The 72,089-nt window shown below is 41.0% G+C and overlaps 2 protein-coding genes across 2 annotated transcripts in view; one reads left to right on the plus strand and one right to left on the minus strand.

Annotated features, from left to right (window-relative positions):
* Window positions 1-3,579, plus strand: part of LOC114027868 — a 7,068-nt gene extending 3,489 nt beyond the window's left edge. Inside the window, exon 2 of the mRNA XM_027842052.1 lies at window positions 1-3,579. This exon is cut by the window's left edge and continues 503 nt beyond it. Within this exon, the coding sequence (XP_027697853.1) occupies window positions 1-799 (799 nt within the window). The 3' untranslated portion in view covers window positions 800-3,579.
* Window positions 3,580-5,905: 2,326 nt separating this feature from the next.
* LOC114027901 (thymidine kinase 2, mitochondrial-like) lies at window positions 5,906-52,538 on the minus strand. The gene is made up of 10 exons (XM_027842078.1): window positions 52,285-52,538; window positions 48,742-48,779; window positions 46,122-46,196; window positions 36,553-36,606; window positions 29,153-29,242; window positions 25,980-26,053; window positions 17,552-17,640; window positions 15,685-15,764; window positions 11,796-11,876; window positions 5,906-8,648 (listed from the first exon to the last, which is right to left on the minus strand). The coding sequence occupies exons 1-10, from the start codon at window positions 52,487-52,489 to the stop codon at window positions 8,550-8,552; spliced, it is 885 nt and encodes a 294-aa protein (XP_027697879.1). The 5' UTR covers window positions 52,490-52,538; the 3' UTR covers window positions 5,906-8,549.
* Between the last annotated feature and the right edge of the window lie 19,551 nt (window positions 52,539-72,089).

Below are 72,089 nucleotides of genomic sequence, written 5' to 3' on the forward strand. Positions count from 1 at the left end.
CCAAGATGTTAGCAAGTGTTCAGACAGTGATGAGTTCCTGAATTGCTACAGGGACATCTTCATTGGCCAGATGCCCATTTTCCCCAAGGACCTCCCTCCAAGTAGCCAGAGGAAGCGCCAGTCCCAACATGGCTGGGCTGACCAAGGTATCTTGGTCTCCAACAAGGCTGCTATGTCCAGAGTTGCCTCCATTCTGCCCCCTCTGGCATGCAGTGGCCCCCAGGCCCTAACAGTTTTTGCAGATCCAACATCTGACAACAGTAAGGACCCTGGCCCACAGGTAAGGCCTAAGCCAGCAGAGGTGGCAGGCCTTGGCAGAACCACTAGGCCCACCCAACCAGGCACAGCTCCAGAGTCCCAACCAACCAACATGGCCCTAGCCCTCTGTGACAGCACTCCCTGGGAAGACAACTGGTCCAGTGAGGATGACCTTGACGACCTTTCCTCTTCCTTTAGCAGGCTCCGAATTAAAGCTCACAGTACTGAAAGCCTTGAATATCCTGTTGAAGAGACCTTGAAGAATCAGGCTACCGGAAGCCCCAACCATGCTGAAGGAGGGCCCAAGTGTCTTGACGTAACTGGTAAAATACATCCTACCACGCAGCCAGTATCAGAATTAGTGTGTGGACCCCAGAACAGTGGCTGTTCTGAGAGCAGGAGGAAGCAGCTTCAGGGAGCTAAACCATCCTTTCGACACGTCCAGGAGCCTCCAAACATTACATACATTCCTCCCAGAAGTCTAGAAGTGCTTCCTTCAGATACCACCATCAGCACACACCAACAGGATGACTGTCAATGACTGGCTAAAACCCACTAGGTAACAAGGCTTTGTGTCTATCAGGAGGGGGAAGCAACATTCCCAGGAACATGGGCTAGGCAAGGTATTTATACTCCTTACTTGACTTTCTGAATAGGGACAGGGCCAAGGGAACTTGGAAACAACATGTCTTCCCATTCCCCATTTAGGTTCTGTCACAAGGACATTCAATCTTATTCCTGCAAGGACATGGAGGACTCCGTCATTGGAAAAGAAGACAGGAAAGCAGAAATCTGGAAAAGTGCATAGAATGTGAGGCCTGGAGTCAAAAGACCTAGGTTTCGATCCCAGTCCTACCATCCACTATGACCAAGGGCAAATCACATTCCATCTCTGGACTTCAGTTTCCTCAGCTACATGCAAGACAAGTACATCAGACTAAGACGCATCCTAATGCAAACATTCTTATGTTTTAACCTTCTATGTTCTAAGATCTCTTCAAGCTGACATTCTATATTCTAAGATCTCTTCTAGCTCTGACCTTCTATGTTCTATCATTCTATGTCCTAAGGTCCCTTTAATTTGTGATATTCTGTATTCTAAAGTCCCTTCTAGTTTGGGTAGGAAGGAGAGTTACAGAATTTACATAGATTAGAGATTTCTCCAAGAGAATCCAGAGAAGTTTCACTCCCACAAGCACAAAGATGGTGGGTTACCACAGAAAGATCTAGGAATATATTACCATGGAAAACTTGACTGTCACGAACTGGCCACGTGACCATGGGAAGATCGTGATATTTTCCTGTGCCTTACTTTCCTCATCTGCAAAAAGTGGATGGTGATCCCTGCCCCTCCCCCCAGGATGCTGTGAGGTAATATGTAAATATCACTGGGGAGCTGACATTATCATGGACCCTTCCGTGGTAGCTGCTGCTTCCTGACTTGTCTACTTTCCATTCCTCCATTCTCCTACCTGTAGCAGGGGTGATTCCTCTGCCACCTGTAGGCATCAAGGAACCCTGACTTTGGAGTCAAACAACTAGGTCTAGAGCCTGGCTTCTTAACCAACTATTACTATGGATATCACTTTACCTTCTGTACCTCAATTTTCTCAGATTTAAAGTGAGGGAGTTGTAGTAGATGGTGATTATGGTCCCTTCCAGTTCCAATATTCTTTGATCTTATGCATTGTTGCATAGTCTGAGACTAGTCTTGGTTTTGGTTAGTACAGGAGCCCCAGGACTAGTGGGTATTTGGCTCAGCATCATCACTCTTAAGGTTGGTCCCCCCTTGATGCAGTTTCCCAGTGGCTGGAAATTTTGTCTTTAAGTCCTCATCTCCAGGTGTCTGAACCCTGAACCTTCGTGCTACAGGTCTAGACCTCCCGACATCTTCTGTGCAATTGTCACGATACCACCTGGCTATCCCAGTGCTATGTTCATTGCCTCAAACCTTCCTCACCTCCACCCCTGCCACTGCCCATACTGACATCCCATATCCCAGACTCTGCTCCAACTTCAGGATTCAGAGCTAGAGCTCCGTTCTGCCTGCAACTGATAAGCAGGTTGGATTGCAGTTTCCTAAGTTTCCTTCCAGTTCAAAACCCTATGATTTCTGCCTTCCTTTGTCTTGAATCTGCTTTCTAAACTCACTTTGCTGTGTGGTCATCCCGAGATTAACAGCTGCTGCTTCATAAAATCTGCAACCAACTTTCCAATCCCTGCCTGACCCCAAACATTTGCCCTGATGCCTCGTTCTGGCTTCCCCAGTCCAGCTCAGCCCATCCCTGAGGTCTACTTTGGGCAATTACTATCCTTTTCTAACAAATAAGAGGAAAACAGGGGCAATAGGGTATGATATAAAGAACACTGGAGAGGGAGTTCAGAGAATTCTTTTCTGGTTTTGGCACTAGCTGGTGTAGCAAAGGACCACAAAAGAGGTAAGGGGTGGCAAATGCCAGAAAAGCCAAACCACTATGACCACCATCATGTCCCTTCAGATCCCAGTGGAGTCAGCCCAAGATCTGAGCCCAAGAGCCCTGGTAGTAGCAATGTATTCCCTTCTTCCGCAAGATCACCAACCCTAATTCCAGCTCAATCCCCGAAGCCACCATGCAGGGAATTAACCCTAATGGAGATGTGACCTCGCTACCCCCTATCTTTCTCACCAGTCAAAGCTACTGATCTGGAAAGGAAAACTCACGCCACCAAAGTCCCTGGCACTGTCAAATGATTCAACACCAAAAGTGGAAAAGGTTTTGTCAGTGGAAATGACACTGTGGATGTATTTCTATCTTCTTTGCCACTGTGCCCATGGGGCCTTCCCATCTGACTCCCAGCTGAAATCTTCCACGTGTTGTCACCCCTTTAGAATGTGGGGGCTTGGGGGAAGGGACTGGCTTGCTCTTTTTCTATTTGCATCCCCGGGATTTATCCTGGCGCTTTGCACATAGTAAGCACAATAAATGCTTTCTCATCCATTCACTCACAAACTCATTCTGTAGCCTTAGACAAGTCACATCTCCCTTTCCTGGGCCTAAGCTTCCTCTTTTGTAAAATGAGGGGGTTAAATCAGAATCCAATTCTGTTACTATGATTCTAAGCAGCTCTTAGTTCAGAAAGAAATATCCTTAAACAAAAAAACCTGTTGATAAACAGACCAGCCCCATCAAGTTAAATCAACGAATTTATATTAGTGCTGGGTCTACAGATCTCTTACGGGCAGGAGAGAGGGGCTAAGATTTCACATAGCAAAGGGTTTCTCTCCCCCTTCCTCCTATAATAACAGCTAATATTTAAATAGTGCCTACAACGTGCCCAGTACTGTGCTAAGCACTTCACAATTATTATCCAATTGATCCTCACAACCACCCTGTGAGGGAAGTGCTACTATTCTCATTTTACAGATGGGGAAACTGAGGCAAAGAGGTCCAGTGACTTGCCCAGAGTCACACAGCTAGTATCTGAGGTCGGATTTTAACTCAGGTCTTTCTGACTCTTGGGCCAGCTATCAACCGTGACACCTAGTTCCTTGTCTTATTCCTTGTTGGGCCTGTCTGCAGAATGGGAAAGTGAGAATAATCACTATAATAGTAATAATAATAATAGTATTTATATAGCACTTTAAGGTTTGCAGAGCACTTTACAAATATGATCTCATTTGACGCTCACAACAATTTGGGGGGTGGGGTAAGTACTGTTATTATTCCCATTTTACAGAGGGGGAAACTGGGGCAGAGGTTAAGTGATTTGTCCAGAGTCACACAGCTAGTAAGAGTTTGAGACAGGATTTGAACTCAGGTCTTCCTGACTCCAGGTCCAGCACTTTAGCCAATGAGAGTTAGTTCAGGCTAGGAAAGTTTCCCAAAAATGACATTTTTGGTGGGGAGGGGTCCCACACCTGTGGTTTCATTAGTATAGGGAACTCTTGGTAAGGAACTTCTTCCTATCAATACAGATCAATATATCACCTCTGCAACATATCACCTTAGAGAGTTTAGGCCTGTGGCATCCAGGGTCACACAATCAGCATGCGCTAGAGGCCGGCCCTCCCTCCGTGCTGCCTCTCACAGTAACAGCTGACATTTTAATAGTGCTTTATCATCTCACTGAATCCTCATGAGGGCGTTGTGATCCAATTAACAGAATCATAAAATGCTACAGCTGATTTTGTCTACAAACCTCCACCTGCTCATCCTACCTTTCCTACTAACAAGAATTTTCTTTTTTCTCCCCAATTAAAGTTAAGCAAGCTAAAAAAAAGAGTCCCCAAAATATTACAACAGTTTGGCAAAGAAAAATGATCACATGAACTAACTGAGAGTGTTTTAGGTTCCATAGTGTAAGTTAAAATCACAGAATGTCATGAGAAGCAGCTCCGTGAGCTTGGAAAAGACCTGGAACCAGGGAAGATGTTAAAAGATCCCAGCTCTCTTAAATTGTGTTCTCCACCTTAGAACACTCACTAGCCAGGTGATCATGGGAAAGTCACAAATCTTCTTGGAGGCAACAGCTGTAATACCTTCTTTATAGGTTATTATATGTCAAATGAAAGTATATGTAAAAGGCTTCAAGAGCCTTACGCTGCTGTAAATAACGTCAGCTTCTAGGATCATAGGTTCATAGGTTTGAAGGTCATCAGGTCCAACTTCTTCATTCTCCTGACAAGAAAACCAAGGCCCACGGAACTTAAGGTCCCACAGGTAACCTTGACAGACCTAGAATTGGAACCCAGGCCCTGTGAATTTAGGGGACCTTAGGACAAAGGCTGTTACATGTTATGTTAAAAGAGAAAACGTGTTTTACCCTTCAACCAGATTTTAACATATGGGCTCATTACCCTTTCCAAAATAACTTCTCACGGGGCAGCTAGGTGGCGCAGTGGATAGAGCACTGGCCCTGGAGTCAGGAGGACCTGAGCTCAAATCCAGCCTCAGACACATAACACTTACCAGCTGTGTGACCCTGGGCAAGTCACTTAACCCCCACTGCCTAACCAAAAAAAAAAAAAATAGCTTCTTACTTCCCATTACATGAAAAAGAAAAAAATGGCCATCATAATAATAGCTTGCATTTGCATACCACTACATCCTTCATCTCCTCTGATCCTCACAACCTTGTCAGGTACATAGTAGGACAACTCTTATTCACCATTTATAGATAGATAAGGAGGGAGATAAGGCTCTGACATAAAAAGGGACTTCCCCAAGGTCCCACAACACAACCGAGATGTAGTGATGTGGCAGAATCAAATGACGTTGCCGGATCTCGCTAGGTGCCAAGTCCAAAGCTCCTTACACCGTGACCCGCCACTGCCTCTCATGTGGAGATGAAGTCTTAAGTGCTTTATTATGATTTGTTTCCTGTGGCCCCGTGACAGAAGATTAGTGCAGTACAAGACAGCCTGGAGCAGGAAAAACTCAAGGGGCATGAGAAATGCCTTCAAGTATTTGAGATCTTGTCATAGGAAAGATGGATTAAACTTATTCTGTTTGGCCCCAGAGACAGAAACAGGAGCAAGAGGTGGACGTTTCAGAGAAACAAATTTAAGCTTGAGGTCGGGAAAAGGTTCCTAATGAGAGAGTGGAGTGAGCTGCCTGGGAAGTAGTGGGTTCCCCCTCACTTGAGATTGACAAAGAGACTTGCTGAGTATGTTACAGAGGAAATTTATTTTTTCAGACATAGGCTAGACTACAGGGGCCCCCTGATCTCTTCCAACTCTGAAATCCTTTGATTCTCAATTCATAGCCCAAATCTTTCATTTTACAGATAAGAAACTGGGACCTGGAAAGGGGGAAATAACTTTCCTACAGTCAGAAAGTGAGTTAACAGTAGGGTCAAAGCTCCTGGTTCCTATCCCAATGCTCTTTCCAAAGTCACACCCCTCAATCTGAACAAAAACAAAAAAAAAAATCTGAATCAGCTTAAAAGCAGTGGAGAAATGCAAACTGAAACAAGCCTGAGGTTTGACTTCACACCTTGCAAATTAAATTAGCAATGATGACAAAAGGGGAAGATAGGCACACTAATATATTATTGGTGGATCTGTAAATCAGTATAATCATTTTAGAGGAGAATTTGGAACTATGCAAATAAAGTGACCAAGCTGTCCGTACCCTTTGACCTAGAGATTCCTCTACTAGGTTTATTCTCCAAGGAGGACACGGCTAAGAAGAGAGTCCCCATACACATCAACACACTTACAGCAGTACTTTTTTGTAAGAACTGGAAATAAAGAAGATGCTCATTGACTGCGGAATAACTAAAGAAACTGTGGCGCATGAATGTTATGGAATATGACTGTTCTACGAGAAATGATGAAAGTGATCAATACAGAGAGGCATGCAAAGACCTACATGAACTAACAGATGCAGCGGGGAATAAGCAGAAACAAAGCAAACAACATGCAAAAATGGTTACATATGAACAGAAAGAATCACCACAAAAATGAATGCTGCAAAATTACAAAGAATAAGCACAACTCGAAAAGATAGAGAAGACACCTTCAACTCACCTATTTGCAAAGGTGGGAAGTCTACCACGATTGTACATGGTACATATTTTCAGATTTTTTTCATTGTGCTGATCAGTTATGCTGAAATTTTTCCTGTTTTTTTCTTTGAAAAATGCTATTACATGCAAAGCCTCTGGGTCGGGAGGAACTAGGGGAGGGTTTCTAGAAATTACAGTGACATAAAAAACACATTAATAAAAACACATTTTTTTAAAAACAGAAGCCATGGAGTAGATGTTCCTTGGAGACCACGGGGCCTCGTGGTATTGTCCTCAAGATTAGGTTCCCAGTAAAACCTCAAAGGGCACAAAATAGTCAATGAGAATGAAATGAGCCCCAAGCTATCCCACTCTTTCTTCAACATTTAATAAACTACCCAAATGACAAGAGTGATTTCCCCCAAAATGAAAAATAATACATTTGAACACCATAGAAAATTTGCAATGCCATTATAGATCCTTAGCACTAGAAAGGCTCTCAGAAATCAACATGTCCAAGACAATGACTTTAGACTCAAATGTCAAGTCTATTTGATGTACACATTTCTATTTGCCATCATGCTAAGTAGTCTTTTTCGCTTGTCTGAGCCAAGGGCCAAAGCGTTTCGTGGCACGCTTCCAAGCACAGTGGGGTACAAGCAGTCCAAAAAGGCAAGCCTGTAGATTTGAGATCCCTTCTTTAGGGTATCCCAGATCATCATCTCTTCTCTCCTCATACACTACCAGTAAGAAAGGGTGCCACCTAGAAAAGAAGGCCTTCACGCTCATAAAAGTCACATGATTTCATAGTAGACGTAAGCTGCATCTCAGACTCAGACTCATGATACAGTTAAAAACAGCATGTAAAAGCATTAGTATTTCACGAGACCAAACACAGCATTGGCTTGTGGGGGGAAAAAAAAAAAAGAAAAATCCAGCAATTGTTTATTCCCCTCAATGACTTGGCAAACAAATTACCAGACAATAATGACACTTGGCTCCATTCACCCCCTGGCTTTCTCTCTATAAATACAGGCTCCTGTTCCCATGCTCACAACAAAAGGCTGGACCATCGAGTTGTCAGGAAGATCTGATTCTATCATTGAAGCTATTCCTAGGTCATCAAAATGCAAAACGAGAATTCCCTGGAATTTGGGGGAGTAAAAGCACCAAAGGTGGAAAGTCCACTATTATACCTCCTACAATTGAGCTACGTAGTAGAAAAAAAGCATTCCAGGTCTTCAGTGGTGGCAGGGACCATATACGCCTGTGGGGGCTGCATGAATTTAATTACATGATGAATGACATTCAACTTCAATTAGGATTAATTGGTCCAAATCTGCTAGCACAGCTCCCAATAGCAGTCAGTTAAATGGCCTGCTACATAGTTAGATGCTAGTGACTTTTGGTTTTTTTTGGCTAAAAATCTCAGGCAGGCCGCATCCCAAGATCAGATGGGCCACATCACCAATAGGCCTCATGGCAGACACTCAGGTAATAAATGAACACCATGACAATTTACCAAAGACATATATGTATACACAAACGTGTATATATGTACACTTCAATACTTAGTATATTGAAGTAGACATATATACATATGCACGTACATATAGGTATACCCTTCACATCTCATGTATGTTATTGTGTGTTGCATGTGTGTATATGCATACACACATTTATTTTTAATCAGATGTGATAGAAAATTCACTTGAGTGGACCTTAAAAAGTTATTCCTCATGGCTAAACTGACAGATCCTGATAGGCTCCTACTATGATCACATAGATTTAATTTCCTGGTTTTATAAGTGATGCTTCATATTCCCTGCAGTTAATATTTGGTCCCGGTTTTTCTCATAGAGTTCCGTCATTGTCTGTGTGTCCTGGTCTGCCTCAATCACCTAGAAAAGAAGTAAAAAAAAAAAAAAAAGTAGTTGATGAAATTCATTTCTATAATTAGCCAGATGGATCTCTCTGTGAGAGAGGAAGAGGTTAATAGTTGCTTTACTAATGAGCCTGAAGGAAAGGAAGTGGCCAAATCCATCACAGCACACTGGAGCAAGTTTTATTGATCGCAGAGGACAGGGCTGGAAAGAACCTTTGAGACCATTTCATTCAATCCTTATGTTTAACAGATAATGTTATAACATTAGACTGTGAGCTCCTCAAGGACAGGGACAAAGTCTTTTGCCTTTATTTCATCCCCTGCACTTAGCACAATGCCTGACACACAGTAGGTGCTTCATAAATGTTTACTGACTGAACGACTAAGAGAATATTTCCCAACCTTGGGTCAATAACCACCCTTAGGCCAAGCTCCCTAATTCCAGATTAGCAGTTCTTAGTTTTTTCTGTATCACTGTGTCTGCCCCTGTGACAGTGCAATGAAGCCTATGAACCCATTCCCAGAATCATATTTTTAAATGTATAAAATAAAATACGTAGGATTACAAAGGAAACCAATTATATTGCAATAGTTATCAAAATATATATTTTTTTTAAAAAGTTCATGGGCCCCAGGTTAAGAATTCCTGCTTTAGAGTCAAATATTGTAACAACTCACTTATCTGGAAACCATTTAATTTAGCAACCTCATCCATATAGAACATGTTGTTGTTTTGTCATTTTAGTTGTGTCCAACTCTCTGTGACCCCATTTGGGGTTTTCTTGGCAAAGATACTGGAGTGGTTTGACATCTCCTTCTCCAGCTCATTTTACAGATGAGGAAACTGAGGCAAACAGGGTGAAGTGACTTGTCTAGGGTCACAAAGCTAGGAAGTGTCTCAGGCCAGATTTGAACCCATGAAGATAAGTCTTCCTGACTTCAGGTCCAGCGCTCTATCCAGTGCACCACCCACTGCCCATGGAATATATAGCCAGTAGAAGATAAGGCCTCCGGAGGAACTTAATCAGCTGCCTCCAAGAACGTAAATTAAGTTCATACACTAAACTAACAGAGGGGCCCTTACTCAGGCTACTGACTTATTTTAGATAGGACTCTAACAAATTAGGATAAAACTAGCATCTTCACTCACAGAGGGTGGCAGACACACACTTGTGAGGAAGACAACTGGAGAAATACACGGATGGTGGCCCAAAATGACAGGGGATAGCTGCCGTTAGTGTTATTCTCAGCATATTAAAAGCTGAGATGCGTGGGGCCATTCCGTGAAGAGGGACAGATATATCTTCACAGCTCCTATGGCCATCACTGGACACAGCACAGAACAGCAACTAACACTCATTATGATGACATGAATCTTCAAAAAAAATGTGTGAATTCTGTTCTGTGCCCTCTGGGGATTCCAGAAAGCCTGCCATTCAAAGGGGTTAAAATAAAAAGTGTTTCTGCTATCTGGACAATTCACTTTGGCATGGTGGGGAAAAGGTAGTGTGAGAGCTAACAGTACAAAGTGTGAAAGATTTGAAGTTAGAGAACCTGGGTTCAAATCCCAGCTCTGACATTTACTTCCTATGTGGAGTAAACAGGCCTTAGTTTCATTAATTTGAAAAAGAGAGGGACTGGATTAGACTTTTCCGGTCCTTCACAAATCTAAGTCATGAGTCTATGAACACATCATTTCCTGAAAATACTGGATAAGCATACCATCATTATTTTTCTTCCATGGGTTCAAGAGCATAATCATTTTAGCTCTCTCTCCTGCCAACACACAAAAAGTAGTACTAGTAGTACTAAGTAGTAGTAGTAGTAGTAGTGGTGATGGTGGTGGTGGTGGTGGTAGTAGTGGTAGTGGTGGGTAGTGCTAGTAGTTGTAGGCAGTAGTAATGGTAGTAGTAATAGTAGTACTACTAGTAATGGTGGTGGTAGTAGTAGTAGATTGTTGTTGTAGTAGTAGTAGTGATTAGTACTAGTAGTACTAGGTAGGAGTAGTACTAGGTAGTAGTAGTGGTGGTAGTAGTAGTAAGCACTTTACATAGAACCTTAAGGTTTGCAAAGCACTCTATAAACCTTATCTTATTTTATTTTTACAACAACCCTGGCAGACAAGTGCTATTATTATTCTCATTCTACAGAAGAGGAAATAGAGGCAGACACAGGTTAAGTGACTTGCCCAGGGTCACATAGATAGTAAGTGTCTGAGGCAAGATCCGAACTTAGGTCTTCTTGATTCCCAGTTTGGTGCTATATCCACAAAGCCACTTAGCTTAGATGCCTATACCTATACCTCTCTCTGGGCCTATGCCTTTCTGTCTCCTCATCTCTCTTTTCCCCTCTCTTCCCTCCCCACTCCCTCTCCCCCTTTCTTTCTTTTTTTCTTTCTTCTCTCTCTCTCTCTCTCCCCCTTCTTCCTCCCTCCCTCTCTCTATGTATGTACACATATATATGTGTATGTATACACATATACACACACACACACACACACACACACATACATTTCCATTTCTTCTCGCATCAAACAGATATATTTGTCCTGTGTCCCTAACAGGACTGTTGTGAGAATCAGACACATTTAGTAACATAGATGTAATGCTGAAAGGGATCTTAGAAGTTATGAAATACAATATCCTAATTTTTACAGATAAGGAAATTGAGTCCCAGAGAGGTTAAATAATTTGCCCAAGGACACACAGTGTTAGTGCGGAGGTTTAAACGCTGGTCCTCTGATTCCAAATCCAGGGCTCTGAAGTGTTTTGTAACTCCAAAAAGCACTACAGAAATGCCAGCTGTCACTCATATCATCATCTCCTTCTCATCTGTAAAATGTGGATAATCACACCTGCACCATCCACCTCAGGAGGCAAGCACGTGGTAGGTACCTCAAGTACGATAGAAATGTGAGCTCTTGCTACTATTACCCTCCCAGAAGAATCTAACCATGTTACCCCAGACAGAAAGTTGAAGAGGAGTCGTGTTTACAACCAGATGGTGCTAGCTCCCCTTGTAAACTAACTCTCGAGATCCTGCAACTTCCCACCCCCTGGCAGATGAATAGCACCTCATTCCAATCCCCAGTATGGTGAGTGTCCTTCTGGAAAGCCCCAAGACAGCCTGCTGTTCTTATGAGAGCTGGGGTAAACATACTTACCAGAACAGGAGAGGGAACTTTGAAGAGGGTTTGCTTAATGAGCCACTCCTCATACAGCTGGTGGATGGCTTCCAAATACTCCTGCAAAGTTGTTCAAACACACAAAGTTATGGTAAGTCTTGACATGAGCAAAATCTCCTTCAGCAATCCAATTTTGGCCACCAAAAGTGACAGCCAAATATAGCTACCAGGGCTGGGACTTAGACAAACCATGCAATGGAAAATGGCGGATGTCATCCAACCTTTGATAACAGACTCGGTGGAGAGGGGGTTTGGCCAACAGAACAACGTACGGAGGTTGCTGGATCATGGGCACCTGAAGTCTTCCCTGATCTTCAGCCCCATCAGCAACACCCTTCCCCTCAGGCCTCACCTCGAACTCTGTTGGGCATCTTTCTGATGCATTTGTCACGTGTATTAGGTACTAGTTTTATGCAGTGGATCTCCACAGGACAGGACAGGACTTGGTAGAACAGCTGGATTTGGAGTCAGAAGATCCATGTTTGAATCTCAGATCTGTGAGACCCTCGAAAAATCACTTAAACCCTCTGGATCTCAATTTCCTCACCTGTAAAATGTGAGGGATTAGACTGGATGATTCCTAAAGCCCCTTCAATCTCTAAATCTATAATATGAAGAGGGAAGGAGCTGTGTCAGAGCTCAACTTTGCAGCTCTCTCCTGGACATAACATAGCTCTCTAAACACAGCAGGTGCCTTTAAAAAGTTTGTTGAATGAATGATAAAAAGAACACTGAACCTGGGAGTCAGAAAGATGAGATGTGAGTAGCAATCCCACTATTTACTTAGTAGCTGTGTGACCTTGGATTTCACTTCTCTGAAATCCTGGGCTTCCTCTTTCCACGCCTCAGGTTATTCTTCTGATAACCCTTGGGATCAGAGATTTTGTAGCTGAGAAGGACCTCAGAGGACATCTAACCCAACTCACTCATTTTACAGATGAGAACACTGAGACCCAAAGATATAAGAGACAAAGTCACATAGAGAGTCCTGGTCTCCCAACTCTAAACCAAATGCTCTCTCCATAGGAGATGGGCGATGCTGCTTCCTGAAAGCCCTACCTCCTTTCACCAGCCATCTTGTGAAGATCAAGTCAATCTAATCCAATAAGTATTTATTAAAGCACCTGCTGTTTTCAAGGGATTATACGTGGTGCTTGGGATACAGAGACGAGAAGGGAAATAGATTCTAGAAGATTCTCAAAGAATTCGCATCCTTTTGGACACACACAACATATAGACAGAGAAGCATGCAACTGATCATTTGAGGACACAGAAGGATCACTGGCAACTCAATGGGTCGGGAGAGACTTCCCACAGAAACTGGTCCATGAGCCATGCCTGGAAAGAAGTGAAGGATTCTAAGAGGCAAAGGCAAGGAGGGAGAACATATTCTGTGCTTGGAGCCAGCCTGTGCAAAAACATGGAGGTGGGAGATGAAGTCTGGCTGAAACCAGAACGTGTGAAGGGATCAGATGGGATCGCGTGTGCAAATTTCTCTGCAAACATAAAGCACTATATAAATGTGAGCCACATTTATTATGCACCATATTATATCTGATACACCATTTGATACACCCAGTTCATCTTGCTCTCATCTCATAAAACATCTGCTTCCCTAGATGCTGCAATTCAATTTCCAGCCAAAATGACATGAGACTCCCATCTGTCTTGCTGCTTTGACTCTTACGCCACCAGCAGCAGCTGGTCTCCTGCCTGGCCTTTCCCCTTTCCCAGGAGACCATTGCTGCTCTGTGGCCAGCTCACCCCAACCCTGCAGGCCTTTCTGCCAACAAAAGTCACCTTCACAGTGACTCTCACAAGAGGGAGAGAAGGCAGCGCTCCCAAACTCCATTAGGTCTCTGTCTACTTGGCAGCTGCGGCAATTTCATAACAAGGAGCTTGGAATGTTACCACTAGAAGTGACTAAACAATCATTGTTTCTGTTGTTTATACAACTAATTATTTTCCTAATGTAGAATCATCCTTTTATCCCTGGAATGAATCCAACTGGGTCACAGCAAATAATTTGGGGGCCATACTACCGAAGTCTCTTTACTAGGATATTAGTTTAAAATTTTACATCAGCAGAGAAGATACTAGAATCATCACATCTCAGAGTTGGGTGGAACTTGGAATCTAGTCTAATTATCTGCCTGATGCATGAAATCTCCTCCCTAGCAACCCCTTTCTTTTCTGAACATCTGTTTGCTCATCCAGAAAACAGAGATAACACTACTCTGCACCCTCATTGTTGTAGGGATGAAAGTGCTTTGTAAAGCCTTGATTTTTAATCACCAGATTACATCATGATAAATGCCTTTTCATTCATTCATAATGGTAATAGCTAGCTTTTATAGAGTGCTTTAAGGGTTACAAAGTGTTTTACATGCTAGCTCATCTGATTCTCACAACAACCCTGTGATGTAGGTGCTATTATTATCCCTAGGCAGACAGAGGTGAAGTGACTTAGCCAAGGTCACACCTGAGGCAGGATTTGAACTCATATCTTCCAGGCTCCAAGTGCAGTGTTCTATCCACTGAGCTACCTACTCATTCATTCAAGAGTGACTGGCTTCTTTCTCAAGCTGATTTTCAGTAATGTTAACTGATCCTCCAAAGGGAACCAACAGATGTTCGGTTTTCAGAAACATGAATGGCTAAGAAGATACATGCTACAAGCCTATAGGAGAGTCAGACTCTGCTTTTATAATTTATAATACGACTATCACTGTGATATAATTCATGGTAATTACACTTACTGTATTCCTGTACAGTGTATGCATGCTGGTGTCTTATTCTCCTTGTATACCATGAGCTCCAGAACGGCAGAGATTCCATCTTAGAAACACTTTAAATCTCCCCAGCATATAGCATGGATCTCTACATACAGCAGAGGTCTAAAAAACATTTGCTGTTGTGTCGGGCATCCCCTTCAAAGAGTGAGCGTTCCCCACTGAGGAGTTCTGCAGGCCCAGGGGAAATTCGGGGTTGGCTAGAAGCAGTGACACTGGTTTAGAAAAACCAATGTTCTTATATATATGAAATTCTCCTTCATTATTAGTAGAGGTAGTAGGGAGAAAATAAATTAATTTGATAGTTATTAAGCACCTACTGTGTGCAGAGCACTAACCTAGGCACTGGGGAAGAAATGGTGCTTTGTCAGACATGGTTCCTGCCCTCAGGGAGCTTAGAATCTAGGCAGAGGCTTCGAGGAAGAAGGATTGCACAAATATGTAATACACTAACTTTGCAGTCATTATAGAGCAATACAGACTATAATAAGGAAATAAGAATAGAGAGGAAAACTAGAGCCCTCTTCCAATGCTCCATCATGGCAGGGGTTCCCAAAGGCTTTGTGAGGAAAGAGGAAGTTCTGGAAGGGCCAACAACAACAACATACATTTTTCTCAAGCACCTACTAAGCATATTGGGGGAGGGAGAAGTACTAAGACACAGAAATTTTGTATGAGAGATAAGACTAGAAAGGCAAAGTGGTACACCAGACTGTGGAAGGCCTTGAATGCCAAGAAAAAGAAAGGCTTTCACAGGTCTGCTAACTGACTGAATAGCTGCAGTTAGAGGACCAGCCTTGATAAGTCTGGAGAGGCTCATTACCAGAAGGCTGGACACTCATTCATTTTCTTCTAGCCATAGCAGCTCCTGAAGACTGTCTATGAAGGCAAGCAGGGGTAGTAATCTCCATCAGTGGATGGCGTGACCTATCCAACCAACTCTCAGGTCCTTGAATTATTGGAGAAGAGGGGGAGAGGAAGAAGGAGCAGCAAAGGCACAAATAAGAAGGCTGGAGGAAAGAAGGCAGGGCCAGAGGATTTGGGGGCTGGACTCTGAGTACAACAAGTTTCCTTACCAACGGAATGACTTTTTCTTCTTCTCTACATCTCTTCTTCAATCTCTCGTAACAAGTCTCAGGAGAGGTCCGGAGATAAACTGCCATTAGGAAACAATATCTGAATGTGCAATCACTGGGAAGAGTTTACAACATGGTTATTGAAAAACTGCCTTTGACTTCTCTATGGAAAAGCTGACGAGTGAATGACAAAGGGCTGAAGGAATGGGAGTCAGCGTCATCATCACTAACAGCTATCATATGATAGGGGCTGGCTTCTTCCACAGACTAAGAAGTAGCTTGAAGGTTTGCTGACTGCTTTGCAAATGATCTCATTCGGTCCTCTCAACAGCTCTAGGTGTAGAGGTGCTATTCTTATTCCCATTTTACAGATAAGGAAACTGAGGCAGACAGCACTTCAACTTACTTGCCCAGGGACCCATAGCTAGTTAAGGGTGGATAGATGTAAATGTATGCTTATACAGCTAGGTCTTAATCAGTGTGAATAATGAATCCTCTGAAGTGGTTGCATGTATTCAAATTCACACTATTTGAAGTTATAATCATACAAAATATGGTCATTAGTTCACAATGTGGGTTTGAACAAGGAAATTGCATCACCAGGGAATCCATGATTTCACTGGCAAAGAATACTCCCAATGAGGAAACGCCCTGTACCAATGGGAGACGGGCACCTGTTCTGCAACTCTGCAAATTAGTCTTTTGAGGGTTGCCCTTCCAAGTGTGTGTATGTATGTGTATGTATAAATATTCACACTGACCCCACTCTTTGTCCTCATGATGTCCCATATCACCTCAGCCTCCCACTCTTCCCTTTACTGGTTTAGCTTTCACCTTCTGGTTTCTCTTGCCTCTCTACCCAGACTAATAATTAGAGAATGCTAGATCTAGAAGAGGAAGTGTATTTGGTCCCAACTCCCTAAAGTTACAAAAAAGGAAACTGAGGCCCTCACAGATGAAGTGACTTGGCCTAGGTTATACAGCTAGTAAGCGAAAGGATTCAGACTGAAACCCTACTCTCTCAACTCCTAATCCAAAAGCCTGCTCCCCTACACCATGCTCCTTCTTGACCCAATGGTCCACATTTCAATGGTATTCTTGCCTCTATCCTTGAATCCTTCCCTCCCTTAATGTTCCACTGTTTCCAACCTGCTAACCACCTGCCCCCCCAACTCAATGCACCTTCACCACACTAACTCCTGAGATGTCAAGTATTGCTGGAGAAATCCATGCTCTCTAACCCCAGGTAGGACCCTCACTGCTCCATGGCTATACTTTTATTCTTCTCCTATGAACTTTCTATGACACACCCCAATTTTTAGAAATCTTTCCCATTTTCCTCAAGCCCCCAACTTCACTTTTATTCTCCTCCCTCTCGGCAGATTTTCATCTAGAAAGACAGAGGCTATCCAACATGAAAGAGTTTTCTCAACTCCCCTTCTCCACAAGGCTATAGGTTCCTGAGATCTACAGCCTGAATGAGAATACTTGGTCCAAGGGCCTCACTTGTTGGAAAGTGAGGCCCAAAGAGTGGGTTTGACTGGTCCCAGGACACACAGGGAGAAAGTAGCAAAGCCAGGATTATAACTCGCATCTTCTGTCTCCAAATTCAGTGTTCTTTCTACTCTACTAACTCTAAGCTCATCCACTAGATTACAAACTCCTCAAGGGCAGGGGATGTCTTCTGCCTTTCTTTAATCCCCAACACTTAGTACAGTGCCTGGCACCCAGGAGGTGATTAAGAAATGCTAGCTGACTGACTTCCAGCCACCACCTCCCTCCAAGAGCTACAGAGTGGGAAAAGGCATTTCAAAGCAATAAAGATCTAACTTAGGCTAGCCACAGGTCACATAGACACACCTCTTACCTATTAAATCAACTGAAACATCCATGTTCTTCACAATCCAGTCAAACCATTCAGATAAGACCACATAATCCACGTCAGGCATCTTGCCACTGAAATGAGAGAAGCAAACATCACTCCTCCTCCACGCCCAACCCCACAACACTCCAAGTATCAAAAACAATTGTGTCATGCCAGTCCACTGCCCAGCTCTTCGCCTTTGCATTAGCTGACCCTCGTGCCCTCAGACTCTTGCCTACCTCTTCCTCTAGTGATCCCTTCACCCCTCCAAAACTCAACTCAAACATCACTGCCTGTATGAGGACCTCCCCAAGGCCCCTCTCAGCTGCCGCCTCCCCTCAACATTACTCTGCATGTGTTCCATATATACTTATCTATGTACATGTCTCTCTAGTTAGAATGAAAGCTTCAGGAAGGCAGGGACTATTTCATTTATTGTCCTCATATTCCCAGAACCTTATTAGGTGTTTGCCATATCACAGGTGTTTAATAAATGTTACGTGGTTGATTGTATTTAGTGTGTGTGTGTGTGTGTGTGTGTGTCTTGTGCATGTTACAGAACATATACATGTCTCCCCTCTTAGAACGTAAACTCCAAGAGGGCAGAAATTGTTTCATTTTTGCCTCTGTATCCTAGTATTATGCCTGGCACATAGCAAGTAATGTCTGTTCATTGACTCTCATCCTCAAACTGGGGGAACTTCTTTATTTCATGGGTTGTTGTTGTTGTTGAGTTGTTTCAGTTGTGTCTGACTCCTCATGATTCCATTTGGAGTTTTTTTGGCAAAGATATTGGAGTCATTTGCCATTTTCTTCTCTAGCTCATTTGACAGATGAGGAAACTGAGGCAAACAAGGTTAAGTGATCTGCCCAGGGTCACGGAGCAAATACTTATCTGAGACAAGATTTGAACTCACAAAGATGAGTCTTTCTGACTCCAGGGCCAGCACTCTATCCACCGTGCCACCTAGCTGCCCACAATTTGTTGCTGTTTAGTCGTGTCCAACTCTTGGTGACCTCATTTGGGGTTTTCTTGGTAAAGATATTGGAGTGGTTTGCCATTTTCCTCTCTAGCTCATTTGACAAATGATGAAGCTGAGGCAAACAGGGTGAAGTAATTTGCCCACGGTCGCACAGCTAATATCTGAGGTCAGATCTGAACTCAGAAGATGTGTCTTCCTGGCTCCAGGCCTGGCCCTCTATCCACTGCACCACCTAGTTGCTGCTATTGAATGGGCTATACCCCAATAATGCCCAGATTAAAACAGTCAAATAGGTATTGCTCAATGGCAAAGAAAGGCCCCTCTGTGAGGAGCTAATATGCAGTTTGGGAGAATGTTGACAGTGACACCCATGATGATTTCCACGAAGCATAAACTGCAGCCTTATTGACAATTTGCTGACTAAGGCAGGGTGTTCCCTCACTCCCAGAGCTGGTGACTTTTCTGTGACCATCCTGTACTTAGTAACAGACCAAGATAAAATATGTTGCAAGCTGGACCAGCTCTTCACTGGGAAGCACACAAGGAGAGGAGATACATAAACATGAGAAGGAACAAGGAGACAGAAAAACACAGAGAGACAGGGAGACAGAAGTACACAGGGGCAGAGAAACAATGACACCAATAGATTATCACATTCCATCAACATGGAAACTTCAGAAGGGACACCCATGTAAACAGGGCAAAAGAAATACATGGACAAAAAGTTATAGGAGAAGACAGTATGGCGTGCTTTCAGCATCAGAAGCTCAGGGCTTTACTCCTGACCCTGTTATACTAAAATGCTGTGTGACCTTGAGAAAGGTCCTTCTCTCTGAGCCTGCTTCTTCCTTGGTAAAATGGAGATAATACTTCTTGCAGTCCCTAGCTCAGAGGGTTGCTGTGAGGCTATGGTTCTACATCTCCCCTCCCTTTCTCAATCAAACTCGCCCCCCAAAATTATCTATACTCTCTGCCTTCTTCTCTTCTTACTCACTTCCCAATTCTCTTCTCATTTTTCAATTGAAAATGGCCTCTCCCAAGTGACCAAATGATCTCTTAATTGCCAAATCTAACAGTCTTTGCTCAATCCTTGTCTTTCTGTCTTCTCAGCAGCCTTTGATGCTGCTGATCACTGCTTTTGCAGTGTCTTCATAAGACGTCATGCCCACTATCAGTGAATGTCCCCCAAGGCCCTCTTCTCTATACTATCTCACTTGGTGATTTCATCAGCTTTCACAAGTTCAATTATCAAATCTATGCGGATTCCCAGATCTATATATCCAGACTTGGTCTCTTTCCTAAACCATAGGCTTGTACCAGCAACTAACTACCTTTTGGACATCTCCAAATAGATGCCCTGTAAGCATCACAAACTCAACATGACCAAAACATCTTTCCTTCCAAACCCTCCCCTCTTCCTAACTTCCCTCTTACTGTCATGATTCCACTATCCTGGTGTACCTGGTATCACCCAGGCTTGCAGCCCTGGTGTCATCCTTAGTACCTCCCTCCCATCCTCCCCACGTAATTGATCTGTTGGCAGGTTTTGTCATTTCTATCCCAACATCTTTCGTATATATCCCCTCCTCTCCACTCACACAGCTGGACGCTGGTCCATATCCTCATCACTTCTCTCTTGATTATTACAACAGCCTCAGAACTGGTCTCTTTGCCTCAACGCTCTTCCCATTCAACTCTATTCTCTTCATAGTTGGCAAAGTGATTCTTCCCAAAGCTTTGGTCTAACTATGGTCATTCCTTTGCTCAAGGAGCTTGAGTGGCTCACTATTATCCCTTAGATCAATTATAAAATAAAAAAAAAAGTCCTCTGTCTTTAAGGCTCTTTTTTATTTAAGGTTCTTCACAACCTGACCCCTTTCTACTTTCATAGTCTTATACTTTTTTCCCCACTATGAACTCTACCATCCAGCAACACTGGACTAATTGCTGTTCCTTATATACAACACTCCATCCCCCATCTTTATGCCTTTACACTGGCTGGTCCCTTTGCCTGGAATGCTATACCACCTCACTTCCACCCAGGCCCTGCAGCTACTAGTGCAGGGCTGGGGAACCCATGGGCCTCGAGGCCACGGGTGGCCCTCCAGGTCCTCAAGGGTGGCTCTTTGACTGAATCCAAACTTCAAGTTGAATTCAAACTTCAAAGGACCACAATTGAGGGCCTAGAGGGTCACCTGTGGCCTCAAGTGCCTCCCCCACCGAGATTACCCCTCTATCTACTCTGTACATTTCTTGAATGTACCCAGGTATTTATGTTATCTCCCCATTTAGACGTGAGCAGGTCCCTAAAAGCAGGGACAATTTTTGCCTTTCTTTGTATCCCCAGTGCTTAGCACAGTGCCTGGCACATAGTCAATGCTTAATAACTGCTTGATGACTGACAGAATATTAGAAAATAGAATCACAAAACTAAATCACAAAACTAAAAGGGACTTTTGAACATGGAATGTCAGAGTCAGAAAAAGGCCTTAGAACACAAAATATCAGAATATAAAATCACAGAATGTCAAAACCGAAAGGGACCTTAGAAAACAAACGTGGGAACAGGAAGGAATCATAGAGGACAGAATGTTAGGACACACAGTAAAATACAGCATGTCACAGCTAGACAAGCCTTTACAACAAAAGACGCCGAAACACAGAACCATAGAGAGAACCTTGGAGGTTATGTAACCTATCTCCCCCCTGCTTCATTTTACAGAAAAGAAAATGAAGCCCAGGAGGGAAGTGACTTCCCCGAGGTTGCAGAGCTTTGAAATGGTACATTCAGATCTCCTGGCTCCTAGAAATCAAAGGTCAACCCTATGGTGATTAGCAGCAAGTCAGCACTTGGCATCTTAAAAGAGTTTTCCTAATCATTTTATCTCAGAATGCTTTTCCCCAAAGCAAGGACAGGAATGGAGGAAAAACACATAAATCACTGGTGTACCATGTATGCCATCTTGTGGTTACCAACAAGTCACTGTTTTCCTATAATAGATGTTAACCAAAAAAAGTATCTAGTGACCAGAAGGTTTAAGTCAAACTAAATTTATGTCACATTAGTTTGCCCTTAAGACTTCACTCTCACCCACTAAGAAAAAAAAAATCTGATGAGATATAAATCCCCCTCCGAACTAGAATAGCTATTTTCTTAGGCCTGGTCTTTCTGCATCCAAAACTGCATCAAAAAAAAAAAGGTATATTTATCAAGAGAACTGAACATCCGAGTCAACATTTCCAATATTATTATGATTACATTTAAGTTACAACTGATTCAAGAGCATTCAGGTTCCAACAAGTTTTTGGCCTATAAGATAATGATTAGCCACCAGCCTCTATCATTCAACAGACATTCACTAAGCGTCTATTCTGTGCACAGCGTGGAAATACAAAAATGATGCACAACAGTCCCTACCCTCAAGGAGCTTATAATCCCCTGGGGGGATCTAGAACGTATACAATTATACAAGGTAAAATATGAAAGGGACAAAGGAGAAATCCAGACAAAGGGTTCTGGGAAAATCTGAGCAGGGAGGAATCCAAGAAGACTTCAAGGAGGAGGTGGCACCTGAATCGGACTTTAGTATCCTATGATATAGAGGGGGTCTTACCGATGACCTAGTCATAGGAATACAGATTTAGAGATTGAAGGACCTTAATCCAGTCCCTTCATTTTACAGATGAGGAAACTGAGACCTAAGTAGATTAAGTTACTTACCCAAAGTCACACAGACAATAGAGTGGTAAAGAACCTTACAGATCATCTAATCCAATCCCTGCTTTTGCAAAGAAGTAAACTACGGTCCAGAGAGGAGGAACTGACGTGCCCATATTCACATGGCTCCTAAATTGCAGAGCTGATACTAAAACTCAGATCCTCTGAATCTCCAAATCTAACACTCTTTTCACCATGGAGCATCCATAACCAGTCTTGGTACAGTACCAAAGCCTTCAATAAATTTAATTCCCTCTTCCAGACTGTGCTGTCATCTAATAATCAGGCTCACCAAAAAGAAAAACAAAAACCAATTACTATAAATAACATGTGTAGCTTATTGTCCATGTTGTCTTAGACTAGAAATCCTAACTACTATCAAATTCTGGGGCATGATCTCAGAGGAGTAAATATAAGGTCCCCAAAATCAGAAGGGAAAAAAGTAACCTCAGTATTTTTGTTGTTGTTTTCAGTCCGACTCTTAGTGACCCTTTTGAGAGTTTTCTTGGCAGACACTGGAGTGGCTTGCCAATTCCTTCTCCAGATCATTTTACAGATGGAGAGACTGACGTAAACAGGATGAAATGACTTGCCCAGGGTCACACAGCTAATAAGTGTCCAAGGCCGGATTTGAACTCAGGAAAATGAATCTTCCTGACTCCAGGCCCATTACTGTCACCTAGCTGTTCAACTTCAGTATACAATCCAAAAAATTCCATCGGATAAGGTATCATTTTTATATGCCCCTGACTGCCACTCAAAAATACCAAAGCTTCAAGAAAATGATGATTAAACTTTGGTTACAAGATTATTTTTAGTTATCTGTGAATGGCAGACTTGCAGAGCTTGAATCAAAGGAACGAACCGATAATCCAAAAATGTTATTGCAGCCAATAGGTTCAGCCTTCCAATACAGCAAAACTCAAACCAGAGCTATGAGTGAACAGCAAAGTGCATTAGTTGACATCTTATCTCTTCTCTTTTCCATGTCCTGAAAAAGAGTGGGACTCTCCAAATAAAGGGAGCAGAAGACATGTGGATGAAAAGCCAGTGAGTTGCCGGGAAGAAAAGCAGACTGAAAGTCAGGAGATGTGAGTTCTCATCCTGACTCTGACACTAAGAAGCTGGTGAACTCGGGTAAGTCACTTCTGGGTCTCAGCTTCCTCCTCTATGAAATAAGATGATTAGATGATTTACAAGGAAGGTCTCCTCCAACTCCAATAGCCCATGTGTTAAAGGTCTCCTCTAACCCCAGCATTCTATGATTCTGTGATTCTAGACGTAAAGTCTACAAGTAGACACTCAAAGTGAACGAGATTGTGTCTAATGATAATAAACAGCAACTAACATTTCAATACCACTTTTAAGATTCATAAAGCACTTTCCTCATGACAAATCCTCTGCAGAAGGTTGTTCACGTTGCATTATTCCCATTTTATGGATGAAGGAACTAAGTCTCTGAGATACTATAGGATTTCCCCACGTTCACAAAGACACTTAATAAAATCATCTGCAGTGGGATTTGAACTCAGTTCTCTTGACCCCAAGTCTGAGACTCAATCTACCAGGGCATCCTGAATAGCTTCATGACGTGCTAGATGACAGAGTAGGCTTGGGCTGATGGACTGAATCTAACATGATGTAATTTAATAAAGATAATGATGACAGCCTTCAAAAGTCTGAAGGGCTAACAAGAAAGAAGAATAGGACTGGTTCTCCTTGGCCCCAAAGGGTGGTCCTGTGGCTAAAAGCTATAGGGGGACAGTCTGTGACTCAGAGAATCCAAAATTCTGAGTTGAAAGGAAGTTAGTCTGGTCTAACCTACCCCTGGAAAAGACTAGACACCCCCCCTCAATCCTCCAGAATGTATCTGACAAGCGGTTATCTTCCCTTTGCTTAAAGTAAGATGGAACCCACCATCTCTCTACAAAGCTCTCACTTTGGGATAGTTCTTCATTGTTAGGAAGTTCTTCCTGACATCAAGCCAAAATTTTTTGGACTGTAACTTCCTCTCATTCCTCCTAGTTCTGACCTCCTAGGCCAAACAGACCAAAACGAACCCCTCCTCTTTGTGACTGCTTTTAAAGTCCTTAATGCTAGCTTTTCTGCCGTGTGCGTCTTCTCGTACCCAGTGGAACTGTTCAACAGTAGAATGGACTGCCAGAGGAAGGTGAGATCCCAGTCTTCAGTAAGAACTTCAGGGAGAAAGGGGGCAGCTGCTCATCAGAGATGCACACAAGGGGCTCTTGCTCCAGGCTGGCGGTTGGTCTCAATGACTTCTGAGGGACTTTACAAATTGAAGAATCTACGATCTATGTTGAACGCTAGCCTGTTTTCAGTACTGCTCTCTTTTCTTCAACAAGAATTGATTAGCAATTTCAGAGAATCACATAGCCCATAATAACGGGTTATTGAATTGTAGTCAATCAGGCAACAAGCATTTATTAAGCACTTACTATGTGCCAGGTACTATTCTAAGTCCTAGGGATACAAAGAAAGGCAAAAACAAGATACCTGCCCTCGAGAAGCTCACGTTCAAATGGGGGAGATGGAGGGTAATCTCAGAAGGGACTGATTAGCATTAAGAGGCACTGGGAAAGGCTTCTTGTAGAAGGTGGAATTTCAGCCAAGGCTTTAAGAAAGCCAGGAGGCAAAAGTGAGAAGGGAGAGTATTCCAGGCATGGGGGACTATGATTAGAGGAGACATCTAAAGTTAGCAAGCTCAACCTCTCATCTTACAAAGGAGGAACCACAAGTTCAGAAGAGGGAAGCATTTTCATGGTTCACGGGATCCTAGTATTTCAGAGTTGGAAGGGTCCCTGTAGGTGATCTAGTCCAGGGGCTCCTAACCTGGGGATTACAAATTGACCCTCCATTTGATCTGTGGATAGATTTCATGGAGTCCATGAAAATGCATGGGTTAAAAAAAAAATCACATTTATTTTTCACTAACCTCTAACTAAAATTCAGCAAGTCCTTCACTTATTTAAAAATATGATTCTGAGGAGTCCACAAAGGAGTCCCTTTGTCACACTGCCATTTCGGTCCGTGACACAAAAAAGGTGAAGAACCCCTGATCTAGCTCAACCTCTCATTTTATAAGGGGAAAGAGGTCCAGAGACTGGATGGTTACTGAGCAAGATCACCCAGGTCTCATCAGTGCGAAAATCGGGGATGTGAACATAGGTCTTATGATTCCATAGCCAATGTTCTCTGCAGTATACCATGCTGTGATTGGGGCTAAAACACTAAGCCATTAACATTAAGTAATGTCTTGCCCAGTTTTGGGGATATATACCAGAGTTAAAGGGGTTCCATCAGACTTTCCAAACCAAATTAACTTTGGGTTGGAAGGTACTTTAGAGATCACCCTTAATTCTACATATGAGGAAACTGAAAGTCGGAGAGTGGGAGTGATTTTCCCATGATGACAGAGTGAGTAGCAGAACAGGGGCTGGAACATAGTACTTCTGACTTTAAATACAGTGCTTGGCTTGACCAAGTTCTCACAGGTAATTGAACAGCTAGGATTTGAACTCAGGACCTCTGACAATAAACCCAGTTCTCTTTCTACTATATCTAAGACAGAGAGTTGTTTTGGATGAAAATCATAGTCAGCACCACATATACCACAGGTACTCAATAAATATGTTGAATGAATGGGGAAAAAACAGTTTAACAAAAACTGTTCAATGGTTATTTTTAAAAATCAGTAAACCAAGAACCATACCTTCTATGCAAATTTTCTACAAAAATGTATTTTGCACTGTGAATTGACCTCTCCATCATCCGCACTGGTAAAATCTAGAGGAAAAAGGAAAAGCGGTTCACTAGTTTTGCACTTGATGTGGACAAATATTATGAAATACATAGAAACCAATTCTCTTCATTCTCTATTCTACATCTGAAAGTTAAGGTAAACTTGACAATGGTCCAAGCATGATCAATTTATTAGTTAGGTTAGTAGTAACCAATAAATTGTGTCTATAACCTCTCAATAACCAAACTAGTCTTCACATAATTTTGAGGAGTACGGAGTTGGGTAGGCGGGGAAGCCAATGCAATTGGTTATAGGGTAGACAGCATCGTTGGGGTGGTGACAACATGATTGGTTACATCAAAGAAAAGCTGGCGAGCACCCACGTGGGGCTAGTAACCACCCCTTTCCAACAATTAAGAAATGTTCATTGTTTTATGGGACCCATCTGTCTCTTGTAATCTGTGCTAGGAAATCAAAACTACCAGACGTGGTGTCTCTTTGGAAGAGATAAAAACTCCCCTAACTGCACAAGGACAGGCAAGGACAGACAGCATCTCTTTTTTTGGGGTGGTACCAAGTTAACTTGTAACTTTAAACTAACTCAGAGAGAAAGTAGAATTCCTGAACTCCACTCAAGGACATAGAAAGGTGGCTTTAAGCAGATGCAGACTCAATTATAAAATTAATACATTATAAAATCAGTTATATTGTACAATCAATACAGTAGAAACTCAAAGTAATATTAATTTTGATCTTTTCACCAGTCTGAAGAAGACCCTCATTGTCTCCACCCTGTTGGCTCTGGATGGTGGCTTTCCCTTCATCAACCCCATATTTCCCCAGGATGGTAGTTAATGAGGGTGGGTTTCCCAAGGATTTCCATTTTCATAGTTGGAGGAGTTGACTTCGATGAAAATCACTACTAGTAGAGAGCAGTGTGACCAAAGATGGGGCCCAGAACACTGTCAGTGAAGCAAAGATACTGGAGTGGTTTGCCCTTTCCTTCTCCAGCTCACTTTACAAATGAGAAACCGAGGCAAAAGGGGTTAAGTGGCCTAACTGGCTTCACAAAGCTAGTAAGTATCTGAGGTCAGATTTGAACTCATGGAGATGAGTCTTCCTGACTCCAGACCCAACACTCTATGCATTATGGCACCACCTAGCAGCCAGGTGTGGCGGAAGAAGTCAGAGAAGATTTGAAATCAGAAGACATGGCTTTGTTCCTTGCTACCTGCATGACCATAGATGAGTCTTTCTTATCCCTCCTGGCCTTGGTCACCTCCTCTTATAAAACGAAGGGGACAGGTACTAGAAGACCTCTAAAATCCTTTGACTATAGTTTTTTTTTTCATCTTTCATTATAGTTTATTGGATAAATACAAAGTTATAGCCTCATTTAAAAGATAAAACAGATTTTAAATGGTGTGCACATACCTAACCTCTGTAATGCAGAAACAAATTAGTTTAAACTCACCATTAGGCACTTTTTTAAAGTGAAATTTTGGAATTTTAGGAGTTATGCAGTCTTTTCATACTCCTAAATTACAAGCAAAATGTGTTTCTATATATAAAAAAAAACATGTAAAAATTCACTTCTAAAGATACTGAGGCATTTTTCCATTTCTTCCTTTCCCTAAAAGTCCTGAAAATAGATTTCATACATTAGATTAATATCTGCAGTACTGTGAATAGGGGGAAGGAAGGAACAAAGAACTTGTACACTTTAAATTGTGACCCTCCTTCTGTCTCTGTCTCTGTCTCTGTCTCTGTCTCTGTCTCTCTCTCTCTCTGTCCCCTACCAGAAGGGCCATCAAGATTTCCTCAAATGTAGAAACAGGTTTATTGCAGCTAGTTTATAGAGTTTAGGACTTGAGGTCAGGAAGATGTGAGTTCAAATCCTATCTCAGAAACTTACCAGCTGTGTAACCCAGACAAATCACTTAATTTTTCTGTGCCCTGGTTTCATCATCTATAAAAAGGGGATAATAATAACACCTACCTCCTAGGGTGTTGTTAGGATCCAAAAAACATACATAAAATGCTTTGCAAACTTTGCATTATATAAATGTTGGCTATTATTATATATTACTCCTATTAAACCCAGGCTATGATTATTATATATTATTGTATATTGTTATTTATTACATTATATAAAATAATATATTCCATTATATATTATTATTAATAATAACCTTCCAGTGCATATTTATAACCAAATGTCACTAGCAATTGGGGGACAAAGGTAGGGAATCATCTACTTTGATTCTTGACCAAATATTTTTTTTTCATTGGACCTGGGATTTCATGAGTGATGGGAACCCCCAGGAAAGAAACTCCACCAATGCAGTCCCACAACTACACAGCAACTTATGTCTGAGTGCTGCTTGGGGCACTAAGAAGTCAAATGATTTGTCCAGGGTCATATAGCCAGCGTGTGTCATGGTGGCAAATGAACCCATGACTTCTCAACCCTGAGACCAGCTCTCTGGTCAGACTATACCACTCTTCCCCGACCTGTTAACTTTAAGAAATGTAACTTGGGAAAAGTGAAATTCAGACTTGCAAAAAAAAAAAAATTAAAGCATTTGTTTTCCAAGGACACATATGAACCTGTACCTTACTCTAAGTGTTAATTTTTATAGAGGTGTAGTTATGTAACCATGGGAAGAATCATTCACATTCATTAGTTAGCATATATAATGTTGCTGGAAGGGGTAAAAGGACAGAAAAAGTCAAATCTGGAAGGGACCTTAGAACACAGAATGCCAGAGCTGTGGGAAAGTCCTTAGAACAGAAAACGTCAGAGCTGGGCAGTACCTTAGAATGCAGAGCTAGAATGGATGTAAAATTATAGAGAAAGGTAAAAGGAAATCACCTCCTTCATTTTCTCATTTTTCAGATGAGAAAGCTGAGGCCCAGAGAAGAAAAACAGATGGCTTAATATAGCTAATAGGGTCAATCCTAGAACTAAGGTCTTCCTTCCAGTCTAATGGACAGATTTTCTACTATACCATGTTGTATAGTAACTAACTACAGGTAAGACTTTCTTCCTACTAAAAAAAATAAAAAAGAAAGGTTTCCTAAAAGCTTATTCTTAAAGAGTTCTAGAAAGAAAGAATGAAAATTAAGTGCATGAAACTCACCAGAGGCTTGGTGTGTTGCTCCAGCATGGTAAGCTGCACATAAGTCTGCAAGGTTATCCCCCATCTTGAGGCATCCTGATACATCAAGCCCTAGAAGGCAAAGGGAGACAAACATTTCACTTACATTGCAGGTAAAAGAATGGCAAAACTCCATAGGATTGGGAGCAGGAAAGAATCACATTCCCCTGAGATTTTACAAGGAAGGAAACTAAAATAGGGAAAATGCCTCCGCCAAAGTCACACAGCCAGCAAGGTAGAGAGGCAGAAATAAACCCATGTCCTAACTCCAAATCCGGAGCTCATCCCAAGGCTTTAGACAAGTCTTTCCTCTCCCAAAGGAAAAATGGTGGTTACAGCAGTGGTTCTCCAACTTTTGGTCTCAGGACCCCTTTACACTCTTAACAACCCAAAGAGCTGTTGTCTGTGTGAGTGATAGCTACTGATATTTGGGCAGCTAGGTGGTGCGGTTGAAAGAGCACCAAGTCTGGAGTCAGGAAGATCTGAGTTCAAGCCCAGCCTGACACTTACTAGCTGTGTGATGCTGGACAAGTCACTTATCCTGTTTGCCTCAGTTTCCTCATCTATAAAATAAACTGGCAAAGGAAATATCAAATCACTCCAGTATCTTTGCCAAGAAAATCCCAAGTAGGATCACAACGAGTTGGACATGACTGAACAACAATCTACTGATATTTACTATATAAGAAATTAAAACTGATAAAATTTTTTAAATACATATTGATTCATCAAAAATTATAATAAACCCATTACATGTTAACATAACTAAGCTTTTAATGAAAAACAAGTAGATTTCCCAAAACAAAATAAAAAGTTTGGTGAGAAGACTGGTCCTGTTTTACATATTTTCGCAAATCTATTTTAATGGAAGACAGCTGGATTCTCAAACGGCTTCTGCATTCAATCTGTTGTGATATGTTGCTTTGGTTGAAATACGCAAAGAAAATCTAGCCTCACACAGATAAGCAATCAGAAAAAGGAGTATTTTAATAGGCAAATAATGTCTTAGTATTACTGTGATAATAATCTTGACCTAGAAGCCTTTCGGAGAAAGGGTCTTGAGGACTTGCAGGGGGTCCACAGATTATGCTCTGAGAACCCCTGCCCTCATAAGATAGGAGAGAGGTAACCACTACTTGGGGGGAGGGGGCAGAACAGCCCAGTCCAGATGATTCTGCAGCAGAAGATACAGGCACAAAACACAAGGTACATTGTTGCATGTGAAAGGAAAGATAAACCTTAATCTCTTGATACACATGCTTGTGAAAATCGTCTGTGCCTTTGGACAAGATCTACAATACACTGACCTAAAAACCGGAACAGATGTCAAACTAGTTGTTGTAGTCATTGTAGAGCCCTGTCTGACTCTCTGTGACCCCATTTGGGATTTTCTTGGTAAAAATGCTGGAGTAATTTGCCATTTCCTTCTCCAATTCATTTTACATATGAGGAAACTGAGGCAAACAGGGGAAAATGACTTGCCCACGGTCACAGTTAAAAAGTGTCTGAGGCCAGATTTGAACTCAGGAAGATGAGTCTTCCTGATTCCAGGTCCAGACTATATCCACTGCACTACCTAGACCTGATGTTTATAAACAGACACCCTCTCTCCCTACACACACACACACACACACACACACACACACACACACACACACACACACACCCCTTTAAAATCAACTGCACAAAAATTAAAACAACCTTGAGATATCATTTTATACCAACCAGACTGGCTAAAATGATAGAAAGGGAAAGTGATAAATGTTGGAGGGGATGTGGAAAACCTGGGACACCAATTCACTGTTGGTGGAATTGTAAACTGATCCACCCATGTTGGAGAGCAATCTGGAATTATGCCCAAAGAGTTATTAAACTACCTAGACCCTTTGACCACTACTTGATCTACTAACCCTAACCCTAAATATGTGCAGAGCAATACCACTACTTGGTCTACTTACAAAGACAATTAGGGAGGAGGGAAAAGAATGTCTAAAATGTTTATAACAGCTCTCTTCATGGTGGCAAAGAACTGGAAATGGCAGGGAGACCCATCAATTGGGGAATGTCTGAACAAGTTGTGGTATATAATTGTGATGGAATACTACTTTGCTATAAGAAATGATGAGTTCAATAATTTTAGAAAAACAGGGAAAGACTTGCATGAAATAATGAAGAGCAAAATGAGCAGAACCAACAGAACATTGTATACTGTAACAGCAATAGTATTTTAAGAACGACTTTGAGCGAATAAGTTATTTTGTCAGTTATAAATACCAAAATCAGTCATAAAGAACATATGAAGAAAGACACTATTTGCATCTAGAGAAGGAACTGATAAACAGAACTATGTATAGAATAATTTTACACATGTACACGTATTTGTATCTAATGGTAGCCATCTCTAGGGAGTGGGGGGAGAGAAAAAGAAATTTACATGCTAATTTTGTTGTATATTTGAAAGAACAGTAAGTTGTGCATAGTAGATCTGCAGTTTCATATGCAACCATTTTTTTATTGTACTATGTTATGGAGATGCTTGTTTTATTCCATAAATTAAAAATGCAATTTTTTTAAAAGTAAAAAATAAAAAAATAAAATCAACTGCACAAAAGAGAGAATAAAATCAACTCTAAGCCTCTAGCAGTGAGCTCCTGACCTCTCTGGGAACTTCTTAGACTATCGCTTTTAATTTCCTTGTCTGGGGTTTTTAATCATCTTGGAGACTACTTTTACCTGGGGTATATGAATATATTTTTATTAAAGGGAATTTTTTTTTTAACCAACTACACAAAAACAAGATGGGAGTGCTATGGTTAAAAAGCTATTAACAACAACAAAAACATCAATAATAGTTAACATTTATACAACCCTTTAAGATTTGCAAGATGTTTTACATATATAATAGTAATAGCTAACATTTAATATAGTGCTACAAAGCTTACAAAGTCCTCTACCTGTATTATCTCATTTGATACTCTCATAACAGCCCTGTGAGGCAAGTGCTACTATTATTTCCATTTTACAGATGAGGAAATTGAGAATGAGAGAAGTGACTTACCCAGAGTCACACAACTAGTCTCTGAGGCAGGATCTGAACTCAGGTCTTCTGGACTCCAGTTTCAGCCCTCTATCTACTATACCACCTAGTTGCCTGTTCATGTTTAAAAAAAAAAAAAGGGCCAGAAGGGTTCCAGAAATTATAAGTAAGCTCAAGGAGTTAAATGTGTGGCAAACATGTGGGTTAAATCAGCCATGACACTCCCTAGCTCAAAAATCTTCCACAGATTCCTATTGCCCTTAGGACAATACACAAACTACACACTGAAAACCCTCCACAATCTGACTCTAGCCTACCTTTCCAATTTTACCACATTTAACAGTCCCTAATATATATCTTCTCCATTATAAGCAAACTAGACTACTTGTTATTCCATAAATTTAGTTGCTATGTCCTACCTTCAAGCATTTGCACTGGCTGTCCTCTATACCCAATACATAATCCGTCCTCATTGCTGCCTCCTGAAATCCTTTTCTTTCTTCAGCTTCTTGCTTAGGCTAAATCACCTCCTCCATTAAGCCTTCCCTGATTCCCTCCAGCTAAAAGGGATCTCTCCTCAAACTTTTCTGGAGAAGTTCTCTTATTCTATCAAGTTCACTTGTATACACAATGTATTCCCTCTACCAGACTTTAAACTCAATGACGAGAAAAGGACCATGGTTTTTCAATCTTATATACCCAATGCTTAGCACGGGACTTTGCATACAGTAGGTACTAAATAAATGTTTCTTGAATTAAAAATTTTTTAAAGTTAATTCAAGGCTTCCTTCATTGAAATATAGTATCTAAATTGAGAAAGGGCACGAGTTCTCTGCTGTTCGAGTTCCCTCCTTAGAAGAGGAGAGATCAAAAGGTGTAGCTCTACCACTTACGGACTGTGTGACTTTGGATAAATCATTTGCCCCCTCTCAACATAGTCTGCTTCATCTATAAAATGAGAGATTTGGACCACATGGTCTTCGCGGTCCCATTCAGCTCTAAGGTGTCATGACTTTAGATTGTATTTTGTTCAGCAGGTCATGTTTTAAGAGGGCCACTGACTACTTTTAGAAAATCCAAAAGAAGGGCATAAAGGACAAAGAAGTGACTCCAAACTCTGATATAAATATGACTATGTTTGGTTAAAATTAATAGATACCTTTTATTGTTTAAAACAATTTGGAGACTATTGGCAGCTTATAGTTTTGGATATGATTTCGTTTTAAAACGTTATTCAAATGTCAGATTAGAGCAACAGTTATTACATGTAATAATAATACATAATTTAATAACTTATTAATAATACCCAAATAAGCTAATTATATTTTCTATTTATTTATATTTCTTTAAAATTGTCATTCAGACGTTTCAGTTGTGACTGACTCTTCATGACCCCATTTGGGGTTTTCTTGACAAAGATACTGGAGTAATTTGCCATTTCCTTCTCCAGCTCATTTTACAGATAAGGAAACTGAGGCAAACAGGGTGAAGTGACTTGGCCAAGGTCAAGCAACTAGTGAGTGTTTGAGGCCAGATTTTTATTCATGAAGATGAGTCTTCCTGCCCAGCACTCTATTCACTTAGCCACCTAGCTAGCTCAATTTAAAAATTGTTAAACCCTGCCAAAGGAGCACTGAACAAAGAGGCCAAGGATACCTAGCCCAGTTAATAGGATGCTTAGATGACCCTTGATCATTCACTGTCTTCAAATATTTGAAGGGCTGCCATGTGGGAGTAAGATTGGATCTTTTTTCTACTTGGCCCCAAAGGGTAGGATGAGGTAGAGCTAGCAAGCTACCTATTAGAAATGGGACCAGGGAGAAGAGGTTAGGAGTAAGCAGGTTTCTGCTCTATATAAAGGAAATCAACAGTGACAGCTTTCCAAAGCAGAATGGATCACCTCAAAAGGCAGTGACTCTCCCATCACCAAAGCGCGTCAAGTAGGGTTCAATGACCACTTTTCCAAGGCTTCTATAGAGGAGTTTCCTGATCAAGGGGAAGGTGGACGAGATTGTGAATTCTTAACTGGGGGGGGGGACCATGAGCTAGTTTTTTAAAAAATATTTTGATAACTGTATTTTAATACAATTGGTTTCCTTTGTAATCTACGTATTTTGTTGTATACATTTAACAACAGAGATGGGACCAATGGGCTCCCCCAGATATTGCCAAAGGGGCAAGGTGAAGAAGACCCCAATCCTGACAATCTCTCACGTCCCATCCAACTCTAAGAGTCTATACTATTCGAGCCCTAACCTAATAATAATGACAGCCCACATTCCTATCATACTTTATAATACATTTTTCTCAAGATAACTCAGGGAGCTAGTGGTAGGTAGGAGGAGTCTTACTCTCATTTCCAAATGAGAAAACTCAGATTAAGTAACTAGCTCAGGGTCACTCAGCTAGTAAGCAGTGATACATTTCTGTAATGGGTTGAGGGTCAGACTAGACAATTCCTGAGGGCGCTTCCAATTTTACAATTCTAATTGCACAGCAACTGTCATCATATACGATAACCTATTATAATTCTTGATGATATTAAAAAAAAGGTGGGGAAGGATCTGAAAATGAAAATAACCCTTCCCCAAGCTCGTAGCACCAAGAAGTCTTGTTTCTATTCAGTGACTAGCAAATACCTATCTGGGCTGAAAGGAATAGAGAGGGCAAAGGAAGAAAGACTTGCTTTGGATTCAATTAGGCAGACAATTTTTCCTTGGTAATCGTCAGTCAGGATAATACTGATACCCGTCCAATGGCTTTCTGGTGGTAAGCCCAAGGGAGGGGGGTCTGCTGGTCTCTTTCTGTTCCCCAATTCTTCCGCTCCCTGTCACCAAGGCAACACAGGCAAGATGAGTTCTGGCTTCCTTGGAAAAATTCCCCCTCTACATATGCCCTCTCATAAGCTCCTACTGTCAGAGCCAAACACAGGATCAGAATTTCAAAGCAAAAAGAGATCTAAGAATACTAGAGTTAGACGGGACCTTATATAAAGCATCAGAGCCACAAGGCACTTTCAAAACAGAATACTGAAGTTAGAAGGGTCTTAAGAGTTCTAAGGCAAACTGGAATCCCAAACATTAAAGTTATAAGGGACTCCAGAACACAGAACGTTAGAGCTATAAGGGACTACAGAACACAGAATGTTCAAGCCCAAAGGGCTTTTAGAAAATAAAATGTCATGACCAATGTCATAAAAGGAATTTCTTTTGTTTTCCATTGGGGTGGGAGAGGGAAAGAAGAAAGATTTTTGTTCATTGAAAATAACTGAATTTAAGGGGCAGCTAGGTGGTGCAGTGGATAGAGCACTGGCCCTGGAGTCAGGAGGACCTGAGTTCAAATCTGACCTCAGACACTTGACACTTACTAGCTATGTGACCCTGGGCAAGTCATTTAACTCTGATTACCTCACCAAAAAAAAAACAAAAATTGAATTTAATTTAAAAAAAGAAAAAATTGTCAAAGCTGAAAGTGATATTAGAACATAGCAGGCCCAGACCTTGGCGATTTTCTAGTCTAGTCTTCTCATCTTGCTGGATAGATAAGGAAATTTAGGTCCAAAGACCAGTTTTCTCATCTTACTGTACTGATAAGAAAATTTAGGTCCACAGAGAGGACAGGGATTGCTCAAAGTCATAAAGAAAATGTTAAAATGCTCCTTCTGAAAAAAATCTAAGCCTCACAGTCTTGAACTTCACCTTCTCCAGGCCAGCAATCCCCACAAAATCCATGACTCTATATTAATAATTATGGATTTTAACACATCATCCCTGAACAAGCAACTAACAACAGCTGCAAAAGTTCTGCAAAGTGGTTGGGTTTTGTTTTGTTTTTTATAAATATTATCTCATTTTATTCTCACAACAACCCTAGAGGGGAGGTTGGCTATTATTACTGCCATTTTACAGATGAAGCAACTGAGGCAGAGAAAGGTTAAGTGACTTGCCCAGGGTCACACAACTAGTTAAGTGTCTGAGGCAGAATGTGAACTCAGGTCTTCCTGACTCCAGGTCCAGTGTTCAATCTGCTTTGTCTCCTAATTGCAAACAGCAAATTGTGGTTTTCCAAAGTATCCACTGGAGAGTACTATCTGCAGCTTATTTTACTTCCTGCCCCTCCCATCAGCCCTGATAGTCCCAAATTATCCATGGGTAGAATTCTGCCCGGCCGCCTGTCTGTCCTCCACTGTTCTTTTCATTCAAACATCCATACAGTGTGCTAAGGCACAGCTCTGAGACGCTCTAGTCTCTCCAGGCTAGCAGCAGGCTCCCCCCCCCCCCCCCCCCCCCCCCCCCCCCCCCCCCCGGGCCGCCGGCCCCCCCCCCCCCCCCCCCAGCTCACTCACCAGAGGGTTGTGGCCGCGGACATTTCTCCATTTAGATACGGGCTCTGTCAAAACCTGGAAAATGGAAAACAGAAACCAAGGATCACCAACCAAAAAAAAAAAAATCAGAACTGAAAAGAACCTGGCACTGAATAGGCACTTAACCTATCACATGCTTGTTGACTGATTAAGGTTAATGGGCCTTGATACATGAAATGTCAAAGCCACAGCAAAGACTATTACAGTTAACCCCTCACTTTCGAAGTGGAAGAAAACTGAGGCCCAGAGAAGGGAAGATAGAGAGTGAGTGGCTGAGTCCAGACTCCTTCCCCTCAGAACACTGGCTCACACTGCAAAAGACTTTGAGTTTTTCCTTTCAGTTAATCTGGGCTTCAATCTCTCTGATTTGTCCAGCTGTGCCATCTTGGAGCAGAGATCCACTTGGGAATGGGGCTCCCGAGTGCCCTGTCCTTGCTAGGCCCTAGTTAAGAGAGAAAGAGAAGTGGCCTCCAGGCATTTCCCACCTTAGCACGGGCAGACCTGACCCACCTAACCCATACTTAAGGGATTATGCTAAATCCTAGGGATATAGAGCCTGCCCTCAAGGAGCTTGTGTTTTACTGCAGTAATAATTCCTCTCCGTGGCCAAAGGGGGCTCCTCTTCTCTACCAATCTAAGTCATTCACCTCCTTTAAAACTCAACCCAAAACTCCCTTCTGTCCTTGTTAGCTGGCCTGTTAGTCCACCTCAGTATTTCAACTCATCCCATACTGTCTTAAATTTAATGAGGTGCAGCTTTGAAGCTCTCCTTCAAGGCTGGGTCTTCTATGAAGATTTCATAAGCCTTCTAAAGCACCTACTTAAGAAAGAGAGCTATCTCAGCGAGTGGTTAGAAAGCTGGTTTTGGAGTCAAAAAGACTTGGTAAGTGACCCTGGGTAAGTCACTTAACCCTGGTATCCCAGGCAACACTGCAAGCTGAAGGACAGCTGTCAGTTCCATTTCAGGTTGCTGAAAGGAAAAGACTGGGAAGAAAATGTCATGAGAGGAGCTGGCAATCTCCCTATGTCCCCAGGCGACTACACTAGAGATTCAGGCAATGTCCCCTGAGATGATATCTAGGACTCTCTCTCTTGTTCCAGCAGAGTTACCTCGCTCCCAATGGGAAAGCTCCTTCACACTGTATTGTCTGATATATACTCTCTCATTCTGGTTTTGCTATTGACTTGGAGAAATAGGTTTCTTTGCTTTAAAAAAAAAAAAAAACCTGCATGAAGACTTTTGGGACACCCTTTTTATTCTGCTACAGTCTATCTTCAATCATGTCTCACCAACTGCCTCGGAAATCCAATTCAGATTACATCATATGTCACACATATTCACACAGATTTACGGCTGAGAGAGACTGTAAGGGACATGAGTCCAAGCTCTACTCACTCCCTCTTGAATTTAGTGCCTCTCAGCTTGCAGGATGAAGGATGGACAAAACTGCCCACTGGCCTCCCTATAAATATCTAAACTGCAACATTCACAAAGCAGAACTCATTATCTTCTCCCTCCAAAGCTTCCACCTTTCTAAATTTACTTTTTCTGTCTCACGTTTACCGCTTCGGTGTAATCCGTGACCCTTCACAGTCCCTCACTCCCCATTTTCAATCAGTTGCCCAATCTGTGGGCAGTTACGTCAAAGTCAAATGGAAATGGATCCCTGTGGCAGCATATTGTTTTTTGTTGTTATCCAACCATGTCTGACTCTTCATGATCCCATGGACCATGGACCCATCTATCCTCCATTATGTCCTGAAGTCTCTCCAAGTTCATATGACCCTATCTCTCCATCTTATCCTCTGCCATCCCCTTCTCCTTTTGCCTTCAATCTTTCCCAATATCAGAGTCTTTTCCAATGAGTCCCACCTTCTCATTATGTGGCCAGAGTATTTAATTTTCAGTATTTGACCTCTGAGTGAATAGTTTGAACCAATTACTGACTGATTTGATCTCCTTGCTGTCCAAAGGACTCTCAAAAGTCCACAATTCACAAGCCAGTATCTTGGCTTAGAAAATCACAAATTAACATTACCTGTGTTATATTATATTTTTACTTATTTTGTTAAAAAATTCCCAATTACATTTTAATCTAGTTTAGGTCGGCTAGTTTGTGGGCTGCTTAGGGCCAGCTGGCTGCAAACACTAACTCTACTGTAAGTTTTACCTCCACAATATTTCTCTCTTAGTCTTCTCCTTTCCACTAAAAAGACCCTTATCACTTCTTACCTGGACTACTGCAGCATCCTCCTAATTAAGTCTCCCTTCCTCCAGTCTCTCCATTCTCCACACATAGGTGAAATTGATATAATTCCCAAAACACAAGTCTGAAGATAAAATTCCCCTACCCAAGAAAAAAAATAATCAACAAGCACTTATTAAGGGCCAAATATGTGCCAGGTGCTAGGAACATAAGTATAATGATGAATTAAACAATTCCCAAGTCATAGGAGCTAACATTCTAATGGGGGGAATATTTATATTTATATGTATATATATATATATACACACATACATATATACATATATATGTGGGGGGGTATGTGTGTATACAGAATAAATTTAAAGAGAATAAATGCAAAAGAGTTATTAAATACAAGGTAGTCTGGGAAGGTAGGCAAGCCGGGGGAGGGGGATAGCAGTAGGAAGATACATTCATGCAGAAGGTGCCTGAGTCTTCTTGAAGGAAGAGAGGTAGGTACTCTATGAGGCAGAAGGAACGTGGAATGCATCCCAGGCTTGTGGAATAGCCAATGCAGAGGCATGGAGAAGGGTGTGTAAGCAACACAGAGTGGGCCAGTTTGGCTGATCAGTGTGTACAGGAGAGTAATGTCCAAGCAATGTCCATCCAACTAGGCTGGAAAGATAAATTTGGGCCAGTTATTGAGAGAAATTAATATTTTACTATTACATTAATAACTTATTATTAATTTTTGATCTACCCTTTTCTTCCTATTTCTATTAAGATCCAACTTCTGAAAAGGTCAGGCAGTATCTGAAGGGCATGGCGGGGTGATGAGATTACTCCTAGGCCCCAAAGCACATGCTCCCTACCTAACTGGAAAACCCAATTTCTGTTCGGAGTATAAATAGAATCCATTCTGGGTGAGTGTTTGCCTGGAGGAGGAAGCCCCTATCCTTGAGTTTAAAGAAAACAACTTTGACAGTGTGTTGGGGAGACTACAGTGATGAGAATCTAAGGCAGAGAGCCCAGTCCAGAGGCAGCTTTAGTAATCCAGGTGAGAGGTAATAAGGTCCGAACTAAGCTAGTAGCTATGTGTGTGGGCAGGGATGACGGATCATTTAGGAAAGAGGTCATAGAGGTAGAAACAGAAATATAAGAAAACTGACTGACCATATGTGATGAGGGGGAGTGTGGAATCAAGGATAGAGGGGAAGCTACAAACTTGGGAAGGTAGAGGGGTGATGGTGTCTTCAATAGAAATAATGAAGTTTAGAAGAAAAGAGGGCTTGGGGGAAAAGATGAGTTCAGTTTAGGATATGTGGATTTTAAGATGTCTCTGGGACATCCAGTTTGAAATGTCTAATAGGCAATGGGTGATGGTTTGAAATGTCCAAGGGCAATCCAGCTTGAATATCCCATAGACAACTGGTGTCCCAAGACTGAAGCTCAGGGGAGACACTGGGGTGATAGATAATAGATACATATATACATACATACATACATACATACCTTTATACATAGATATATACATTGATAGATAATAGATGGCAGGTAGATGATAAAGAAATAGCTGTATGTAGATAGAAACCTCTATCTACATATAGCTATCTCTTTCTAGATACATATAATGTATTTATACCAGTATTTATCATCTGTATCAATATCTACAACTATAGGTAGATACAGATATATCTATGAATCATATTAAACCCAACAAACCCACAGAAGACGATGAGGTTACTGAGAGAAGAGAAGAGGGTACAGCTCACATCCCTGGGGCATACCCACAGTTAAGATACATGATATGGATAGTGAGCCAGCAAAGACAATGGAGAAGAACATTCAGGGAAAATTAGGTGAGAGCAGTGTCATGGAAACCTAGAGAGGAGAGAATATCCAGGAGGCAAGGAGGGTCAACAGTGTCAAATGAAGCTGGTAAATCAAGAACAAGGACTGAGAAAATACTGTCAAATGTGGCAATTAAGAGATTGTTGGAGCATTTTTTCTGGTGACTATAGAAAGCTTTGATTTCTTTGTCTGAAAACTGCCTGTTCATACCCTTTATCAATTGGAGAATGACTTGTATTTTTATAAATTAGATTCAGTTTTCTGTATATTTGAGAAATGAGGCCTTTTTCAGAGACACTTGTTGCAAAAAAAAAAAATTTACCCAATTTTCTGCTTTCCTTTTAATTTTAGTTGTACTGGTTTTGTTTGTGCAAAAACTTTTTAATTTTATATAATCAAAATTACCTGTTTTATATATTGTAATGCCCTCTATATTTTATTTGGTCCTAAATTCTTCCCCTATCCATAGATCTGACAAATAAACTATTCCATGTTCTCCAAATTAGCTTATGGTATAGCAGTTTCATTTGCATGATAACATCAGACACCAGACTCCTAAGAGGCAAGTAAGGAGAGAAAGGAAAGGAAGTAGAGAAAAGGAATACAGACAGCTTTTTCAAGGAGTAGTAGATAAAATGCTCATTCCTCTGTTTGGCATTTAAAGACCTTCACAGTCTGCCTCTGGCCTACCTTTCCAAGTGTACTGTATACCAATGATGTACAAAAAGAATAGGAGGCCACTATACTGTACATAAGGACCCCTGGGGGCTGCATATTGACTTGGTTTTAAAATGTAATATCTGCATTTTACTGTATATATTCATTTTGTCAAATATTTCCCAATTATATTTTAATCTGGTTCACACCCACTCAGGAGTGTTGTGGGCAGCACATTTGACACCTCTGCTACATTACTAACCTTCACATAGTTCTATGGTCCGACCAAGCTGGCCAATTTGCTGATCCGCATAAATGACATCCCATCTCCCTTCTCATAGGTTCCCCCCTCTCCATCCTAGAATGTACACCTGCCCTTCTCACCTGCCCCTCACAGAATCCCAAGCTTCCTTAGAGTATCAGTTCAATACCGCCCCATATGCTAGTGCCCTTCCCCCACAAAAAAACTTACGTTTATTTTGTATGTTTTGTATTGACTTATTTGTGTACGTGTCCCTCTCCTCACCCCACCCCCACCAAGCTCCAATAAGCTCTTGAGGGCTGGGACAGTGATACTTTTGTTCTTGCATGCCCATCACCAAGTACCAAGTACCTGATCCACAAGTGGAACATATAAGCATTAATGAATTTTATAAATTAGAAAACTGAAGCCCAGAGACATTAACTTGTTCAAGGTCACAAAATAAGTGGCAAAGTCCTAATTCGAGGTCCTCCCGCTATAAATTCGCTGCCCCCTAGAGCACAACAGATCGCAAAGTGAATGATTAAGCTGCTATTATGCCTCCCCTAAGGGGATGGAATTCATCTTCAAGTTTTCTTTCCCTTCCTCCTTTGGTATTTTACTGGGCAAGACACACACCTACTGAAATCAGAAACATCACGAGTCAATGACTATTTATCCCATTAGGGCACAGAGTTCCTTTTGAAGTACTGGGCACCCTAGTCACACTCAGGAATGTTTCCGGGAATGCCTCAGGCTTTGCCATTAATACACCTCCCTAGAGAACTCTGTCTCTAACTGGGCTCTGGCCTCAGCGAGGGCCTGTTAGTACATGGAGAGCTGGCTAGCTGAATTGTAGCTGGCAGCAATCTTTAGCAACAGGTTTCCTAGCTCCTTTCCCCTGGGGAGAAATGAATAATAAAACACTTTTTATTTATCTAATCCCTATCAACTAGGGCTGAAATAGAGCAGAAAGTGCTGGTGGTATCATGGAAGGAGCAGTCAACAAGCATTTATTAATTAAGGCTTAGTGTGGGTCAGGCACTGTGCTGAGCACTGGGGATACAAAAAGAAGCAAAAGACATCCCTGCTTTCAAGGAGCTTCCAATCTAATGGGGAGACAACATGCAAACAAATATGTACAAAGCAAACTATGTGCAAGATAAATAGAAAATAACCAGCAGAGGGAAGGTACTAGAATCCAAGGGGTTCCTCTAGAAGAAGGCTTCCTATAGATGGGATTTTAGCAGGGACTTGAAGTCAAGAGGTCAGTACTCACAGCCAGAGAAAGGAAGGGTTCCAGGCAGGGGGATCAGCCAGAGAAGATGCCTGGAGAGGAGGGATGGAAGACCCAAAGCGGGAGACCAACCAGAAGGCTCCTGCCATAGTCCATGTGAGAGGTGGTAAGAACCTGAATCAGGATGGCTGTTACGTGAGTAGAGGCAAGAGACTTACACCAAGGACAACAGTGTGGATATGTGAGATGAGTGAGGACTAGAGAATGCCACTGAGAGCTTAAATTTCCCTGGATAAATGGGAAGACTGGTGGAATCCCTGACAGAAAAAGAGAAGATTCAGGGAAGCAGAAGAAGAAAATGAGTCCTGGAACATGGGTTTCAATACCATCCATGAGGCTTATTACATATTACTCTTGGCCCTCCAGGGTCTCAGTTTTGTCATCTGTAGTAATGCTATCCAGGTGAAATGGATAGAGTGCTGAACCTGGAGACAAGAAAGCCTGAGTATAAATCTGGCCTGACCAGATTTATACTGTGTGACCCTGGGAAAGTCAATTTCTGTTTGCCTCAGTTTCCTCTTCTGGAAAATGAGGATAATACAGTTATCCCTTCCATATCACGAGGGTTAGGACTGCCATGCCCCCACAACCTGGAAAATCTGCATCAAATTTTTTGGCCCTCCCTTCATTCCAGAGAAGAAGTCCGAATTTTTTCTTTTTCTTTTTCTTGTATATGTTTACAGAACCTTATTGTAAAATTTGGGTTAAGTATTTGGTCGTATTTTAACTTTAAAAAAGAAATTGTGTATATTTATGGTATTAAAAGACAAAATATGTCAATATTATACGATGCTATGCACATATTTTAAGCATTTCTAAGTTTCTAAACTTTTTCTGTGTCATCTGCTGACCCTCAAGTGTCATCTGCAGCTTCCACGAAACTCTCAAAAAATTCCCATTTAATTTCTTATATAGACTCACAGTGTATCAAAACCAAGACGGGGACAGTTAAGATATGGAATAGATAACTGTATCAGCACCTACCTCCCAGGATTGTTGGAAGCACAAAAAAAGAACATATTTACAAAGTACTCTGCAAAGCTTAAATAGCTATAGAGATGTTAGCTATTCTCTATAAAATGAGGGGGTTGGACCAGTTGGCTTTTGAGGGGTCTGTGATCCTACAAACTCCTCATAGCAAAGCAAGCAAATAAGTGGGGGCAGATTAAATATCCTTGTTTTTCAAGTAATTGTTTTGGGGTCTTTGTGGAAGGGGTGGAATTCTGGACCTGCAATTTCAGCAATGAGAAGAACTCCCAAGGTAGAAACTCCATCCTCTGATACAAAGGAGGAATTCACCTGTAACTTGGGGCCTTCCAGAATTAACTGCCTTGTGGTCCTAAGGGATCTATCCCGGCTTGCACCCAGGTCTTCCGGACTCTGAGACTGGCCCTCTATTCCCTACACACCCTTGCTTCTCAGCCCCCAGCATCAGGGAGAATTTGCTTTACTGCTTACATTCACAAAGTGAAGTGAGAGAATTCTCTCCTTTGAGTCTCAGGGCAGGCATCACCCCTGGTTTCACGGGGTCAAGAATTGTCTAGTTGGCAGAGTGGGGAGGGACAGGGAGAGCTCACAACCTGGATCCTAATCTCTTGGCCCTTCCACTTACTATATGTATAACTTTGGGCAATCACTTTCTCTTTCAAAATAAAGGCATGGGAGCTAGCAAGTTGGTATCTAAGATCCTTCCAGCTCTAATGCACAATAATTCCACAGGCATGAATAACAAGAATCCTATTGGATGAGAGGGTGTGGAGGGATTACAAGCTGTGATGGGGGAGAAAATCATCCACATTGAAGATCACAGATCCACTGAAGTCTTCAGTGAATGCAAGTCACTTAACCTCCATCTGCCTCAGTTTCCTCAACTGTAAAACAGGGATAATAATAGCACCCGTCTCCCTCCCAGGGATGTTGTGAGGAGCAAATGAGATAATAATTGTAAAGCACTTAGCACAGTTTACATAGCAAACACTATATAAACATTAGCTACTATAATTATTATTATTAAAATAACAGCACCTACCTCCCAGGGTTGTGGTGAGGATCTGGTGAGCTTAATATCTATAAAGCACTTTGCAAACCTACATCAATGTTAGCTATTATTATGTCACTTTTTTCCCATCCAAGGTCACAAACCCCTTGAAATCTACACACAAACACTCTAGGGATCCATGGACCCAAGGTTAAGAACTGATTCAGACAAAATGCTATTAGAAAACTGAGAAAGGAGAAATTGCATTCATTTGTGGGGTGAGAGGGAAGGATACAAGAAGGCTTCATAGAAGCGGCAGCATTGGAGGGGGGCCTTGAAGAAAAGAAGGCACTCCAACAGATGGAATTGGAAGAGAGATTATTCCAGGCTTTGGGGAGAAGCAAAAACCCAGGGACAGGAGAGGGCAGAATAAGAATGGAAGCAAGGAGCAGAACAGTTTGCCCAGAATGCAGGAAGTCTGAAAATTCCTATGAGATGATGATGATTATAATAATAATAATAATAATAATAATAATAATAAAATTATTCAGAACACAATGTCTAGAAGACACAGAAGAGATATAGGAACAGGCTCAGTTATTTTCTTCCCTGTTGCCTTGTCTGCTATTGGACTGAATGCTATTTCAGTGAGTCTATAGAGGATGAACTTATATTTTAAAGCCTGTACTCAATTACAAAAAGTAATTATTTTATCCATCTATGGAACAGTCCACAAAACATTAAATATGTTTAAATAGCAGGATAGTGACTTGTCCCACAACCATTTCTACCTGAACCTTTGAACATAAGAATGAGAAAATAACAACAAAATAATAATGATAAAAATAATAGATAATTTAGCCCCAACTAAAACCCCATCTTCTATAGGAAGCCTTTCCCAAGCCCTCTTGATTCTAGTACCTTCTGTTTGTTAATTACTTCTTATTAATACTGTATGATTAGTTTGCTTGTCCATATTTGTTTTCTTGTTGTCTTCCCCATTAGAGTGTAAGCTCCTTGAGGGCAGGGACTGTCTTTTGCCTCTTTTTGTATCCCCCAGGGCTTGGCACAGTGCCTGTCGGGTAGCAGGTACTTAATAAATGCTTACTGACTGATTAATAATAACACTAACAACAACAATTCACTTGTAAGGGGTTTGAAGGATTGATTTGGAGAAGGTCTATGAAAGACCTTGAATGTCCAGTAGGCAATGATCATACTTAGATCCCAACTAGACCCTGGAAGACCATGATGTTTTCACAATTGCCTCATCCGGTTAGACTCTCTCAGCTTTATCCAATACTTCTTATACAATCTTGCACAATACTTCTGGATCAGTACCTCAATGTCAGTGGTTTTAGAAAAGTACTCCAGGCATGTCGTTTTCCCACTCGCGATGTTACCTTCGATACAGATCTGATGAAAGATAAATTGTTATTAGATATAAGACCCAGAAATATCAGGGATCAGGATAACAGTCATGGTGGGGGTGGATGGGAAACAAAGAGCCACAGTGTCAGCTAGATCTATAAATAACAACTATAACTTCAGTAGTTCAAGGATTCCTGATTTCCTCAGTGTTGCTACTCCCTCTACGAAGGCAGAGGGAAACCCTTTCATACTTTAGTAGGTCCCTTTGAGCTGATGTGAAAACTGATCCACTCATGGCTAGCCCTTTAGTGATGAGGCTTCCTGCACGTGGCCAGACTGGTCTTGAGATAAGAGACATACATATTCCATCCATGAGCCTTTCTTATGTGGTGGGAGGGACCCGAACTGGAGCTGTGTTGGCATGGCCTTGAACCCAGGGTCAGAATAGGAGGTGGGATTAGAAGAAGGCTTTAGTGGAGTAATAATAACCACCATACAGTGAACATACAGTCATTGAGATGATTAATAAGCAAACAATGCATTTGTTTTTATGGATAAAAATAAGCAAACTGATGTTTGTATTTATGATGATTTATTCTAATTTCTCAGAATGCTCCTGTGAAAGAGCTAAGAAAGAAAGAGGAGGAGGAGGAGGAGGAGGAGGAGGAGGATGAAGACACCTCCCAGGGTTTTCAAAGCCCTTCACTGCCTGGTCGCTTCCACTCTTCTTCCACTTTACTCTCCTCCATGTACCCTAGTGACAGTAACAGTGACACTGGCCTCCTTGCTGTTTCTTACAAGACGCTCCATTTCCTGACTCTTCATTTTCACTGGCTGTCCCTCCAGGCCTGGAATGCTTTCCCTTCTCACCTCTGTCTGCCTCCTGGCTTCCTCCAAGTCCTAGCTAAAATCTCACCTTGTACAAGAAACCTTTCCCCAGTCCCCCTCAATGATAATTCCTTTAACCTTGACTGCCTCCAAATTAAAAAAAAAAAAGAGCTAGGTGGCACAGTGGATACAGCACCAGACCTGGAGTTGGGAGTATCCGAGTTCAAATCGAGCCTCAGATACTTAGTCTTAGACCCTAGTCAAGTCACTTACTTCCAATTGTCTCCAAATGATTTAAAAAAAAAACTAGTTCCTTATCCTCTGTGATTATCCCTATTTAATCCTATATTTATCTTACTTGTAACAAGTTATTCGCATGTTGTCTCTTCCATTAGATTGTGGACTCTTAGCAAATCAGGACATTTTTGCCTTGTCTTGTATTCCCACTGCTCAGGAGAGCATCTGGCACATAGTAGGGTCTTAATAAATGCTTGTTGACTTGACTCACAAGACTTAAGGTTTACAAGGCATTTTCTTCATAACAACACTGACAGGTAGACAGTGTGAAAGTATTATGACCTCCATTTTGTAAAAGAGGAAATTGAGGCTCAAAAGGGAATGAGTATCCTACAGGATCATAGCTTTAGAGCTAAAAGAGATCTGGTCCAATGCCTTCATTTTTCTAGATGAGGCTCAGACAAGGAAAGTGACTTGCCCAAAGCCACAGTCTGTCAGTAGTAGGACCAGGACTGATACCAAGGCCTACTGCTTCCCAATCCTACGTTCTTTCTGCCTTCTGAGAGAGATAAAGGTGAAAAATAACTCTGTTAAAGCAGCTCTGATACAAAGTGAAGATATGAGGGTATTAGTAGTAGTAATAATGATAGTTAGCATTTAAGTAGCACTATAAAGTTTTCAAAGTGCTTTACAAATAACCTCATAATTCTCACAACTCTGTAAGATAGATGCTATTATTATGCCCATTGATTTGACCAGAGCCACATAGCTAGTAAGCCTCATTCTCACTTTTTTTTTCTGGGAGACAAATAGGGTTAAATGACTTACCCAGGGTCACATAGCTAGGAAGTGTCTGAGGTCAGATTTGAACTCAGGTCCTCCAGACTCAGGAGCAGGCACTCAAACCAATGTACCACCTAGCTGCCTGGCTAGTAAGCCTCAGAGAGAAGATCTGAATTCTGGACTTCCTAAATCCAAGTCTAGAACTGTTCTAACTAACTGCTTCTAATACAAGATGTCAATTCCACAAATCCTTAAAAAGTGTTATTTCTTGCTTCATCAATTATTTTATAATCTTTTTCACCAACCTGGCAATCTGGCCCCTACTCACATCTGTAAACTCGTTTCACATTATTACGTTCCAGAAAAATTGGCACTTAACAGTGCATCTCCCCTAAGATGGCCTCCAGCTTAGAATGCACTCTCTGTTCACCTCCACCTCTGAGAATCCCCCTGAGCTTCCTAAGAGAAGCTTGACCCAATTCCTCCCCACCTCCCTGCCCTCATTAATGCTTTCCTCCTCAAATTCTCTAGGATTTACTTATCAGTGTTTATGTTGTATTTCCTTCAGTAAAATTATAAGGTCCTGGTTGGCAAAGACTTTCTTATTTGTATCTCTGTATCCCTTCCACACAGTGGATGATTAATAAATGTGTGTTACACTGAATTACATTTCTAAAAATCTCAAGACAAAGTATAAACATATCCCCTACAATAGAGGGTGTGGATATAAATAAGTACTTACCACTGACTTCTGGTCCCTTTCATTTTTCTCATGTTTATCTAAAAAAGAAAAGAAGTAATCATAGTTGAAACAGTTATTTCAAGGAGGCTAAATATCACTGTATTTGGGTTTATCTTATTATATCATGAAGTCTACACGAAATGAGGCAGCTAGGTGGTGCAGTGGATAGAGCACTGGCCCTAGAGTCAGGAGGACCTGAGTTTAAATTAAGTTATTTTTATTTAAAATAATAAAATCCTCTTATTATGGGGACTTGTTCTGTGAAGTTTGGATTCAGTCAAAAAGCCGTACTTGAGGACCTAGAGGACCACATGTAGCCTCGAGGCTGCAGGTTCCCCATCCCTGGCCTAGTGTGCTGTGGTACATGTGGTCACAGAATTGGACATGAGTCAACAACAACAAATTATTAAAGTAATAATAATAAATTTCACCTCCCTAATCAAAATTTTGGAAAAACTATGTAAAACTACACATGGCCTTCCATGTTCCAGCATGGCCTTGTTGCTGTCATTCAGCTGTGTCTGATTGTGACCCCATTTGGGTTTTCTTGGCAGAGACACTGGGGTGGTTTGCCATTTTCTTCTCCAGCTCATTTTACAGATGAGAAAACTGAAATAAAAAGGGTCAAGTGACTTGCCCAGGGTCACACAGCTCATAAGTGCCTAAGGCCGGCACTTTAACCACTATGGCAAGTAGCAGTTTATCATTGAAACCACAGGCACTACTTAGCAGCTCAGCAGGAGAGCACCCAAGGAGGTTACTTCTGAAGAAGTACTCTTAGAGGTTCCCAAAGTAGGTGATACCCCGCCCAGAGTCGTAGTAGCCTCACGCCAATTGAGGGATGTTGAATAAAAATAAGGGGGCAGTGGGAGCATAAGGAAAGAAGAGAAGAGAAGAAAAATTTGAAAAACCGTGCTGTGTAACAGAGTCAAGTTGTAGTGATTACATTATTTTCCAAATAAACACACAAAATGCAAGTTATAACCAATCAGTGGTCAAGTCCGACAACAGGTCTTAACAAGCAAGTGTTGGCAGGCAAGTGTATCTTGGGGAAGTCCAGCATGCATCGGCAGGAATGTGTGTGTGTAATTACTTGTTTACAATACAAAACTATATGGTTACATGATGTAATACTGCATCATCAAAATTTCAATGCAGGGAAAAACACAAATTAACAAAATCATTAAATTTAAAATGCAGCATTTTTAAAAATTATTTTTTTTTTTGAAATGACATTTTTTAAAACCATTAAAGGGTTAAAGAAAGTAGATTTCCACGGGTACACTGAGTACTTTTTTTTAAAGAAGGTGGAAGGCCAAATAAGTTTGAGAACCTCTGCTCTAGCCCATGAAAGGCATGACTTGGCAACATTTTACTTTTGAAGCCAGAATTTAAACTTACACCAATGAGTAAAGCAAAATATGCTTCAAAAGGGGAGCATGAAAATAACCCAACAAAACTGCCAAATGATGATTAATGACAATAATCACTCTTGCTCCAGGAATACAGACCATGAAACATTTATGGTTTCATGGAAATAGCGCTGGCCTTGGAGTCCCAGAACCTGGGCTCTAATCTTTGCTCTACTACAGACTAGTTGCAAGTCACTTAATCTCCCTGGGCCTCACTTTCTTCATCTATAAAATGAAACTATTGGACTCCATGAGACCCAAATATCTTCCTTTCTCCCCACTCAGAGGCTGGGGTCCATTAAAAATACAAATAAACTAAGGAGAGAGTTTTACCATTCAATAAACATTTATTAAGTACTTACTGTGTACAAGGGCCTATTCTAGGCACTCAAAAGACAGAACTATATGTTTAGGCTATACTATTCTTCCCTTCAAATTAGATAGTATTTGTAAAGTGTTTGGCACAGTGCCTGGCACACAGGAGGCACTTAATACTTATTTCCTTCCCTACCTTCACCCCCTTCAATTCAGTGAGTGAATTGTTGAGTACAGAGAATAGGAAAAAGCAGTCATAGCTTACATTTACATGGTGACTTTCATTTTTACAAAGAGCTTTACATACTTCATATCATTTGATCATCAAAAAAACTCTTAAGTAGATAAAACAATTATTATTATTCCCTTTTTACAGATGGGGAAAATAAAGCTCAGAGAGGAAAAATAACTTAGTGAAAGTAATACAAGTAGCATATAAAAAGAGCTAGGACTCAAGCCCAGGACTCACACCCAAAAGACTGTATAGTGTTCTTTCCACCAGACAGTATTCATTTCAAACTAACTTGAAATTGGTTGTGACTACAGGGACAAGCGACAGTGATACATTCAAAAGCGGGCTGGAACAAATATGAAGTAACTGGGGTTCCAGCTCCATCTGTAACACCATGGGGCTTCAGGCAAAACTCAACCACATTTTGTCATCTGTAAAGTGGGTTTTACAGTTAAGGGGAAAAAAAAAGGAGGCATCTAGCACGCTCAATAAGTTCTTTCTTAAGTATTTAGAGAAGAGTATGGACAAGAATTGAACAGGCCAAAAAGGCACAAAGGGATTGCCATATGCACTCAAAAGGTGCACCCACACCAACGAATCAACTGTAGTCTAAGTAACCTGGCCCAGATATAACAGGAAATAGGTTCTACAACATTTAAATCCAGCCTCTGACACTTACTAGCTGTGTGACTCTGGGAAAATAACTTAACCTCTGTTTGCCTCAGTTTCCTCAGCTGTAAAGTGGGGATTATAACAGCACCTACCTCCCAGGATTGTTGTAAGGTTCAAATGAGATAATATTTGCAAACTTAGCACAGTGCCTGACACATAGCAGACATTATATAAATGCATATTTCCTTCCTCCTACTTATTATGTCTGTAACCACGGACAAACCATAAAACCTCTCTAAGCCTGTTGCACCATCAAGAAAAAGGAGGAAGATTGGATTCCTTCCATCACTAACCTTCTACACTAATAATAATAATGGCTAACATTTTCATAGTTCATTTTCTATGTCACCTCTTTTGATCCTCACAAAAGCCCTGAGGCAGGTTTTACAAATGACAAAACTAAAACTGAGACAGCTTAAGTGACTTGCCCAGAACTATAAAGCCGGTGTCCCTTATGCCCGGGACACTTTGGGCCCTGCCAGCTTCAACATTCTATGGTTCTAATAATGTTAGAACAGGTTAAGTCCCTCATATCTGTGATACTTTCACCTGTTCTAAGGGCCTTCCCAGCTCCAACATTCTATGTTCTAATACTTTTAGAACAGGTCAAGTCCCTTCTACCTGGGACACTCAAGTTCTAAGAGCCCTTTCAGCTCTAACAATGCACGTTGTAAGGTTTCTTACAGCGCTAACATTCTATATTCTAACGTCTCTTATATCTGCGACACCTGTTCCAACGGCCCTTCCAGTTCTAACAAATCCGGTTTCCAGGTTCCAAACAGATCTAACATTCTATGTTCCAACCATCTGTGTTCTAAGGGCCCTCTCCAGCTCCAAATCTAAAAAGCAGAGAAAGCCTGGGAGTCGCCTTTCCTCAGCAGGGTAAAAGAGCTAAACAAACAGGGGGATTACCCATGGGCCAACCATAGGGCGGAGCGCGCTGCAGCTTCCCCTCGGAGCCCGATGCCATGGTCAGCCCCGGGGACCAGAGGTGCTGAAGCCGGACCAGTGGGGCCAGGGAGCGGAGCCTCCCGTGGCCTGGTGCAGGAGCTAGCTGGGGCCCGAGGGGATGCAGGGGCTTCAGCAGCAGCCGGACCCACGCGCGCACTGGCACCATGGAGCCCCAGTGGCCTGCGCATAAGCTGCCAGCCTTCGATGCTTCCGCAAGAGTCTCCTGACGCGGGCTTGGCTTCCTGCGAGAGGCGGAGGGGGATGCTGCCAAGGGCCAAGCCTTCCACTGTCAGTGGCCGGCGGCAGCCGTGGGGGCCGTTCGAGGGGCGGGCTCTTAAGGCCGCACCTCCCTATTTCACCCGCTGGAGGAAAAGCAAGCCCAGGCTTGTCTGCTTCCGAGACTTCCGTGGCTTTTTCCACCTAAAAGCCGCGCGAGGTTTTCAGCCCCAAAGACGCAGCTTAAGTAATTCAGGGGAAAAAGTAAAAGGCAGAGACTTAAAGGAACACATTTCAGATCCTAGCTTTGCTACTAGCTAGCCAGCCATCGCAATGCCCACCCCACCCCACTCCACCCTACCCCACCCTCCGCCGCAAGTCTTTGGCTGCATCTTTCAGGGTTGAACCAGATCCGAAGTTTATAGCGTTATGGACCCCTTTGACAGTCTGGTGAAGATTATTGACTCCCCTTTAGGCGATTAATAAATAATAAAAATAAATGACCATAAAGAGCAATGTTTTTAAATGGATAAAATAAAATATATAGGATTGCAAAGGAGAATCAAGTCGGAAAGCATTCATTAAGCGCTTGCTGTATGAACCAGGCACTGTGCTGAGCGCTGGGTTTACAAAGAAAGGCAAAAACAATCCCTGCCTAACATTCTAATGGAGGGGGGGAGGGGAGGACTATAATGAAATGCAGTTGTCAAAATAATTTTTTTAGAAACACCCAAGTTCGAGGTCTAGATGATCTCTGATTCTTTGATCCTAAGCGAATACACACAAGAGTTCTTTGCAGTGACAGAGCTAGGATTGGAGTCCAGGCCTTCTGACTCAGACTGAACCAATGTGATATTAGTCAAACTAGTCACTCCTGAAACCTTTCAGCATAGGAACCTTCCACAAGGTTTACACAGTCAGGTCAATCAGTAAATATGCACTTGCTGTATGCAAAGTTCTGTGCTAGGCACTAGCTATCCAAAAGTTTAGATAAAACACAGTCCCGATTTTATAGCAGCTCTTTTTGTAGCAAAGAACTGAGTAGTGGCTGAAAAACTTGTGAGATATGACTGTGACGGAATATTGTTGTGCCATAAGAAATGAGGAAATGGACAGTTTCAGAGAACCCTGGGAAATATGAAGTGATGCACAGTGAAATGAACAGAGCAAGGAGAACGAACTATTCAATAGCAACATTAGGAAGAAAAACAACCTTGAAAGCCTTGAGGATTCTCATCAATACAATGACTGGACAGAGATCTGATGATGATGATGATGATGATGATGTTACCTCCTGACAGAGGGATGATGGACCCAAGGTGCAAAATGAGACATACATTTTTGGACATGGAACATTTGCACATCTATTTTACTTTATAATGCTTATATGTTACAAAGGCTTGTTTTCCTTTGGGGGGGTGGGAATCAGAGTCACTGAGTATTTTTTTTAATTGCTTAAGATACTACTTGTTGTTGGAGTGCTCTGTGCCTGCATTAGGGCAAAGTTGTCTGAAGCTAAGGAGAAAAGAGATGCTTTTGATTCTGGCTTCCAGCTTCAAGACACCCAGTTCCAGATTCTCTTCAGCAAGGTCTTTGAAGAAAGAGAAGGACTCTGGGAAAAAGCTAACATGCAGAGGAACTGACACTTTTCTCATTTCTCTATCCCCAGATTACCTCATTAGAGACTTTGAATCAGTCTCCCATGGAGAAATGGACAGAAGAGTCTCTAGATCTATTCATGCCTTCAAGCTACAGCTAAACAAACCTATGCAGGTACACATAACCTACATGGACACCACACACACACACACACACACACACACACACACACACACACACACACTACACTACCTTTAAAAAGAAAAGCAAGTTTTATATATAATAAAGATCTGCAGTTTCATGTTATGAGAGTTCACATGGTAGGTTATTACTGCCAAAGTAGATCTACCACAATGCAGAAATTATAAAGGTAAAAATCTATTTTGTATTATGCTTAAGCATAGGTTCAAGCTTCAGAGAAAAATAACCCTGAACAAAAATCAGAATTCTAAGAAGACTTTTCAGACAAAATTACATTAGAGTGACAGAGAAATTATTCTTTTACATATTGCAATCTCTTATATTCTCTTAGGCCATAAAAGTTTTAAAAGATAGATTCATAATGCCATACCTCCTTTAATATAAAAGTTGAACAAACTTAGTTAAGCAGAATCATGATCTCATACATCCCTAAAGGAAACAAACGTAATTAAACAGACTCTACAGGTAAACTAAGTCAGGTTAAAGATTAAACTACATTTAGAGGGATCACAATGGGCTGATTAAAGGGGACGGGGATTTTCATGTCAACAAGATAACCAAGAAATTGGAGAGAGTTGAGATTCTTCTTCATATAACGTATCATTTTGGGAAGGTCAAAATTCCCTTTAGCTTCTGTATGAGGAATATCAGTCTTCCCTTCACACTATTCCATGAGTCAGTTTTTGTTTAGGTGAGGTTAAAAGAAGACAGGCTTTCAGTTAGCCAAAAGTTGCAGGAGGAGTGGCCCTGACCCCAGGATAATAGACTAATAAAAGGAAATTTAAAAATCAAAAATTCCCATCACACGCATACCATCTTCTTGGCTTTTCGGAGCAGAAATAGATCTGGTGAGTTTTCTAGATCTGTGTCAAGAAGGTGCAGTGAGTGACGTAGACTCTAATGCTTCTCCTCCACTATCTTGACTCTGACCCCTCCCCCCAAATCCTCTTCCTCTGTTCTACCATGTATGTGAGAGTACTCATTTTATTTGGTATTGGTTAAGTTCAGAATGAAAATAAATTTAAAAAGAGAAAAAGAAAATGACCTGGGAGATACTAAGACCTCTGATCAATGCAATAATCACCAATACTCCAGAGATCTGATGATGAAGTATGTTACCTCCTGACAGAGGGGTGATGGACCAAAGATGCAGAATGAGACATACGTTTTTGGACATGGCAAATATGTGAATCTATTTTGCTTGACTATTATGATTTGTTATAAGGATTGTGGGTTGTTGGGGGGTTTTTCTCAGTGTTGAGAGAGCAGGGGATGGGGACTAGACAAACTAGCCAAAACATGGGACATTCGTTGTGCCCCAGTGTGTTGCCAAAAAAGGGTGGTGGAGGGACATCATTGAACCATTTACAGTGTGTAGAAGAATGTTCAGAACGAAACACTGACAAGCAGAATAACTTTGAAATTTGATAAATATATGCACTTTTTAAAAATGTTATTGATCTTTTGGGTTTTTACATCTTTATAGTTTTCCCTAGTATCCCTCCTTCTCCCCTTCCCAGAGAGACATCCCATATAACAAATAGTATTTTTAAGACAAAAACAATAAAAGACAAAGAAGGAAAAAATCAGCATAACCAATCAACACATTGAAAAAGTTGGAAGGCATGTGCAATGTTCAACACCAATAAACCTCCACCATCCTTGGGCTAGGACTGTTCTTTCATATCTCTTCTTTCAAGTCATGTTTGTTCTTTATAATTTCACAACATCTAATCCCTCCCACCCCCGTGGTTGTACTTTCTGTTTACATTGTTGTAGTCGTATATATCGTTTTCTTGACTCTGCTTACTTTACTCTGCATCAGTTCATATAGATCTTTCAGTATTTCTCTGTATTCATAACTTCAGCCTTTCTTCCAGTATTGTAATATTTCATTATATTCATGTCACAATTTGACCAGTCCCCAATTCATGGATATCTTTGTTTACAATTCAGAGTGTCCACTGTGCCACATATCTGCCCACTCTATGCATTTGTACTAAGAGCCAGGTACAGTGCTCTAGGTACTGGAGATACAAACATCAAAATGTAACCACCCTTGCTTTTAGGTGTTTACACTCTGTTTGGAGAGGAGAAGAAACAACATGCAGGCATAGAAAAAGATACAAAATGAGTACAAATTAATTACAACATTGTCTCCTCCACATAAACTCACTTAGTGTGTCATGATCATATAGTTTTTAAAAACATGGAATAAAATGTAACGTAAATACAGAAAGCCCTATCAGGTGTATCCATCCTCTTCCAGGTTATTTGGTGGGTAAATCCCCCCCCACCCCCCTGCCCCTGCCCCTGCCCCTGACCAAGCACATATCTAAGGCTCATGAAGAAAAGGAATGTGGAGAGGGGAATTCACTTTCCCCAGCTTAGTCAACAAAGTTAAGAAGATGCATTCCCTCCTCGCCTTACAAGTTGCTAGACTTCAGTTAGTACCAGACAGTGCTGATGTGGTTCCAGTCTTCCCAGCCTGCATTGGCCTGAATGCACTAGCATGCTACATGCACTTGCTGCTCAGGCCACAAAAGCCTGAGGCCAGTCTTGATCTCCTTTGTTGTCTTCTCACAGGAAGAGTTTAAAAGGGGGAAAAGAAAGAGAGACCCCAAAGCACAGCCATCACCCTTTTTATCCTATTGTGCTGGATTCTGCTTCTATTGTTTAAAAAAAAAAAAAAGGAAAGATCTTGGGAATAATTGGAGGTAACAGGCAATTCTCTTCCTGAACTAAGATCATCAAGAATTGTTCCATCAGTTTCTATTCACGTTTTCCTTGAGTCTAGAGAATCTCCACAAAAGAAGAGGGTAATGTAGATTCTCCCAGACTATACAAAGGTTTGTACTATCAAGGAAAATAATAAGGAAAAGAAGTAAGAAAGCAGGTGGACTGGCACTGCCAGTTATACTATATGTAAGTTATACTGTATATAGGGGCATGTGTGTTTTCCATGCAGGTTATGTGTATATCCACAGAGAAAGAGTGTCCCCAGTGTTAATCAAGGGAAAATTCCTTCTCCAGTGTCTAAGGAAACATCCCAGAAATCAGGGATATATTGAGGTACCACCTCCTTTACAATATTCCAAGTTCTTATATTTTTAAAAGTTATTTTCCTTTACATTATTGTGTTCCTTGAGCATCTTGTTCTTTTGATTCTACTTACTTCATTCTGGATCAGTTCATAAAAATCTTCTCAAGTTTCTTTGAATTTCTTATAGTCACCATTTTATGATATTCCATTACAGTCACATTCTGCAATTTGTTTTCAATTCTTTACTAGCACTAGAAATATTTTAACATACATGGGACCTTTCATTGTTTTGACTTTCTTGTGGTATATGTCTAGTAGTGGTGAATCAAAAATTATGAAAAAATTAGTAATTTTTAAGCAGTTCCACATTGTTTTCCAAAATGATTATACTAATTCACAGCTCCAATCACACTGTATTAGTACACCTATATTTTCAGAGCCTTGCCAACATTGACTATTTCTTCATCATTTTTTTTTCCAATTTGCTAGGTTTGAAGTAAAATCCTATGGTTTTTTTTTAAAAAAGTATTTCTCTTATAATTAGTGATTTGACAAATTTTCATAATGTCATTATTTATATTTATCATATTTATTATTATCATTATTATTTATATGTATTATTTTATAAGGTCATTATTATTTATATTTATAAGATCATTAGCATTTCTTCTTTGCAAACTATTCATGATATTTAACCATTTTTCTTTTGGGAATCCTCTTAGGTCAATTTCCTACCTATCTTGATTATTAGACTTTTCTCAGGGATTTTGGATGTAAAGATTTTTTTTTCTCATTTGACAGTTTTTTTTTCCTAGTACTAATCGAATTGCTTTTGTTTGTGCAAAAGATTTGAATTTTACATAACCAAATTGTTCATTTTATATTTCATGACCACCTCTATGCCTGGTTTATTTAAGAATTCTTTTCATAGTGTTGTAAAAGATAAATGACATGACATCTTATATTTAGGTCAAATATACAGTTAGAACTTAAAGTGTTATTTGGTACAAGATAGTGGGCTAAATTTAATCTCTGCTAAACTGTTTTCCCATTTTGCCAGCAGCTCTTATGGAATAGAAAGTCCCTCCTACGTTAGTTTGTGTTCCTGGGTTTAATGAACACTGGGTTACTATGTTCAATTTCTTTTGGCTCTTGCTCATCTAGTCTGTTCTTGATGATGTATGTCCTGTTCCTGTTACTGGTGATGTAATTCTTTTTTAACAATTAACAGTTTTGATGATTACTGATTTGTAATATTGTTTGAAATCTGGTCATGATAAGCCCACTCAGATTTAGATTAAAAAAAATCTAAGTCTTTTTTTCCTCCAAATGAAATGTTATGTTTTCTATTTCTATAAAGTAATTCCTTGGTAATTGATTGGCATAGCTCTAAACATGAAAATTAATTTAAGTAATGTGAGTTGAGTCATAATGTTTTTTTCTTTCTTTATGTAACTGTATTATTGCTGAAAAAAAAAAACACACACACACACAATTGACCTTCCTTGTAACAATAAAGTACAGTGAAGCAAACAGACTGACACAATAACTAAGGAAGAATAATGCAGAAGAAGAGAAGGAAAGATAGGAGAGTGTGATCTGAAAAAGGAATTCCAGAGCTCTGGTGTATGAAGAACACTTGAGCAATTGATGAGATCAAGGATATAGTCCAGTGTGTGGTTGAGATGAAATGAAAGTACTATGTATGTCATTTGAGTGTAGAAGGTTGATGAAATAGAAAGTTAGGATGTTTGAGATAATGTCAATGTGGATACTGATGTCCCCAAGAATGAAAGCAGGGTTTGGGGAGGGGAAGAAGACTATGGGACAAATACTTACCAAACTATTTAAGAAATAGGGGAGAATGAGCTGAAGGCCAATAAATAACTGCAGCACATATCTGCATTATAACTGGCTGGCCCCAGTCATGCTTCACTTTATACCTTGGGCATCTTCTCGCCATATACCCAGCCACCAAACACTCCCCAGCTTTCCAGCTTTGGAATCATAACCAAATCAGGAACTGCCATTGCCAATGGAAAAGTATGTTAATCTACTTACCTTCTTTGGTTTCATGTACTAACCCTGTGACTTTTCAAACCAAAATATCACTCCCTGGTCACTACTCTTCAAAATGTGTTGTTTCTCCTTATTGGAATAAAGTCTCCTTTAGGGCAGTGATTGTATAGTTTTTGTATTTGTATGCTTAGTATAGTGCTTGAAACACTGTAAGTGCTTAATCAATGCTTTTTCATCCATTCATCTTCGTAGGGTGCTATAAATGGCTGTTATAGGAGTTCTAAATTTAGTACAATGGAGCTTTTACAAAGACATATTTACTTCAGAAGGTATAATAACAAATATACAATTATATTCCCTCCCATATGTGGGAGGTATAATCTCCCTCACCCTTTGCACCACCTCAGTCTCTGGTGTGATGGGTGAAATCTGACATGACCGAGAAAACAAAAGATTCAAGTTTCCAAACACACAAATTTATTAAGCAAAGAGTGCCACTTGCATGACAACTGCCTCCTCAGTTTAACATTGGACCCTGAATACAGGGGGATACAGATTTATTTATGCATTAAAAGAAAACAGTTAACAGTATATAAACCAGGATACAAAATCGGGTAAACTGATTTCTATTGGAGGAAAGATTATGGGCTTTTCCAGTTGGGAGGGGGATGAGTGAGTTTTGAGAGTTGGGAGCGGGGAGAGTGAGCAAACGGACTTTTCCAGTTGTGAAATAGGATGTCACTTAATTCCCACGACTAGCAATCAGGTGGAATTTACAGGAAAATGAAACTTAGGTCTCCAAATGGAGTCAGTTGTATAAAATGGAGTCAGCGTGGTTCACACAATTCCCACAATTCTCTCTTTGATTAATAGGGGAGGAGGCTAGCCCCCTCCTCCCATGGATCACTTATCTATAAGCCAAATTTATAAGATTTTAAATGTGCTCATGCTTACCATCAACATTGTGTACCAAGAAAAGATCACTTGGAAGCATCCTCTCACATAGCTAATGCAAAGCCTAAGAATGGTAATGATGGTATTTAAACCTTGTGAAGTAGACTCTGTGGTGCAATAGATGGAGTGCTGGACCTGGAATCAGGAAGACCTGAATTCAAATCCAGCTTTAGATACTTACTAGCTATGTGACAATAGACAAATGACTTCACCTCTATCTGCCTCAGTTTCCTCAACTGTAAAAGGGGGATGATAACAATAGCACTGACCTCCCAGGATTGTTGTGAAGATAAAATAATATTTGTAGTATTGCCTGTCAAATTGTAATCACTTAATAAATGCTTGTTCCTTTCCTTCTTTCCAAAGCCTGTCAATTTTACTTGTCTAACATCTCTCCTATACAACTCCTTCTCTCCTCTGATACTGCTACCATTCTAGTTCTAGTTCTAGCCTTCATCACTTCACACCTGGATTATTACAATGGCCTTCTGATTGGTCTTCCTGCCACTAGTCTCTCCCCACTCCAGTCCATCCTTCACTCAGCTGTTAAAGTGATCTTCCTAAAGCACAGATCTGCCCACACACACACACACACACACACACACACACCCAATAAACTTCATTGGCCCCCTTTCACCTCCATGATCAAATATAAAATCCTCTGCTGGGGGTTTGAAGTTCTTTATAACCTGCCCCCTCCTAAATTCCCAATCTTCCTACACTTTACAACCCCCTTCTACATGTTCTATCTCCCCAGCCCACCCCAACTCAGGCATTCTTCCATCCAGTGAAAATGACATCCTTGCTATTCTTCAAACAAGACACTCAGTTTCCTGGGGCATTGTCACTGGCTGAACCCCAAACTTGGAATGTTCTCCTTCCTCATCTCTACCTCCTGGCTTCCTTGACTTCTTTCAAGTCCCAGCTAAAATCCCGTCCAAAACCCCCCTTAATGCTAGTGCCTTTCCTCTATTGATTATTTCCAATTTATCCTGCATATAACTCATTTCTCCATTCAACTGTGAGCTTCTTAAGAACAAGGACTTTCCCCTTTCTTTGTATCCCAGCTCTTAGAACAGTGCCTAGCACATAGTAGTTACTTAATAAATGTTTATTGACTGACTGACCATCTGGTATTGGTTAAAAAACAGTAGATCAATAGAACACACTAGACAAAGGAGAAGCAGAATCAATGGAACTCAATAGCCTAGTGTTTAATAAAATAGAAAACATAAATTACTTAGGAAAGAACTCTCTATTTGATTAAAAAAAACTGCTGGGAAAACTGGAAAGCAGAAATTGAGTCTGAACAAAAACTTTACCTCATATTCCACAATATTAAATGGATATGTGACCTTAATTAAATTAAAGAGCATATTAAAAAAAAAATTTAAAGAAAAGCAGATCATATACCTCTCACAGTTAAGGGTAGGGAATATATTCATAACCAGACAAGGAATAGAGGCAATTACAGAAGATAAAAGGGATAACTTTGATTATATCAAACTGAAAAGCTTCTGAAGACAAAATCAATGCAACCTAGTATAAAAAAGCAAGCAAATGGGAAAAAAAAAATCTTTTTTTTATCAAATATCTCATACCCAGATCTACAATTAACATATATGCATAGATATGTGGGCGTATGCACATATGAACCAAAACAATATATTCCCAATAAACAAGTGGTCTAGGTGGGCGATGGGAGGCCGGCACGCATGCGTGGTGAGGTACGAAAGGCGGCCCTCGAGAGGCTTTGGAGGTAGACACGAGGCCGGGGAGGAGGGCGTCACGAGGTGGGCGCCACAAGGCGGGCGCGCATGCGTAGTGAGTGAGACAGGGCCCTCACGTGACTCTGAGGCTCTGGAGGGCGTCAAGAGGAGGCGTGAGTCCAGAGGATCTGAAGTTCTGGAGGGCGTCACGAGGCTGGGAAGGCGCGCGTCTCGAGGAGGGCGCGCATGCGTAGTGAGGCTCCGAGGGGGGAGGGGGGCGGCATCCCAAAATCGGGAAGGCGGATACCAGGGCGGTTTGAGGGGGAGGGACCGGAGGGCGATCGCGCGGCCACTGCCGTTGACTGAAGCCACAGGCGGGTGGGGTGTTCCGGATCCGAGTCAGAGGAAGCTGGGGAGGGGTCGGGATCGGGATCGGAGCCGCCTAGGAGGCTCGAGCTTGTGCCATGGACTCCCAGGCTGACTCGGAGGTGGAGGCCCGGACTCTGGTCAACTTCTTGACCTCCGTCAAGGGCATAGTGAAGATAGTGCGGCTGGTGAGGGGGAGGTCCGGCCTAGGAAGCGGGTGTCCGTGAAGGGGGGCGCATTTCGGCCTCAGGCCCGGGTTGGGGCTGGGCACCACGGGGTGCCCTGCAGCCGCCTCCGCGTCCGGGGTCGGGGCCTCGAGGCCATCTGGATCAAGTCCCTCCACGCCCATTTTCCAGATGAGCAGGCAGGAGGACTTGTCCAGGGACCGGAAGAAGGAGGCCTCACAAGCAGGGCCTCCTTCCGCCGCCCCATGCGGCCGTTTCTGGAGTCTGGACTGGTCAGCTCTAGGCGGGAGGGCAGGGGAGACCGGGCCGGAATCGGGAAAGGGAGGAGGGCCTGACAGCCAAAGGGGAGAAAGTAACCTCAGGCTCCTAATGCGCCTCACTCTCTATGGCGGAGTATGCCCGGGCGTATTAGGAAGTGGAACTCGAGGGCGTGGGTGGTTGGAATACTTTGGGACGGTGAGATCATGACTGTACAGTTTGAGATTAACTTGAAACATCAGGAAAGTAGTATTAGATTTAAGGAAGTTGAGACCTTAAGACCTTAATAATAGAAGTTACAGGTACTTGTAAGGTGTGGCTATGAAGTAATATAACAGATTTTCCTATGCTCGGGCAACAGACATTGATTGAGCACCTGATATGTACTAGGCACTGTGGGTGTTACAAAGATGGATAAGACAAAGCCCCTGACCTTTGGGAATTTGCAAACCAGTAGGGGAGAAGAGGCATCTATCCAGATAACATAAATATAACATAGAATATAATAAGTACCATTGGAAAGGTAAAAAGTGCTGTGGAGCTCCAAGGAAGGGGAGGTCATCTCCCGCTGGGTCAACCAGAAAAAGTGTCATGGAGGAGGGGGGGCATATGAACTGAGCCTTGAAGTAATAATAATACAAGCTCACATTTGTTTATGTAGTACTTCTAAGGTTTACAAAACATTTTTCTCACAGCTCTGTGAGGTAGGTTCAGCAAGTATTATCTCCATTCTGTAGATGAGAAAACTGAAGGTCAGAGTTGAAACGACTTGCTCACTAGCAGAAACAGCAATCAGACCTTTTGAGATTTTCTTGAGAATTTTGGTGAGACGTGATGAGGGAAATGGAAATGGAAAAGGGAAAGGGATTAGGAAGAAATATGACTGATAGGAAAAGGGTGAAAGACTAAGGCCTCATACCAGGGTGAGAGAGAGGAATGGTGGTGCTGTTGAAATAGATGGAAGGGAATAGAGAAATCAGAAGGAGAATGTAGTTGGAGTAAGGGAAGGGAAGAAACTGAAAATAATGAGTTGTCTTTGGATGTATTGGATTTGGTTATGGTGCCATCCTCCTGTTTTTCATTGTTTTGTTGTTATTTACTATATGTTAACCGATTTTCATATTGTGAACCTGGATTCTAATAAACCATTGCCCTGAGGGGATGAGGCTTGTGGAATGATTCATAGACCTGAGCTGGATAGCTCTGGGTGATAGAGCCTTCAGGGCTCTTTTTTTCAGGGGAAAAAATTATCATTTTTTCCTTTGGCCCCAAGGTACATTATCTCACCTGTGCTACCGAAATAGAAGCCAAGGGAGTATGGAAAGAGGTCCTTGAAAGGCCTAGCAAGGGTCACTGGTTGAATAGGTAAAGAAAAACAGTTTTTTGGAACTCATCCTCATAGTTTCCTTGAGCTATGCAAGCACCTCAAGAAGACTTGGCAGTGATCCAACTAGTTAGCATTTATATAAACCAACTAGTTAGCATTTATATAAACTACTATGTACCAAGCACTATGCTAATTACTGGAGATACCCAAAAAAAAAAAAAAAACATAGTCCCTGTCCTCAAGGACCTTATATTCTAATGAGGGAGACAGCAGGTATATAGAGAAAACATTCAAGATGGAGAACCTGGAAGCCAGGAATATCTGGGTTCCCAAGTCCTGTCTCTTACTGTATGACCCCAGACAAGTCACAATCTTTCTGTACCCTAGAGGAAGTTTTCTTATTCAGGAGTTTCCTGTACTGATGAAATTGCAGGTTCAGTTCTTACCTCTACATTACAGAGTAATTGGAAGGTAACCTTAGAAGAGAAGGCACTAAGGCTGAGAAGCAGGAAGGGCCTCTTAGAGAAGGCAACCCTTGAGGTGAATCTTGAAGGAAGCCAAGGATTCCAAGAAGAGAAATAGAGAGTGAGCATTCCAGGCATGGAAGACAGCCAGTGAAAAAGGTAGAAGTCCTGTGAGGGGCAACAAGTATGGCTGCACCTTTGAGTGAGTGGAGGGGAGTAATGTGTAAGAACACTAAAAAGAAAGAAAGGCGCCCATGTGAAGCAAAGGAGTTTCTATTTGATCCTAGAAGTAATAATGGAGCTGCTAGAGTTTTCGAGTGGTGGATGGAGAGGAATCCAGGATGACTCCTAGGTTGTGAGCCTGAGTGACTGGAAAGATGGTGGTGCCCTCTACAGTAATAGGGAGATTTAGAAGCTGGAAAGGCTGTCCAGAGCACAGGTGATGTCTAGTTCAAGAGCTTCCATAGACCATTGGAGATGTGAGACTGGAGGTCAGCAGAGAGGTTAGAGTTTGATAAATAGATTTCAGAATCATTAGCATACATATGATAATTGAATCCATTGGAGCTGAGATCACCAAGTGAAATAGTAGAGAAGGAGAAGAGAACAGGACTCAGGACAAAGCCTCGAGAGACATCCACAGTTAGTGAGTGTGACCTGGATAAGGATGCAGCAAAGGAGACTGAGGAGTGGTCAGGCAGGTAGAAGGAGTATCCAAAAACTAGAAGAGAAGATCGGGAGAAGAGGGTGATTCACAGTAGCAAAGGCTGCAGACAGATCTAGAAGGATGAAGACTGAGAGAAAGCTGTTGGCTTCGGTGATTAGGTGGTCATTCCTGACTTTGGAGTAATCATTTGCCAGAGTTGTGGGGCCAGAAGTCAGATTATAAGCATTTAAAGTGGGTGAGTTACGAGGTGTAAATGTAGGTTATTTTAAAAGGAATTTAGCAATATACATAAGCAGCTTACTTATAGGTAACTAGAAGTACATGTTGAAAGCAGGATTCAAACTCAAGTCTATCGACATAAGCCCAGATATACTAGTTTCCATTATAACATGCTAGTGATGATATATATAAAAATAATAATAAGCATTTATGTATTTTTATGAGTGAAGTCGTGCTCAAACTTTTTTGTCTCAGGTCCCCTTTATACTGTTAAATTTAAGTTATTGAGAGCTCTGAAGAGCTTTTGTTTTTGTGGGTGATGGTCTGTAGATCTCTACCATATTAGAAATTAAAAAGGAAAATATTTTAAATGTTTATTAATTCATTTAAAATAATATTAACAAACCCATCTTACCGTTTTACATTTTTGCAAATCTCTTGAATGTTTGTCTCAAACAGCTATATTCTCTAATATGCTTCTACATTGAGTCTATTGTAATATGTTGTTTCAAGTATATGAAGAAAATCCAGCTTCACGTAGATAAGTATTTGGAAAAGGGAAATGTATTTTAATAACCTTTTCAGATAATTGTGAATACTATCCTTTGATACTAGTTGATTGAAACTTGATAAGTGTTAGTAGCAGTATGGAATCTGAAACCATATCAATGTACTTTTCGTACTCTTATTTTAAAGTTCATTGATTTTATCTTGTACTTTGAATGGATTGTTTACCCATGCATAATTCTATAACATGCATTGGTCATTTGTGGAAAAAAAAATGTATCCACTGTGTTTTGCAGATTCCCCAAATAATGACACATTTCATTAAACAGTACAAAAATCACATTTGTTACTATCACCACCCATCATCAAAAAAGCTTTTTTAAGTATTTAGGAAACCGTTAAGCTTATGGTGGTGGATCCAAGTTTTCCAAAATTCCAATTTTTGCTTGAAAGCTTAAATTTTGTCACTGGCAGCAAATACTGTTTTTTTTCCTTGAAGTGACAGGTTTACTTCATTTTTGAGAAAATGTCTATCACATATCTATGTCTGAATAACTGAAGTTTGTCTGTTGGTCATTATTGCTCTCAGCGGACAGAGTGCCTTGTGCCTTGTGTCAGGAAGATCTGAGTTCACATCCGCCCTTACTAGCTATGTGACCCTGAGCAAATCACTCTAACCTGTTTGCCTCAGTTTCCTCAACTATAAAATGGGGATAATAATGGTACCTAGCTTGCAGAGTAGTAGCACCATTAGCACCATGCCAGCCGTTGTAGGTGTTATGGAAATGCTTATTCCCCTTCTCCTCACCCCCACTACTCCATTTACATGTCTATAGATTTCTCCATTTGTAAGGCAAAAGTACAATTCTGCAGATTAAATAATTAACTCAGTCTCCATATTCACAGCTAAAATCTAACACATAGGTCATGTAGCCTCTGGAAAACACTGTGCTTGTAGAAGAATGAGATTGAAAAAGGCAAATAACATCTCAGTATTATTATAAAAAGTTTTGACCTCACAGACCTCCTGAAAGGATTTCAGACCATATTCTGAGAACTGCTGGCATAGTAACAAGAGATGTGGCCTTAGAAAATGTGAATTCAAGTAGTGCCTCTGACCCTGGGCAAATCACTTAATCAGTGTTCCTGGCAATCTGAGGATGAAAGCTTCAGTGATTTCCCTCACCCTCTCACACTGTAGAAGCAGTGTGTGTGTGTGTGTAATTTTATGAAGATTTATAGTATGTGGCAGGAATTTGCTATGGCATACCCCACCAAGTGGGGAATGGGAGGGCCTGTGGATTGAAGAGAGAGGAAGAATTGGAGAAGCAAAGAGCTGGAGGGAGGAAAGAAAGGAAAAAGATAAAAAGGGCACAGGTACTAGAAGACTTTGCCTCAGCAAAGAAAAGAAGAAATCAGTTTTAATACTTCATAGTCACCCCTCATGCCTACGTATTTAGAAAACAATCATAGTTAGAAATGTTTACAACTTGAAACAAAATTATATTGACGTAAATCCTTTTTTTTTCTTACAGATTTTGATTGTAATAGCCTTGATCTTATATATTCTTGCTCAAGCCCCTGAACCATACATAGTAATCACAGCTTTCGAGGCCATCAGTGTGGTTTTTTTCATAGTATTGTATATACTAAGACTTGACCTACTGTTGAAATGTTTGTTTTGGCCTTTACTCGTAAGTTTCCATTTTTATAGTGAATTTTTTTTTCTGTATATTAAGGCCTTTACTGTATAAGCCCCATTCTTTAATATTAAAGGCCTTTTTAACCCAGGCCAGTGTGTCACTTTCTCTACATACTTACATAGAGCTCTGTTACACAGCTGTGCTACACTCCTCTACCCACTCATAGGGTAGTCTTGGGAGAGTTGGCCAGTAGGAGTACCTCTAACCTTTAAGCTTTAAGGTCTTATCCCATGAAATCTCTGGGGTGCCTTATGGTGGCATTCCACTCATCTTCAAAGCTGCACCATTGAAGTGTAGCATATGGCAGCTGTCAGTTCATATTTGGTATAATCCTGGCCAGAGAGAAGAGAACAGGCTATTCTGTAACATTCCTGTCTTAAACTCAGAAGCAAAAAATTAGGTTTAATGGGAAACAACGTAGTACAACATGATAGTTAAAATATGAATTTTTCCTTTTAAACAATTTTTCCTTTTAAAATATTTTGGATAAATTTTTGTTCTGAATTAGACAAACGTCAACTAACATGAGCATTTACATATACAAAAAAGAACAGAAAAAGGATTGTAAGTGAAAGCATGTATTTCTTACTACATACAACTTGCTTTTTAAAAAAGCATGTCATAAATTCAGCAGACTAGTTTCAAAATTCTTCTGTTTATGTTTCCTTCTGAATTTCCTTCTGCTCTGTTCTATTCATTTTTTTTAAAGCTTCAGTGACCCTCTTTTTTAGGCAGCTAGGTGGTTAGTAGATAGAGCAATGTCCCTGGTGTCAGGAAGACCTGAGTTTAAATCCAACTTTAGACACTCTTAGCTATGTGATCTTGTGCCCAATCTCTGTTTGCCTCAGTTTCCTCAAATATAAAATGAGGATAATAACACCACCTATCTTGCAGGGTTGTTGTAAAGATCAAATGAGATAATATTTATAAAGTGATTAGCACAATGCTTGGCATATTGTGGGAACTATGTAAATGCTTATTTCCTTCCCCCTACTTACTATCTCTGTAATCCTTCTCTCCCTCTGTCTTTTTTAATGCTACTCTTAATACCCACCTTCTCCCCTATAACCCCCCTCCCCTTTAAGAAAAAACAAACCCTTAAAACAGGTAAGCGTAGTCAAGCAAAACAAATCATGCACTGGCCATATCTGAAAAATATATCTATACACCAAGGCTGCATACCTCTCTTGTCAGGGGTTCGGGAGCATGGTTCCATCATTGGTCCTCTGGAGTTACAGTTCATCATTGCATTTATCAGAGTCCTCAAAGTCTTTCACTGTTTTTCTTTACAGTGTTGTAGTTCTGTATAAATAGTTCTAGTTCTACATACTTCAAACATGTCTTCCCAGGTTTCCCTGACTCCATCCCTTTTGTCATTTTTTTATAGTCCCAAAAAATTCTATTACATTCATATACCATAATTTTTTCATCCAATCCCCAATTTTATGGACATCAACCATATTCTTTAAAAAGCATTTTCTTCTGTGGTAACACTATACTTAGCATATAAGCCCCCGCACACTTATATGCTTATAGAGCCAGTAAAACTCTTGTTATCTATTGCATAAGCTTATTCTAAAACATGACAACTCTATCAGTCTAGTTGATCTATGAGTGAATCTTAAATGGCCGACAATCCATATAATTTGCAATGCAGGTCAGTCTCAGGTAGACCTGACCTAGGAAAAATTATTCTTTATTATCCCCTTCATCTTTTGATTACCATTTTCAGCACCCCAACTCCCAGAACCTGATTCTGTATCCCCACCAGGGTTTATTCCAGCTGGCAATGTCACCACAGTAATATGTTCTGGACTCATCTTTTCTGCTAGCTCATCTGATAACTGCTAAGGGCAAGGGACTACTCCCAGGCATAACATGAATATATTTTTATAAAGGCCAGGGACACAGTTGGCATTGAAGAATGAGCATTTATGTTCTCTTTGTATTTCTCACCAGTTAAAAGGAGGTAGTCTTATGGAGATAGAGCGTTCTAATAGGGCCTGACAAGACCCCTCAGACCACCTACACTGAAGAGCTGACGCTGTTGGTGGGACAGCTCAGGAAATAAACTGCACAAAAGTCCCTTTTCTTGAAAATACATTTACTGAAACCAAATTCTGTAGTTCAAGACGTTGTCAAATCAACCAATCATATCACATTGGGTAGCCTTACCAGGAATAATGGCACAACTATCAAACCAATTGTTGCATCTGGCAAGATAAATATTAACTAAGGGTTTTGTTTTGTACAAATTGTCTACTATCTGAACATATAATTAATGACAGCAGAATGATTCGTAGGATCATAGATTTAGAACTGGAAGGGCTCTTAAAATCAAAAAGCACTTAGTAAGTGCCTGATATATGCCCAGTACTATGCTAAGTCCTGACCTTAAAGGCCCTGTAGGCCAACCCCTTCATATGAATGAGGAGAAACCGAGGCCCAGGGAGGTCACACAAGGCAAGTGGCAGGATTAAGATTTGAACCCAGATCCTCTGACTAAATCTAAGTGCTCTTTCCACCCTGCCTCACTATTTGAGTTAGAACATATGCCCTGCACCTACAATACTTAAACACTGAGCATTGCTGATATCTTATAATTGATACCCCTAGAGCCTATCTGTCCTATCCAAAATCTCACCCACAATTTGTGCTCTGGGTTAGTAGCTGTGACTCAACTGTGGTAGAGAAAAGCAGGACCACTGGGTGTCGCTCTGAGCCAGAGGTAACCCACACCTCATTTCTACAGCACTACAGGGCTAAAGTGTGCTTTAAGGTTAGCAAAGCACTTTACACACATTATCTCCTTTGACCCTCAGAGTGACTTCATGAAGTAAGTAGTTTAGGTTTTGTCGTTCCTTAGTTCACAAGTGAGGAAACTTGAGCCTTGGAGAAGTGACTTGCAAATGGTTGTCCAATTCATAAGCCATGGAGCTTTAACCCAATTCTTCTGATACCTAAGTCTCTTGCCATTAAGCCATACTGCCTTTCTTGGATTTTACTATATTGATTCCAAAGACATTTTTGGTCAGCTTTATTTTTCAGGAAAATCTGACTTCTTTATACTATGTTTTCAGGATATTATAAATTCACTCATGACCATAATGTGCCTTTTGATCGTGTCTGTTTTGGCGATGGTACCAGAAACTAAAGTAAAGGTTGCTATTGGAGGGGTAAGTAGAGGTGTTGGTAGCTTCATTCTGTAAGCTAATTGTTGTCAATAAAAATCTGAATAATTAATGCTATCAATTGTGTCCCCAGAATTGGAGTATAATTTTACACTAAAATTAGAGTACCATCTACTCCTGAAAGTATACTCAACTTGCATTTCTTCACATTAATGTAATATTTCTTATCTGCAAGGGTCACATAGCTGAACCATCTAATAGTTCTTTCCATTTGGAAATGTTATTTACATACATTTCTCTTAAGATTTGGACAGAAATAAGGTCATACAGATTTAGAAGGGACCTCAGAAGTCATCTGATCTAACCCCTATCCTGAAATCACCTCTATCATTTCCAGTAAGTAGTCACTCAATTTATCTTTACACATCCCCAGTGATGTAGAAGCATACATTACCTCCCACAATGCAAAAATCTGCCTCCCTGTTACAGTCTCATTAGTCAGTCCTAATACCCCTTTTATATGGTAGCCCTTCAGACATTTGAAGGCAGTCATCATGTATCTACCTAAACTGACCTTACTCCAGTAAGTCTTTTCCTCTCAGGTTAAAAATCCCCAGTTCTTTCATGGTCCTGGAAAGTCACCTGCTATAATGGAAAGAACACAGAATGCATAGTCAGTGCCTGTGGTTGTGAATTCTACCTCTGCCATTTACTACCTCCCTGGCTTTGGGCAAGTTATTTGACCCCCTATGCCTCAGTTTCCTCATCTGTTAAATGAAGGGTGTAGGACTTAATGACTTCTAAAGTCCCTTCCAACTCTGAAGTCTGTGATTACCCTTCTCCCACTTATCAATGTGCTTTAGACCTAATTTGTCTACTTTAGAGGAAGAAACAAAGATTTTCACATTTTTAGTCTAAAAAGATCTGCAGAGTTCTCACACGGAAACACCTGTGCTCTTCAAAACAATGTTGCAAGCCGGGCCAATTAGTTTGCCTGTCCTTATTGTAAACCCAAGTACTTCAGTCACTTAGAATGGTATTGTGTTCAGAAGAAAGAACAGAATATGGTGGGTTAGAGTGAGGATAGACTTTTTTTGTTAAACTCTCAGGAATCTAACAATGAGTATATCCCTTCTCTACACGGATTTGATCATTTGATCTCTACATGGTATCTTTAGTCTCTTTAGTCTCACTTTCT

Source organism: Vombatus ursinus, unplaced genomic scaffold (assembly GCF_900497805.2).
Source record: "Vombatus ursinus unplaced genomic scaffold, bare-nosed wombat genome assembly UNPS02014864.1, whole genome shotgun sequence".
Lineage (NCBI taxonomy): Eukaryota > Metazoa > Chordata > Mammalia > Diprotodontia > Vombatidae > Vombatus > Vombatus ursinus.

What these genes read in the sequence shown, in the direction of transcription:
- LOC114027901 (XM_027842078.1), bottom strand. Translation starts at nt 52,489, where the DNA reads ATGGTGCCAGTGCGCGCGTGGGTCCGGCTGCTGCTGAAGCCCCTGCAT. An exon ending in AAAGGGACCAGAAGTCAGTG is followed by an intron (nt 46,197 to 48,741) that starts GTAAGTACTTAT and finishes ATCTTTCATCAG; the next exon opens with ATCTGTATCGAAGGTAACAT. An exon ending in AAGTTCCCTCTCCTGTTCTG is followed by an intron (nt 8,649 to 11,795) that starts GTAAGTATGTTT and finishes CTTCTTTTCTAG; the next exon opens with GTGATTGAGGCAGACCAGGA.